Source organism: Mobula birostris, chromosome 5 (assembly GCF_030028105.1).
Source record: "Mobula birostris isolate sMobBir1 chromosome 5, sMobBir1.hap1, whole genome shotgun sequence".
Classification (NCBI taxonomy): domain Eukaryota; kingdom Metazoa; phylum Chordata; class Chondrichthyes; order Myliobatiformes; family Myliobatidae; genus Mobula; species Mobula birostris.
In genome coordinates this window covers 89791357-89863445 of record NC_092374.1, presented here as the reverse complement: position 1 = coordinate 89863445, position 72089 = coordinate 89791357, and positions in this window count along the sequence as shown.

Here is a 72089-nt window from a genome sequence, read left to right as displayed (position 1 = left end):
ATTTCTTCTGCCAAAGTGCATAACCATACACTTTCCAACATTGTATTTCATTTGCCACTTCTTTGCCCATTCTTCCAATCTATCCAAGTCTCTCTGCAGACTCTTTGCTTCCTCAGCACTACTGGCCCCTCCACCTATCTTCGTATCATCAGCAAACTTAGCCACAAAGCCATCTATTCCATAATCCAAATCGTTGATGTACAAAAAATAAGCAATTGATGTCAATAACATGAGACGAAGAGTCATTGAAAGTGAGTCTATAAGTTGTGGGAAAATTTCAATGATGGGGCAAAAGAGGTTGAGTGAAGTTATTCCCTCTACTTCAAGAGTTGATGGCTGACAGGTAGTAACTGTTCCTGAACTTGGTGATGGGAGTCCTGAGGCTCCTGTATCACGGAGGTCCATGATAATGGATACTGCTTTCTTGTGTCAGTGTTTCACATAGACGTACTCAAGGTTGGTCTTTACCACCTTTACCCATGGTGGTCTGGGCTGTATTCATTACTTTAGGTAGGAATTTCTGTTCGATAATGTTGTTGTTTCCATACCAGGCTGTGACGTAGCTGGTCAACATACTCTGCACCACACATCTATAGAGGCTTGAACTCAATTTTTTGACTAATAAAGACAAGTGTGCCATACGCCTTCTTTACCCTTGGTATTGCTGTTAATGTAACCATATATATTTGTCTATTCCCACCAACATTAACAGAGTTTTTCCTGGTAGTTTGCAAGCATTTTGACAAAAGGTAAAGAGAACTTTGCATAGGTCAGATGCCATTAAACTTGAAAGAGTGCAAAGGAGATTGGTGGGGATGTTAGAAAGAAAGAAAGATAGGCTTTATTGCCCATCGAAACATTGAAACACGGTGAAATACATCGTCTTGTGTCAATGACCAACACAGTCTGAGATGTGTTTGAGGCAGCCCACAAATGTAGCCATCTTACCAGCACCAACATGGAATGCCCACAACTTACTAACTGTAACTGTAAGTCTTTGGAATCTGGAGGTTTACTCATCTCTGCGCTAAACTGAGGCTGTGGCCTGCAACTAACAGACTTCTGAACCAGTTGCAGTGATATCTGGCTTCTTGTCAGTGACTCACTTTTGTAAACTTCAGTTCTGAATGCTGTTTGCTTACTTTTACTGTTTGCATGATTTGATTTTTTTTCTCTCTGCACATTGTGCGTTTGACGGTTTTCTTTTGTTTAATAGGTTCTATTGGGTTTCTTTGTTTTGTGGCTGCCTGTAAGGAGATGAATCTCAAGGTTGTATAAATTATACGTACATTGATAATAAAAACGAGGGGTGATTGATAAGTTCGTGGCCTAAGGTAGAAGGAGTCAATTTTAGAAAACCTAGCACATTTATTTTTCCTACATTTACACACTTAGTCCAGTGGCCGTGGAGCAGATATACATCTCTTTCAAAGGAGATGTAAGAGAGTCCTTCCCTCCACTAGCCTGCAGTTAACCCTTGGGCAAGATGTAGCACCTGCTTTGTCCCTGATCAGGGTTACATTAAGCTATGGGAGCGGGTGGTGAATGGTCGTGTGAGCAGCTGGTGCAGATCACAAGTCCTGGTTATGTGACCACTGACGCCAGGCAGACAATCTCTGAGGAGTATTGATAATGACTGGGGTCACCCATCTTGTAAAGACACTGCCTAGAAAAACGTAACAGCAAACTACTTGTGTAGAAAAATTTGCCATGAACAAACATGGTCATGGAAAGACCACAATCACCCATGTCATATGACAGAGCATATAACGATGATGATGGTGCTTTAGGAGAGATGACATTAATCTGGAAAGAGTGCAGAGAAAGAAATAAAAACAATTAGCCTTATTCGTCACATGTACATCGAAGCAGACATGATATTTGTTGCTTGATCAATGACCAACACTGTTTGAGAGTTGTGGAGTCTTCAGTTTTGGTTCTTGCTATAGGAAAGATGCCAGGGGTGGCGCAGTAGAATAGTGGCTAGCACAATGGCCCACAGTACAGACAACCGGGGTTCAATTCCTGTCGCTGCCTGTAAAGAGTTTGTCCACTCTCCTGGTGACTGTGTGGGTTTCCTCCGGTGCTCTGGTTTCCTCCCACAGTCCAAAGATGTACCAGTTGTCAGGTTAATTGGTCATTGTAAATTTTCCCATGATTAGGAGATTAAGAGGACATTTGATAGATGTATACAAAATTATGAGGGGCATAGACAAGATAAATGCAAGCAGGCTTTTTCCACTGAGGTTAGGTCGGACTACAACCAGAGGTCATGGGTTAAGGGTGAAAGGTGAAAGTTTAAGGGGGACATGAAGGGAAAGCTCTTCACTCAGAGAGTCATGAGACTATGGAACGAGCTGTCAGTACAACTGGTGCATGCAAGCTCAATTTCAACGTTTAAGGCAAGTTTGGATAGGTACATGGATGATAGGATTGTGGAGGTCGATGGGAGTTTGAATGGGAGTAGGAAGTTCGAATAGTTTCAGCCTGGATTTAAGGTCTTGTTTCTCTGTTGTACTTTTCTATGACTCTAAGCTAGGATTTAATCAGGGGACTGCTGGACGGCACGGCTTGAAGGGCTGGAAAGGCCTATTCTGTGCTGTACCTCAATAAGATAAAAGATTTATAAGGACTTTCCCTGAGCTTGAGGAACGGGGTCATAGGGAAAAATTTGACCAAGCTCGGCTTTTATTCAATAGAGCAGCGGTTCCCTCCTTTTTTATGCCAACGAGCTTTATCATTAACTCAGGCTGGGAACCCCTGCTTTATCGGGAGTTGGAGAATGCGAGGGGATCTTCTAGAGATACGTAAAATCATTAGGGCTAGAGACCGGGTGAATGTGCTGAGTTGGGGAATCTGCAACTGGAGGGCAATAGGGTAAAGTGAGAGGTGAGAGAATAGGAACCTGAGAGGCAACATGTTCCCAAAGGGTCCATACATAAAGCAAGCGACCAGAGGAAGAAGTAGAGCTAGGAACAATGTGAAGATTTAAAGGGCACTCGGACAGGTACACAAATTGAAATACATAAAACACAAAAGATATTGCAGAAGGTGGAATTCCGGAGCAACACAGACAAAATGCTGGAGGAACTCAGCAGGTCAGGCAGCTTCTACGGAGGGGAATGAAGAGTAGATGTTTCAGGCTGAGACCCTTCATCAGGACTGGAAGGAAAGGGGGACAGAAGCCAGAATAGAAAGGTGGGGGAGGGGAAGCAGTACAAGTTAGCAGGTGATAGGTGAAGCCAGGTGAGGGGGAAGGTAAATGAGTGGGGGAGGGAGGGGATGAAGTGAGAAGCTGGGAGGTGATAGGTGGAAAAAGTAAAGGGCTGAAGAAAAAAGAATATGATAGGAGAGAAGAGTGGACCATGGGAGAAAGGGGAGAGTCACCAGATGAAGGTGATGGTCAGGTACGGAAGAGAGAAGGGATAAGAAGAGATTTGAAAAAGAGAGGTGAAGGGGGAAAAATTCCCTGAAGTTGGAGAAATTGACGTCAATACCATTAGGTTGGAGGCCACCCAGACAGAATATGAAATGTTGCTTTTCTAACATGAGAGTGGGCTCATTGTGACTTGTCCAACTCATCTTTAATCATATCTAGTGATTCAGTCACTCCAGCTCTCAGTGATAAAGAATTTCCAAACCCATCCGAGAAATGTAAATTCCTCATCGTCTGATCCCCAAGTGTTCAAATCCTCCTTGTGATGCCCCTTGTCCTGGGTCATCCCAGTGATACAGCGTCATCGTCCTGTGACCTTAGCAACTTCCGTTGTTGCTATGGTAACGGGTCACAGAGTCGCACAACCCAGAAACCGGCCTTTCAGCCCAGCTGATCAATATCAGCCAAGATGTCCACAAGAGCTGGTCCCACCTGCCAACATTTAGGCATAAGGACATAGGGCATAGAAGCAGAATGAGGCCATTCTCCCCACTGAGTTTGTTCTGCCATACCATCATTCCATTTTGCTTCTCAACCCTGTTCTTCCCCTTCAGCCCTTAAGCTTTGACACCCTTGCTAATCAAGAGCCTATCAACTTTTGCTTTACATGTAAGCCCTCCCCTGCAGTCTCCACAGCCATGAATTCCACAGGTTCACCACCTTTTGGCTAAAGAAACTCTTCATTATCTCTGTTCTAAAGAAATATCATTGTATTCTAAGGTTGTGCCCTCTGATCCTAAACTCTGCCCCCCCCCCCACTATAGGAAACATCCTCTCCATGTCCACTCTATCTAGGCCTTTCAATGTTTGGCAGGTTTCAATGAGTTCCCACACCCCCATTCTTCAAAACTCCTGTGAGTACAGGCACAAAGCCATCAAATGCTCCTCATACGTTAACCCTTTTATTCCTGGGATCATTTACATGAATCTCCTCTGGACTCTCTCCAATACCAGCATATCCTTTCCTACACAAAGGTAGAAACATCGTATACTAGAGTGCACAGCTATAAGGTGGGGGGGGGGAGAGATGTTTAAAAGATATGCAAAGAAGGTTTTTCTACACGGAGAGTGGTGGGTGTCTCGAATGGGCTTGCGGGGTGGTGGTGACTTTCGTGAAGCTTTGAGCCAAGCACGTGAATGCGTAGGGTTTGCAGGAATATGGACAAGTGATGTGGCAGAATGTAGCATCGAAACCCCAAGCTGTTCTCTCCCCTCTCGCTGTGGCAGGAGTGATAACTCTCTCTCCATCGCTAGTGAGAGACAGAGCCTGCTTGAGATGTTGAAGGGTTGGGATGGACAGTAGTTTTTTGATGGACTCTAGACCATGGTCTCTGGGGGCTTTGCTACTGCTTGCATGGTAGGTGGTGGTGGGGGCTAGGTTGTTGGTTTTGTTGGTGCAAGTTGCAGGGAGAGGGGAGGGTTAATGCTTTGGCTGTTGCTTGTGTGTGGGGGAGGAAGGGGAACTTTGGGATTCTAATGTTTTCTGTCATTTGTTTGGGTTTATTTCTGTTTCATAGATGTCTGGAAAGAGTAAGAATTTCAGGGTGTATACTTAATGTGTTCTTTGTTATTAAATTGAACCATTGAATATGGATCATGTACAGGCAGTAGGGATTAGTTTAATGACAAGATATTGTGGGCCGAATGCCCTGTTCCTGAGCTTCTTTGCTCTATTATGATGACTTTGCAACTGTAGCAGCTATTCGTTCTTCTAACTTTTTGCTGAGTGGAATTGAGACTTCCTCTGACCTCCGATTACAGTACAGCTTCACAATCAGGAGCTCTGCATGAATAAGCCATGGCTGTTGTGTAATGAGGGAGAGACGTCCTTTGCCCCCAGGCTGGTCTGCCAGCTCAGCTCCTGAAGTCCAGGTGCTACCTGCCGGATCAGGCTTTTAGTCAGAGTGAGGTGTTCATCTCACCCATTGTAACCCCGACCCCAATCCACCTTATCTTGTCTGGCTGCCTCTCCAGAAGAGTGAATCTGACTGCCTGGATCCACACCAGTACACTAAGGAAGTTGTGATGAGGTTTTCTCTCCCACACGCATGCAATTGTGGCCCAAACCAAAGGAAAAATGTTGGAAGAAGAACCTTGAGGAGGTTAAAAAGAAGCAACCAGCCTGGGCCACACCATCTTCCCACGACTACCATCAGCCAGGAGATACTGAAGCCAACATCATTGGGCTCAGAACAGCTACTTCCCTTCAACCATTTGAGACTCGAAACAATCAGCGCAATTTTAATCACAATGGTATAGCAAAACAGTGACCATTTTGATCGCTTTGCATTAAATTAGACCATGTTGAGCTAATCCCAAAGGTCTTATCAAAATCTACCCAAGACCTGACCCTGAATGTTTTACTGAAATATACACCAAGAGGTTTCGTGCCTGGTACGGCTGTTTGAATGGAGATGGAGTGGGAGGAGCTAAAGATGGTTCCAGAGGTTTTTGCGGACCAAGGCGAATTCTTCCAGTTTATTCCAGTTCATTAATTCCTTCTCTTTAATTTCTTTTTTCCCTTTCCAAGGTGGCTTTTGTCGGAGTCCATGATCTACTGCTGCACTCAAACTGTGGTTCTTCACAGCAGTGGGTTCTCTCTCTTGGAACTCGCCAAGCGGCCAGGCGTTTCGATATAAGACCATAAGACTAGGAGCAGAATTAAGATGTTCAGCCCATAGAGTCTGCTCCACCATCCCATCATGGTTGATTCCAGATCCCACTCAACCCCATACACCTGCCTTCTCGCTATACCCTTTGATGTCCTGACCGATCAGGAAACTATCAACTCCTGCTTTAAATATACCCACAACTTGGCCTCCACCGCAGTCTGTGGCAGAGCATTCCACAGAGTCACCACTCCGGCTAAAAAAAATTCCTCCCTACCTCTGTCCTAAAAGATCGCCCCTCAATTTTGAGGCTGTGCCCTCTAGTTCTGGATACCCCCACCATAGGAAACATCCTCTCCGCATCCACCCTATCTAGTCCTTTCAACATTCAGTAGGTTTCAATGAGATCACTTCGCATGTTGCTAAATTCTAGTGAGTAAAGGTCCAAAACTGCCACACAGTCCTCATATGTTAACCCCTTCATTCCTGAAATCATCCTTGTGAACTGCTCTGCACTCTCTCCAATGAGATCACAACCTTTCTGAGATGTTTTTCCCAAAACTGTTGACAATACTCCATGTGCGGCCTGCCTAGTGTCTTAGAAAGCCTCAGCATTATCTCCTTGCTTTTATATTCTATTCCCCTTGAAATAAATGCCAACATTGTTTTTGCCTTTTTTTACCACAGAAGACTCAACCTGTAAATTAACCTTCTGGGAGTCTTGCACAAGGACTCCTCAGTGCTTTTGCACCTCTGATGTTTGAATTTTCTCCCCATTTAGAATATAGACCGCACTATTGTTCCTTTAACCAAAATGCATTACCCAACACTATATTCCACCTGCCACTTTTTTCCCATTCTTCCAATTTGTCTAAGTCCTGCTGCAATTGCATTGCTTTCTCAGCACTACCTACCCTTCCACCTATCTTTGTATCATCCACAAACCCCAAAGCCATCAATTCCACTATCTAAATCATTGACAAACAGTGTGAAAAGTCCCAATATTGACCCCTGAGGAACACCACTAGTCACTGGCAGCCAACCAGAAAAGGCTCCCTTTATTCCCACTCACTGCCTCCTGCCTGTCAGACATTCCTCTATCCATGCCAGTATGTTTCCTTTAACACCATAGGACTTTATCTTGTTAAGCTGCCTCATGTGTAGGACCTTATCAAATGTCTTTTGAAAATCTAAATAAATGACATCCACTGCCTCTCCTTTGTCCACTCTGCTTGTTACTTTCTTGAAGAACTCTAATAGATTTGTCAGGCAAGATTCGCTTTGCAGGAACCATGCTGACTTTGACTTGTTTTATCATTAGTCTCCGTGTACCCCGAAACATCATCCTTAATAACGGACTTTCCCAACACTTTCCCAACCACTGAGGTTAGGCTAACTAGCCTATAATTTTCTTTCTTTTCCTTCCTCCCTTCTTAAAGAGTGGAGTGACATTTGCAATCCCAGTCCTCTGGGACCATGCCAGAATCAAGTGATTCTTGAAAGATCATGACCAATGCATCTGTTCTCTCTTCAGCAACCTCTCTCAGGACTCTGGAATGTAGTCCATCTGGTCCAGGTGACTTATCCACATTAAGACCTTTGAGTTTTCCTAGCACTTTTTCCTTTGTAATAGCAATGACACTCAGTCCTGCTCCCTGACACTCACGGACCTCTGGCACACTGCTAGTGTCTTCCACAGTGAAAACTGATGGAAAGTACCCATTAAGTTCATCTGCCATTTCTTTGTCCCTCATTTTTACCTCACCAGCATCATTTTCCAGTGGTACAATATCAACTCTCACCTCCCTTTTACTCTTTATATAACTGAAAAAACTTTTTGTATCCTGGTTTATATTATCGGATAGTTTGTCCTCATACCTCCAGGTGCAGCTTGGAAAACCTGTGGCTTCAAAGCTCCATGGATGACCTGGTTCACATCGGTGTCGCCGACTGAAGTTTCGTAGGAGATTGTATCATCGAGACCGCAGTGTACGCTGCTGTTGAAAGAAGGCCCTCAAGTCAAGGGAACCCAAGTAAGTGATGCTGCAGACTGTAACATCGAAACAGCGAGCTGTTGGTCTCCCTCTCGCTGCGGTGGGAGTGATATTGCTCTCTCCCTCGCTAGTGAGGGAGGGAGCCTGTCTGAGATGTTGAAGGGTTGGGATGGACAGTAGTTTTTGATGGACTCTAGACCATGGTCTCTGAGGGCTTTGCTGTTGCTTGTGTGGTGGGTGATGAGAGGGTGGTTGATACTTATGCTGGGGCAGATGGCAGGAGGGGGAGGGTTGATGCTTTTGCTGCTTCTTGTGGGGAGGGGTTTTTAGGGTTCTAATATTTTCCTGTCATTCATTCTTTGGGGTTTTTCTTCTGTTTCGTGGATGTCTGTGAAGAGTAAGAATTTCAGGTTGTATACTGTATACATTCTCTGATATTAAATGGAACCACTGAATGTGCAGGAACATAAAAATAAGTAGACTCATCCCAAAACACCACGGGCACATCCACGGGAGATGCTGCTCAATAAGGCTACCTCAATCATCAAAGACCCTATCATCCGGGCCATACCCTCCTCGTGCAGCAGCTATTTGGTGTGACGGAGAGCGCTGGGTGATCACGTTCCTTACACACAAGCATTGTTTCGTCATTCTGCTGTCATTGTGGTGAGTGTTGGCACTTCAATGTCTTTCCCAGTATGCCCACTGCTTCCCCTCCACTCTGCCGCGCACTGTACATTCAGAGTCAGACACCAAAGTTTGCTTAGTTCTAAACGGAGCTGATGAGATCACATTGGCTTTGTGGTGCCTTTCTCATCATACACAGTGGAATATTCCATTTCTTTAGTAATGCGGATGAGAAAATGTGTACGTTGTTTGTATATCATTGTTTGTTTTTATTGTGTTCATATTGTGTTTACTTGTAGAGATCATTTTATAAATATTGTTTTTTTCCCACTGTTTTCACTAATTTTTGTAAGTTCGACTTTTGATGAACCCAGTAAACACCCTTGCACTGAAGTCCTAACTGATCCTACCGTATCTTCTTTGATCATAACCCACGTATCTAACATAAGACCAGAACATCATAAGATATAGGAGTAGAATTAGGCCATTTGGCCCATCAAATCTGCTCTGCTATTTCATAATGGCTGACCTATTTTCACTCTCCAGCCTTCTCCCTGTATCTTCCTTCCTGTCCTGACTAATCGAGAGTCTATCAACCTTTGCCTTAAATGTACATAAAGACTTCACCTCCACAGCTGCCTGTGGAAATGAGTTCCATAGATTAAACACCCTCTGGCTAAAGAAATTCCTCTTCATCTCCATCCTTAAAGCATGCCTCACATTCTGAAGCTGTATCCTCTGGTCTTGGACTCTCCCACCATAGGAAACATCCTCTCCTCATCCACTCTGTCAAGGCCTTTCCACATCTAGTATGGTTTAATGAGTTCTCCCCCTCATTCTTAAGAATTACAGTGAATAGAGACCCAAGAGCCATCAAATGCTTTTCATATGACAAGCCTTTCAATCCCAGAATAATTTTTGTGAACCTCCTTTGAAACCTCCCCAACGTCAGGACATCCTTTCTTGAATAAGGGCCCAAAACTGATCACAATATTCCAAGTGAGGCCTCACAAGTGCCTTATAAATCCTCAACATTACATCCTTGCTTTTATATTCCAGTCATGGAGCCGCTGGTTCAAGTTCCTGCCCTCAGAGGGATTGCTGGTTCGAGTCGCTTCCCTTGGAAGGACTGCTGGTTTGAGTTGCTACCATTGGGTCCCGATGCTCTTGGAGATGTTACTGAAGTTCTGAGATTTATGGATTGGACTGTGGTTCAAACTAACTGTGGTTCATATTTCCTCTTTCGGTTCTTATGGTTTTTTTGTGATCTTGTCCATTCTTTCTTGTTGCGGATTGGCGGGCTTGGTGGGGTTTGTGTGATCTGTTAGTTTTTGCATGAGGAAGGGGTTTGGGGCAGTTGGGGCTTGCGAGTTTTTGTTTCTTTTTTTTCATGCAGGGGAGGGGATTGATATTTTTCTTTCAACTACTTCTATGGTTTTTCATTTTTTATGACTACCTGGAGAAGAGAAATCTCAGAGTTGTATTCTGCAAACATACTTTGATAATAAAATGAGCCTTTGAACTACAAGAAGTCCATGTGGTGAAGGTGTTTCCATGGTGTTTCTGAGGGAGGGGGTTTGAGGATTCAGAACCATTGGTGATAAAGGAGTGGTGGTATATTTACAAGTCAGGGTTGTGTGCAACTTTACGGGAATCTGCGGCTGGTGATATTCTCTGCCATCTTCTGTCTTGGTCATCTTTGGCGACAGAGTCCCAAAGTTTGGGAAGTTCTCTTGAAATAACCTAATTGTTAACCTAATTGCGGGCCATATCAAAGGCGGTGATGAATCAGCATATATGAGGGAGATTCAAAATTTGGCTGAGGGGTGTCATAACAACAACCTCTCACTCAATGTCAGCAAGACCAAGGAACTGATTGTAGACTTCAGGAGAAGGAAAGCAGAGGTCCATGAGCCAGTCCTCATCGGAGGATCAGAGGTGGAGAGGGTCAGCAATGTTAAATTCCTGGGTGTAACTATCTTGGAGGACCTGTCCTGTACCTATCATATAAATGTTTTTCGCAAATAAAGCATGACAGCACCTCTACTTGCTTAGGAGTCTGTGGAGACTTGGCATGTCATCGAAAACTTTAACAAACTTCTATAGATGTGTATTGGAGATCGTATTGACTGGCTGCATCATGGGCTGGTATGGGAACACCAATGCCTCTGGATGGAAAAATCCTACAAAAGAGCATGGTTTCACCCCAGTACAACATGGGTAAAGCCCTCCCAGCCATTGAGCATGTCTACACAAAATGCTATCATGGGGAAGCAGCCCCATCTTCAAAGATCCTCACATCACAGGCCATGTTCTTTTCTCGCTGCTGGCATCAGGTAAAAGATACAAGAGTCTGAGGACTTGCACCACCAGGTTCAAGAACAGTTACTACCCCTCAACCAACAGGCTCTTGAACAAAAGAGGATAACTTATCTATTGAGATGTTCCCACAACCAGTGATCTCACTTTAAGGACTCGTTATCTTGCTATTTCATGCTCTCGTTATTTATTGCTATTTATTTATATTTGCATTTGTACAGTTTATTGAATTTTGCACTCTGGTTGATCTTTCATAGATCTTGTCATAGTTACTGTTCTATAGATTTGCTGACTACACCCACAGAAAAATGAATCTCAGTTTTGAATGTGATGACATATTTGTACTCTGATAATAGACTTCACTTTGAACTTTTGAACTTTAATTAAATCACAGGCATTCTTCCAAGCTCTCTCTGTTCTTCCAGTTACCTTAGATATGAAGATGATCGTGGAAAACAAGGGGACCTTGATCAATTAGGGAAGTGGGCAAGAAGTGGAAAATAGATTTCAGAGTAGATATAAGAACATAAGAAATAGGAGCAGGAGTTGGCCATCTGGCCCGTCAAGCCTGCTCCGCTACTCAATAAGGCCATGGTTGGTCTGGTCATGGACTCATCTCCATCTACCTGCCTTTTCCCCATAACCCTTAATTCCCCTACTATGCAAAAGTGGGTAAGGTGATGCATTTTGGAAAGTCGAATGAATGGTAGGGCACTAGGTAGAGTAATGGGACAGAGGGACCTTGGGGCACGAGCACATAATTCACTGAAAACTGTGTCATAGGCAGGCAGAATGGGTGAAGAAGTGTTTAGCACTCAGGCCTTCGTCGGTGAGTGAACTGAGTAGAGGAGTTGAGATATTATGTTGTAGCTGCAGAAGCTGCTAGTGAGTCCACACACTTGGAGTACTGTTTACAGTTCCGGTCACCCTGTTATATGAAAGGTTAAACTGGAAAGAGTAGCAGAGAAGATTTATGAGGATATTGCCAGGGCGAGAGCACCTGAGTTATAGGGAGAGGTTGGTCATAAGGACAACATTGAAATTCTACACAGTGGCAGAGGTCAGTATAAAAGCAGAGTCTCTGGAAGGCTGGTAAGCATAGTAGACAGTGGATTTACCCACTGTGCCACTGCACTGTAGAAGACACTAGCTAGAGAGAAGCAATCAAAAATGAGAGATGTTCACACAGGCAGGGAAACATTTGTCAAGATTACCCCTGCATTTAAAAAAAACTGATCTAAGCATTAGTGCATACTTTACACTTGAAACTCTGGAATGAAAATTGAACCTATGACCTCTTCAATCTGAGTCATGGAGTTGTGGGCTCAAACCTCACAACAGAGCCCTCAGTGAAAAACATTCCATACAGAAAGAAATTGATAGATACGTGAGGAAAGAGAGATAACGAGGAAGAGGGAACATTGAATATATAGAGTCATAGAGCATTACAGCATAGAAATAAACCCATTGCTCATCTAGTCCATGCCAAACTCTTAATCAGCCTAGTCCCATCGACCACCACCTTGTCCAGAACTCTTCATAACCCCACCCATCCATGCGGTTATCCAAACATCTATTAAATGTTGAAATTAGACCCACATCCACTATTCCGCTACCAACCTTATAGTTCCCACACCCCGCACTTCCCGTTTCTACTTCTTACCCAAGATCCACAAACCTGCCTGTCCTGGCCGACCTATTGTCTCAGCTTGCTCCTGCCCCACCAAACTCATTTCTGCATACCTCGACACTGTTTTATCATCCCTTGTTCAATCCCTTCCGACCTATGTTCGTGACACTTCTCACGCTCTTAAACTTTTTGATGATTTTAAGTTCCCTGGCTCCCACCGCTTTATTTTCACCATGGATGTCCAGTCCTTATATACTTCCATCCCCCATCAGGAAGGTCTCAAAGCTCTACGCTTCTTTTTAGATTCCAGACCTAATCAGTTCCCCTCTACCACCACTCTGCTCCGTCTAGCGGAATTAGTCCTTACTCTTAATAATTTCTCCTTTGGCTCCTCCCACTTCTTCCAAACTAAAGGTGTAGCTATGGGCACCCGTATGGGTCCTAGCTATGCCTGCCTTTTTGTTGACTTTGTGGAACAATCTATGTTCCGTGCCTAGTCTAGTATCTGTCCCCCACTTTTCCTTCGCTACATCGACGACTGCGTTGGCGCTGCTTCCTGCACGCATGCAGAACTCGTTGACTTTATTAACTTTGCCTCCAACTTTCACCCTGCCCTCAAGTTTACCTGGTCCATTTCCAACACCTCCTTCCCCTTTCTAGATCTTTCTGTCTCTGTCTCTGGAGACAGCTTATCCACTGATGTCTACTATAAGCCTACTGACTCTCACAGCTATCTGGGCTATTCCTCTTCTCACCCTGTCTCTTGCAAAAACGCCATTCCCTTCTCGCAATTCCTCCGTCTCCGCCGCATCTGCTCTCAGGATGAGGCTTTTCATTCTAGAACGAGGGAGATGTCTTCCTTTTTTAAAGAAAGGGGCTTCCCTTCCTCCACTATCAACTCTGCTCATAAACACATCTCCCCCATTTCACGTACATCTGCTCTCACTCCATCCTCCCGCCACCCCACTAGGAATAGGGTTCCCCTGGTCCTCACCTACCACCCCACCAGCCTCCGGGTCCAACATATTATTCTCCGTAACTTCCGCCACCTCCAACGGGATTCCACCACTAAGCACATCTTTCCCTCCCCCCACCTCTCTGCATTCCGCAGGGATCGTTCCCTACACAACTCCCTTGTCCATTCGTCCCCCCCATCCCTCCCCACTGATCTCCCTCCTGGCACTTATCCGTGTAAGCGGAACCAGTGCTACACATGCCCTTACACTTCCTCCCTTACCACCATTCAGGGCTCCAAACAGTCCTTCCAGGTGAGGCAACACTTCACCTGTGAGTTGACTGGGGTGATATACTGCGTCCGGTGCTCCCGATGTGGCCTTTTATATATTGGCGAGACCCGACGCAGACTGGGAGACCGCTTTGCTGAACATCTACGCTCTGTCCGCCAGAGAAAGCAGGATCTCCCAGTGGCCACACATTTTAATTCCACATTCCATTCCCATTCTGACATGTCTATCCACGGCCTCCTCTACTGTAAAGATGAAGCCACACTCAGGTTGGAGGAACAACACCTTATATTCCGTCTGGGTAGCCTCCAACCTGATGGCATGAACATCGACTTCTCTAACTTCCGCTAGGCCCCACCTCCCCCTCGTACCCCATCTGTTACTTATTTTTATGCACACATTCTTTCTCTCACTCTCCTTTTTCTCCCTCTGTCCCTCTGAATATACCTCTTGCCCATCCTCTGGGTCCCCCCTCCCCCTCCTTGTCTTTCTTCCCGGACCTCCTGTCCCATGATCCTCTCGTATCCCCTTTTGCCTATCACCTGTCCAGCTCTTGGCTCTATCCCTGCCCCTCCTGTCTTCTCCTATCATTTTGTATCTCCCCCTCCCCCTCCAACTTTCAAATCCCTTACTCACTCTTCCTTCAGTTAGTCCTGACGAAGGGTCTCGGCCTGAAATGTCGACTGCACCTCTTCCTACAGATGCTGCCTGGCCTGCTGCGTTCACCAGCAACTTTGATGTGTGTTGCTTGAATTTCCAGCATCTGCAGAATTCCTGTTGTCCACTATTCCGCTAGCAGCTCATTCCACACTCACTCCACCCTCTGAGCAAAGAAGTTCCCCCTCAAGAGCCCCTTAAATATTTCACCTTTCACCCTTAACCTATGACCTCCAGCTCCAGTCTCACCCAAGCTCAGTGGAAAAAAGCCTGCTTACATTTACCTTATTAATACCCTTCATAATTTTGTACACCTCTGTCAAATGTCCTCTCAATCTCCTATGTTCTAAGGAATAAAATCCAGACCTATTCAACCTTTTCCTAAAACTCTGGTCGTCCAGTCCCTTTACTGTCCATACATTTTCAATCCCATTCATATCTTTCCTGTTGGTAGGTGACCATCTATCATACAATCTCTTTCTGAATTCTAAAATGTACAAAATTACTCACAGGCAATGAAATATTCCTCTGGTTGTCCTGCTACAGGAAAGACATCATTAAACTTGGATAGAGCGCAGAGATTTACAAGGATGTTACCAGGACTCGAGGTCCTGAGTTATAGGAAGAGGTTGGACAGACTAGGGCTTTGATCCAATGAGAATAGCAGACTGAGAGGTGAGCATGAAATAGATAGACATTGGGGTTCAAGTCCATTGTTCCCTCAAAGTTACTGTGTAAGTTGATAGGGTGGTTAAGAAGGCGCATGCTGTGTTGTCCTTCATTAGTCAATGGATTGAGTTCAAGAGCTATGAGGTAATGAATAAAACTCTGGTTAGATCATCATGAATGGGAGTGATACTTCACTCCTAGATGAACTCAATGACTTTTATGTTCGCTTTGAAATGGAGAATGAAACTCGAGTTATGAGGATCCCTGCAGCATTTGGGTGACCCTGAGATCTCTATCTCAGGCGGGTGAGCCCAATGTCAGGCTGCTTTTCAGGAGAGTGAACCCTTGCAGGACAGCAGGCCCCAATGGAGTACCTGGTAAGGCTCTGAAAACTTGAGCCAGACAACTGATGCATTCAAAAGCATTTTCAATCCCTCACTGCTACAGTCGGAATTTCCCACCTGCTTCAAAAGGACAACAAGAAGAGCAGGGTGAGCTGCATTAACAGCTATGGTCCAGTAGTGCTCACATCTACAGTGATAAAGCTTTGAGAGGTTGGTTATGGCTAGAACCAACTCCTGCCTCAGCATGGCATGAAGGTAGAGCAGCAGATGTAGTGTATATGGATTTCAGCAAGGCATTTGATAAGGTGCCCCATGCAAGGCTTATTGAGAAAGTAAGGAGGCATGGGGTCCAAGGGGACACTGTTTTGTGGATTCAGAACTGGCTTGTCCACAGAAGACAAAGAGTGGTTGTAGATAAGTCATATTCTGCATGGAGGTCGGTGACCAGTGGTGGGCCTCAGGGATCTGTTCTGGGATCCTTGCTCTTTATGATTTTTATAAATGACCTGGATGATAAAGTGGAGGGATGGGTTAATAAGTTTGCTGATGACACAAAGGTTGGGTGTGTTGTGGATAGTGTGGAGGGCTGACAGAGCTTACAGTGGGACATTGATAGGATGCAAAACTGGGCTGAGAAGTGGCAGATGGAGTTCAACCCAGATAAGTGTGAAGTGGTTCATTTTGGTAGGTCAAATAAGATGGCAGAATATAGTATTAATGGTAAGATTCTTCGCAGTGTGGAGGATCAGAGGGATCTTGGGGTCCGAGTCCATAGGACACTCAAAGCTGCTGTGTAGGTTGACTCTGTGGTTAAGAAGGCATATGGTGCATTGGCCTTCATCAATCGTGGAATTGAATTTGGGAGCCGAGAGGCAATGTTGCAGCTATATAGGACCCTGGTCAGATCCCCCTTGGAGTACTGTGCTCAGTTCTGGTTGCCTCACTATAGGAAGGATGTGGAAACCATAGAAAGGGTGCAGAGGAGATTTACAAGGATGTTGCCTGGATTGGGGAGCATGCCTTGTGAGAACTGGTTGAATGAACTTGGCCTTTTCTCCTTGGAGAGACAGAGGATAAGAGGTGACCTGATAGAGGTGTACTAGATGATGAGAGGCCTTGATCATGTGGATAGTCAGAGGCTTTTTCCCAGGGCTGAAATGGCTAGCATGAGAGGGCACAGTTTTAAGGTGCTTGAAAGTAGGTACAGAGGAGATGTCAGGGGTAAGTTTTTTACGAAAAGGGTGATGAGTCTGTGGAATGGGTTGCCGGCGACAGTGGAGATCACTGGGGAGGGACAAATAGACAAGGGAGTCACGTAAGGAGAGATCCCTGTGGAAAGCTGAAAGTTGGGGGAGGCGGGGTGTGCTAAGTGGTGAGTTCCTGCTGGACATGGAGGCTGGTGGGGTGGCAGATGAGGACAAGAGGAACCCCATCTCTGCTGGGATGGAAGGTAGATGGGGAGAGGGCAGTCGTGCATGAAATGGAAGAGATGCAGTTGAGGAATTGATGGTGGAGGAAAGAAAGCCCATCTCATTTGTTCTGAAATGAAAAGCCTCATCCTGAGTGCAGATGTGGCAGAGACGGAGGTATTGAGATAATGGTATAGCAGTTTTACAAGTGATAGGGTGGGAAGAAGTATAGTCTAGGTAGCTGTGAGAATTAGTGGGTTTATAAAATATATTAATGGATAAACTGTCTGGAATAGTAGAGACAGGGAGATCAAGAAAGGGGAGAGAGGTGTCAGAAATGGGCCAGGTAAGTTTGAGGGCAGGGTGGAAGTTGGAGGCAAAGTTGATGAAGTCAACATGCTTGGCATGGGTGCAGGAAGCAGCACCAATGCAGTCGTTAATGTAGTGTAGGATAAGTTTGGGAGTGATACTGATGAAGGCTGGGGCACGAACATAGACTGTTCCTAGTGGCTGACAAATAGCTGGGGCCCATGCAAGTGCATATGACTACACCTTCTGTGTTAAGGAAGTGGAAGGAGCCAAAGGAGAAATTATTCAGTGAGGACCAGTTCCGCAGACAGAGGAAAGTGGTGGTGGAGGGGAACTGGTTGGGTTTGGTGTCCAGAAAGAAATGGAGAGCTTTGAGGTCTTCCTGATGGAGAATGGAGGTGTGTGGGACTGGACATCCATCATGAAAATGAGATGATCAGAATAAGGAAACTTGAAATCATTGAAAAGTTCAAATGCATGTGTAGTGTCATGGACATTGGAAGGAAGGGGGGACCCAGCGAGGATAAAACAGAGTTAGGGTATGCAGGTATAAGTTCAGTGGGGCAGGAGCAAGCAGAAACAATAGGTTTACCTGGACAGATTGGTTTATGGATCTTGGGTAGGAGGTTGAAACGGGAGATGTGGGGTAAGGAAACTATGAGGTTGGTGGCAGCGAGTGGGAGATCACCAGAGTTAGTCAGGTCAATGATGGTGTGGGTGAAAATGGCCTGGTACTCCTTAGTGGGGTCCTGCTCAAGGGGTAACTAAGACGAGGTGTCTGTTGAATGGCCTCAGTAGAGTAGATATGGAGAGGTTGTTTCCTATGGTGAGGGAGTCTAAGACCAGAGGACATAGCCTCAGAATAGAGGGGCATCCATTTAGAATGGAAATGAGGAGGAATTTCTTTAGCCAGACGGTGGTGAATCTGTGGAATTCATTACCACGGTTAGCTGTGGAGGCCAAGTTATTCGGTATATTTAAGGCAGAGGTTGATAGATTCTTGATTAGTCAGGGCAATGAAGCATTATGAAGAAGAAGGCAGGAGATTGGGACTGAGCGGGAAATGGATCAGCCATGATGAACTGGTGGAGCACATTCGATGGGCCAAATTACCTAAATCTGCTCCTATATCTTATAGTCTATATAGAGAGAGCAGGGGAGGAGAAAGGAAGGATAGAGATAGAGGAAGGGAGGAGAGTGAAAGAAAGAAAGAGAGAAAGGAAGCATGGAAAAAGATGGTTGTCCTTTAGCATTGATCAGCTGATAGAAGCTGTGAGACTGACTATTCTTTGAACACTGTGGTTGTCATGAGCTACGATAAGCCTTTGGCAATACTCAACCTTTACTGTTGACTGACCTTTGTCTATGTTGATGTTTTAGGAAGGAATCAAGCAGAATGACTGTATCCCACAAGCCAGATGTTGCCCACGTACAGAAAGACTCACACCTTTGACTGTACCAACAGCCCAACTGACATTGACATTTTCCAGTCTGCTTGACTGGGGCCCATATTCTGGAGTCCTCTGAGACAAACAACTCCAATTGTTGGTATCAAGGACTTGCAGGGGAAGATCCAGCATGGAAACAGGTCCTTCAGCCCCTCGGGTTTGCATGGACCATCACTCACTTACACCAATCCAACACCGGTCCCATTTTTTATTCTCGCACCCACTCTGACCTACCCAGATTCCACTCATCACCTAGTGGCCAATTAAGCTACTGACCCTGCTCCCCCTTCGGACCATGGAAAGAAACCGGAACATCCAGGGGAATTCCTAGCAGTCACAGGGAGAACATGTCAAGTCCACATCAACAACAGATGACGTCAGGATTGAAGCTCTGTTCTCTGAGAAAGCAAGTTTACAAGTCAAACCACTGTGCTTCTCTGAAAACATATACTAAGTATAATTATATCAATATTCCGAAACAAAATTACGCGAAAGTCTGCAAATGCTAGGAATCCAAAGCAACACATACAAAATGCTTAAAAGTTGCTGGTGAACGCAGCAGGCCAGGCAGCAACTCTAGGAAGAGGTGCAGTCGACGTTTCGAGACCCTTCGTCAGGACTAGTCAGGCCTGCTGCGTTCACCAGCAACATTTATGTGTCTTGCTTGAATTTCCAGCATCTGCAGAGTTCCTGTTGTTTACATACAAAATGCTGGTGGGCATCAGTAGGTCAGGCAGCATCTATGGAAAAGAATAGATGCAGGAAATCCAGTGTCACCAACATGCTCTCTAACCTTCAATGGGAATCACTTGAATACCGATGTATTAAACTATGGTTAATTTTCATTTTCAAAGAAGTTCACAACATCACTCCATCAAACATCCAAATTTGTCACAGGGTCAGTTCAACTCGACAGCAAACTGGACCTCACATATTGGAAACTCCTTCATTCAATAAGATTTGCTACCAGTACTCCCTCAACCCAAGATCAACAAGAGAGCGGAATCTGCTGCCATCAGACCTGCGCAGTATTTCTGACAATAATATTTTTAAAGATAGAATCAATCAAATCGATTTAGGGGATCTAGTCAAAAAAGCTTATTTTACAATTTAACTCCCACGTTGTTCATACCGACTGCGCGTTATAACAGCCGTCCGGCAGTGCTTGCGCAGTACCAAGCAGAAGCAGAAGGATAAGCAGTTGGGCTGAGACCCTTCTTCAGGACAGGACAGGAAAGGAAGAGGGAAGATGCCAGAATAAAAAGTTAGGTTGGAGGGGAAGGAGGTTAGCTGGAAGGTGATAGGTGAAGCAAGGTGAGTGGGGAAGGTCAAGGGCCGGAGAGGAAGGAATCTGATCGGACCATAGGAGAAAGGGATGAAGGAGAAGTCCCAGGTGGAGGTGATAGGCAGGGAAGATGTGGAATCGATATGGGTAGAGCTGCGTAACACTAAGGGGCAGAAGACGCTGGTGGGAGTTGTGTACAGGCCACCTAACAGTAGTAGTGAGGTCGAAGATGGTATTAAACAGGAAATTAGAAATGTGTGCAATAAAGGAACAGCAGTTATAATGGGTGACTTCAATCTACATGTAGATTGGGTGAACCAAATTGGTAAAGGCGCTGAGGAAGAGGATTTCTTGGAGTGTATGCGGGATGGTTTTTGGAACCAACATGTCGAGGAACCAACTAGAGAGCAGGCTATTCTGGACTGGGTTTTGAGCAATGAGGAAGGGTTAATTAGCAATCTTGTCGTGAGAGGCCCCTTGGGTAAGAGTGACCATAATGTGGTGGAACTCTTCATTAAGATGGAGAGTGACAGAGTTAATTCAGAAACAAAGGTTCTGAACTTAAAGAGGGGTAACTTTGAAGGTATGAGATGTGAATTAGCTAAGATAGACTGGCAAATGACACTTAAAGGATTGACGGTGGATATGCAATGGCAAGCATTTAAAGATTGCATGGATGAACTATAACAATTGTTCATCCCAGTTTGGCAAAAGAATAAATCAAGGAAGGTAGTGCACCCGTGGCTGACAAGAGAAAATAGGGATAGTATCAATTCCAAAGAAGAAGCATACAAATTAGCCAGAGAAAGTGGCTCACCTGAGGACTGGGAGAAATTCAGAGTTCAGCAGAGGAGGACAAAGGGCTTAATTAGGAAGGGGAAAAAAGATTATGAGAGAAAACTGGCAGGAAACATAAAAACGGACTGTAAAAGCTTTTATAGATATGTAAAAAGGAAAAGACTGGTAAAGACAAATGTAGGTCCCCTGCAGACAGAAACAGGTGAATTGATTATGGGGAGCAAGGACATGGCAGACCAATTGAATAATTACTTTGGTTCTGTCTTCACTAAGGAGGACATAAATAATCTTCCAGAAATAGTAGGGGACAGAGGGTCCAGTGAGATGGAGGAACTGAGCGAAATACATGTTAGTAGGGAAGTGGTGTTAGGTAAATTGAAGGGATTGAAGGCAGATAAATCCCCAGGGCCAGATGGTCTGCATCCTAGAGTGCTTAAGGAAGTAGCCCAAGAAATAGTGGATGCATTAGTGATAATTTTTCAAAACTCGTTAGATTCTGGACTAGTTCCTGAGGATTGGAGGGTGGCTAATGTAACTCCACTTTTTAAAAAAGGAGGGAGAGAGAAACCGGGGAATTATAGACCGGTTAGCCTAATGTCAGTGGTGGGGAAACTGCTGGAGTCAGTTATCAAAGATGTGATAACAGCACTTTTGGAAAGCGGTGAAATGATCGGACAAAGTCAGCATGGATTTGTGAAAGGAAAATCATGTCTGACGAATCTCATAGAATTTTTTGAGGATGTAACTAGTAGAGTGGATAGGGGAGAACCAGTGGATGTGGTATATTTGGATTTTCAAAAGGCTTTTGACAAGGTCCCACACAGGAGATTAGTGTGCAAACTTAAAGCACACGGTATTGGGGGTAAGGTATTGGTGTGGGTGGAGAATTGGTTAGCAGACAGGAAGCAAAGAGTGGGAATAAACGGGACCTTTTCAGAATGGCAGGCGGTGACTAGTGGGGTACCGCAAGGCTCAGTGCTGGGACCCCAGTTGTTTACAATATATATTAATGACTTGGATGAGGGAATTAAATGCAGCATCTCCAAGTTTGCGGATGACACGAAGCTGGGTGGCAGTGTTAGCTGTGAGGAGGATGCTAAGAGGATGCAGGGTGACTTGGATAGGTTGGGTGAGTGGGCAAATTCATGGCAGATGCAATTTAATGTGGATAAATGTGGAGTTATCCACTTTGGTGGCAAAAATAGGAAAACAGATTATTATCTGAATGGTGGCCGATTAGGAAAAGGGGAGGTGCAACGAGACCTGGGTGTCATTATACACCAGTCATTGAAAGTGGGCATGCAGGTACAGCAGGCGGTGAAAAAGGCGAATGGTATGCTGGCATTTATAGCGAGAGGATTCGAGTACAGGAGCAGGGAGGTACTACTGCAGTTGTACAAGGCCTTGGTGAGACCACACCTGGAGTATTGTGTGCAGTTTTGGTCCCCTAATCTGAGGAAAGACATCCTTGCCATAGAGGGAGTACAAAGAAGGTTCACCAGATTGATTCCTGGGATGGCAGGACTTTCATATGAAGAAAGACTGGATGAACTGGGCTTGTACTCGTTGGAATTCAGAATATTGAGGGGGGATCTGATTGAAACGTATAAAATCCTGAAGGGATTGGACAGGCTAGATGCAGGAAGATTGTTCCCGATGTTGGGGAAGTCCAGAACGAGGGGTCACAGTTTGAGGATAAAGGGGAAGCCTTTTAGGACCGAGATTAGGAAAAACTTCTTCACACAAGAGTGGTGAATCTGTGGAATTCTCTGCCACAGGAAACAGTTGAGACCAGTTCATTGGCTATATTTAAGAGGGAGTTAGATATGGCCCTTGTGGCTACGGGGATCAGGGGGTATGGAGGGAAGGCTGGGGCAGGGTTCTGAGTTGGATGATCAGCCATGATCATAATAATGGCGGTGCAGGCTCGAAGGGCCGAATGGCCTACTCCTGGACCTATTTTCTATGTTTCTATGTGAGAAGATGTAAACCATCAAAGTGGGGAATAGAGGATGGGGAGACGGGAAATTTGTTTACCAGAAGGAAAAATCGATATTCATGCCGTCAGGTTGGAGGCTACCCAGACAGAATATAAGTTGTTACTCCTCCACCCTGATGATGGCCTCATCTTGGCACTAGAGGAGACCATGGACCAGCATGTCAGAATGGGAATGGGAGTGGGAATAAAAATTTTTGCCACAGGGAAGTCCCACTTCTGTCGGAAGGAGTGGAGGAGCTGGACAAAGCAGTCCCCCAATTTATGACTGGACACAATAGACAGCCACAGCAGATTCACAGGTGAGGTGTTGCCTCATCCGGAAGGACTGTCTGGGGCCCTGAATGGAGGTGTATGGGCAGGTGTAGCACTCAGGGATAAGCAGGGAGAGAATCAAAATCAGAATCAGAATCAAATTTATTATCACTGACATTTGTCATCAAAGTTATTGTTTTGTGACAACAGTGCAGCGCAATACACAAAAAAGCTATAAATTAAAATTATATATATATAACAAATCAAGAATATCACTGGTAAAAAGCTCCTCTGTTCTTCAGGTGGCTGTTTGAACGCAAAGGATGGTACCATTATCATGGAAAAAGATGAGATTATGAACAGATGGACTGAGTATATTCAGGAATTGTTTGAAGACAATTGAGGTAAAAAAACAGAAATTAAAAAGAACATTGAAGGTCCAAGTATTTTAAAATCTGTAGTTTGTAATGCAATAAATAAGATGAAGAAAGGAAAGGCAGCAGGTCCTGATGAATTACTAATAGAATAAATTATCACCCTTGAAGATTATGGAATTGAAAAACTTACTGATTTAATCAATTAGAAGAGCTACTAGGACTTGATTGTTCAATCCCTATGGTAAGTCTGCACTCTCGATGTTGGCAGTGGGCTTGGAGTGGTGACAAGGAGGGAGGGTAGGTACGACATCGGGGTCATCAGGTGGGCACCCTCCTTCTTTGACGTTTCATTGATAAGCCCACGACGTCTCCAGAGAGCTCAATGGTGCTACCTGGCGTCCCAGATACACCCCCCTCAGTTCCATACCCTCCTGTCTGCATCTTGCGCCCAGTTGTTGTCTTTCCTCTTAATCGAAATCCAATTGCTGCTTTCTTCAGCTGCATTTGACAAGGACTTGATTGCTTGTTGGAGGAAGTGACCTCTCACCCCATCTTCTTCAATAGCCTGGTCGTAGATGTAGCAACGAAACCCCTGCATCCCACTTCTACAGGGAAAATCTTGGTCTTCCAACCATTCTGGGCAGCTTCATGTTGCCATTATTTATGAGACTGCAATAATACCAGAAGAGATCAAAAACCAGTATTTATCACTCTTCCTAAGAAAGCTGGAGCAATAGAATGTGAATTACATAGGACCATAAGTTTAATGAGTCATATCACCAAGATGCCTCTAAGAATTTTGATGACGAGCTAAAAGTAAGATACAAGCTGAAATAGGCAAAGAACAATGTGGTGTTGTGAAAGAGAAAGATACAAGAAATGCAATATTAATGTTAAGGATACTATCAGAGCGAGCTATTCAAGTGCAAAAAGATTTGTTTGTTTTATCGACTACACAAAAGCATTTGATAAAGTGAAGGGCAATAAGTTATTTGAAATATTACAGGAAACTCTAGATCTAGATTCGAAAGACTTCCGCCTAATCAGAAATCTGTTCTGGGAACAAACTGCCGCTGTAAGAATAGATGAAGAAGTGAGTCCGTTTATGAAAATCAAGAGAGGCGTTAGACAAGAGTGTGTTTCCTCCCCGATTTGTTTAATATGTATAGTGAAACAATATTACAAAAAATAACAGACATCTTGGGAATCAAAGTTGGCAGTGAAAACATCAATAACTTCAGATATGTGGATGACACTGTGTTTATTGCAAGTACGGAGGAAGAGCTACAAAACTAATTGATATAGTTGTTGAAGAAAATGCAAAAATGGGTCTATCTATCAATTGCAAAAAGACAGAATGTATGGTAATATCCAAAAAGAAGGAGAATCCTATCTGCAGGCTGAGAATAAACAGGGAAGACTTAAAACAAGTGCAGAACTTCTGTTACTGAGGAAGCCGGGTGACATCAGATGGCAGGTGCAACATGGACATCAAAAGAAGAATAGGGATGGCAAAAGACACCTTTACGAGAATGACGAGTATACTGACCAACACTAAACTAGACATGACAACCCACCTCAGAGTACTGAAATGTTACGTTTATCCAGTTATGTTATATAGCTCAGAATGTTGGACAATATCTAGTAACATGAGGAAATGAATTAATGCAGCAGAGATGTGGTTTTTGAGGAGGATGCAAAGAATATTATGAACAAAACGAATATCTAACAAGGATGTCAGGAACAGAGCAAGCACAAAAAGAGAAATAATAGACAATAGGTAATAGGTGCAGGAGTAGGCCATTTGGCCCTTCAAGCCATCACTGTGATCATGGCTGATCATCCACAATCAGTACCCTTTTCCTGCCTTCTCCCCATATCCCTTGACTCTGCTATCTTTAAGAGCTCTATCTAACTCTTTCTTGAAAGAATCCAGAGAATTGACCTCCACTGCCTTCTGAGGCAGAGAATTCCACAGATCCATAACCCTCTGTGTGAAAAAAGTTTTTCCTCAATTCCGCTCTAAATGGTCTACTCCTGATTCTTAAACTGTGGCCTCTGGTTCTGGACGCACCCAACATCGGGAACACGTTCCCTGCCTCCATTGTGTCCAATCCCTTAATAATCTTATATGTTTCAATCAGATCCCCTCTCATCCTTCTAAATTCCAGTGTATTCAAGCCCAGTCACTCCAATCTTTCAACATATGACATTCCCGCCATCCCTGGAATTAACTCAGTGAACCTACGCTGCACTCCCTCCATAGCAAGAATGTCCTTTCTCAAATTTGGAGACCAAAACTGCACACAATACTCCAGGTGGGGTCTCACCAGGGCCTTGTGCAACTGCAGAAGGACCTCTTTGCTCCTATACTCAACTCTCCTTGTTATGAAGGCCAACATGCCATTAGCTTTCTTCACTGCCTGCTGTACCTGCATGCTTACTTTCAGTGACTGATGAACAAGGACACCTAGATTTCGTTGTACTTCCCCTTTTCCTAACTTGACACCATTCAGATAGTAATCTGCCTTCCTGCTCTTGCCACCAAAGTGGATAACCTCACAGTTATCCATATTAAACTGCATCTGCCGTGCATCTGCCCACCCAACCTGTCCAAGTCACCCTGCATTCTCATAACATCCTCCTCACATTTCACACTGTCACCCAGCTTTGTGTCATCTGCAAATTTGCTAATGTTACTTTTAATCCCTTCATCTAAATCATTAATGTATATTGTAAATAGCTGTGGTCCCAGCACTGAGCCTTGCGGTACCCCACTAGTCACTGCCTGCCATTCTGAAAAGGACCCGTTAATCCCTACTCTTTGTTTCCTGTCTGCCAACCAATTTTCTATCCATGTCAGTACCCTACCGTGTGCTCTAATTCTGCCCACTAACCTCCTATGTGGGACCTTATCAAAGGCTTTCTGAAAGTCCGGGTATACTACATCCACTGGCTTTCCCATGTTCATTTTCATAGTTACATCCTCAAAAAATTCCAGAAGATTAGTCAAGCATGATTTCCCCTTCGTAAATCCATGCTGACTCGGACCTATCCTGCCACTGCTATCCAAATATGCCGCTATTTCATAGTCATAGTCATACTTTATTGATCCTGGGGGAAATTGGTTTTCATTACAGTTGCACCATAAATAATTAAATAGTAATAAAACCATAAATAATTAAATAGTAATATGTAAATTATGCCAGGAAATAAGTCCAGGACCAGCCTATTGGCTCAGGGTATCTCACTCTCCAAGGGAGGAGTTGTAAAGTTTGATGGCCACAGGCAGGAATGACTTCCTATGACGCTCTATGCTGCATCTCGGTGGAATGAGTCTCTGGCTGAATGTACTCCTGTGCCCACCCAGTACATTATGTAGTGGATGGGAGACATTGTCCAAGATGGCATGCAACTTGGACAGCATCCTCTTTTCAGACACCACCGTGAGAGAGTCCAGTTCCATCCCCACAACATCACTGGCCTTACGAATGAGTTTGTTGATTCTGTTGGTGTCTGCTACCCTCAGCCTGCTGCCCCAGCACACAACAGCAAACATGATCGCACTGGCCACCACAGACTCGTAGAACATCCTCAAAATTGTCCAACAGATGTCAAAGGACCTCAGTCTCCTCAGGAAATAGAGACGGCTCTGACCCTTCTTGTAGAGAGCTTCAGTGTTCTTTGACCAGTCCAGTCTTTCATAATTGACTCCAGCATCTTCCCCACCGCTGATGTCAGGCTAACTGATCTATAAATGCCTGTTTCCTCTCTCCCTCCTTTCTTAAAAAGTGGGATAACATTAGCTACCCTCGAATCCGCAGGAACTGATCCTGAATCTATAGAACATTGGAAAATGATTACCAATGCGTCCACGATTTCTAGAGCCACCTCCTTAAGTACCCTGGGATGCAGACCATCAGGCCCTGGGGATCTATCACCCTTCAGTCCCACCAGTTTACCCAACACCATTTTCTGCCTAATGTGAATTTCCTTCAGTTCCTCCATTACCCTAGGTCCTCTGGCCACTATTACATAATGTATGAGATAAGTATGAGATCATGAAAAGGCAACGTAACTTTATTGGACATGTAATTAGGAAAGAGGAGTTAGAGAAGAAGAGAAGAGAGCATGTCCTGGGAGGTGGGGGTGCTTAATGATGGATGCCGCCTTCTTGAGACACCGCTTCCTGAAGATGTTTTGATACGATGAAGGCTAGTACCCGTGATGGAGCTGACTAAGTTTACAAGTTTCTGTAAACTTGTGACAGATGGATTAGGGACAATTTGAAGAATTTTGCAGAGAGTGTGCATGATGTTATTCATCCTTTTGTCTTAGTGATGGGAAGGAAGGAGGCGGACTAGATCATAACTGTCTGTCTCAGAATATAGACACTGTCCTTTTATGTGCCAAAAATGGCTTGTTGCAATCAGTCTCACAAAAATTGTTATTTGTGAAATGGAAACTACTGAGCGCAATGATAAAGGATTTAATGAACCCAATTCTTTTTAAAGATGAATATGTCAACAATAGTCACTTAGTCACAGCCTGATCTCCTCACTGTGTGTGTGAACAGCTGTAGCTCCTTCATCACTAATTATACACTGTGACTCACCACAGTTCACACTGAAAGTCAGTCAAAATAAATTTATTATCAAAGTATGTGTGTGTTACCATCTACATTTTCTTGCAGGCATTTACTGGAAACTAAAGAAGCATAGAACCATAGAACACTACAGCACAGAAAACAGGCCATTCAGCCCTTTTAGTCTGTGCCAAACTTTATTCTGCTAGTCCCATTGGCCTGCACCCAGTCCATAACCCTCCAGACCTCTCCCATCCATGTATCTATCCAATTTATTCTTAAAACTTAAGAGTGAGCCCGCATTTTCCAATCCAGATGGCAGCTCTTTCCACACTCTCACCACTCTCTGAGTGAAGACATTCCCCCTAATGTTTCCCCTAAACCTTTCCCCTTTCACCCTAAAGCCATGTCCTCTCATATTTATCTCTCCTAATCTAATTGGAAAGAGCCTACTCGCATTTACGCCGTCCATACCCCTCATCATTTTGTAAACCCTTATCAAATCCCCCATCATTCTTCTACGCTCCAAGGAATAAAGTCCTAACCTGTTCAATCTTTCCCTGTAACTCAACTCCTGAAGACCTGGCAACACCCTAGTAAATCTTCTCAGCACTCTTTCAATCTTACTGATATCCTTCCTATATTTAGGTGACCAGAACTCCATATTTGGTCTCACCAATGTCTTATACAACCTCACCATAACATCCCAACTCCTATACTCAGTACTTTGATTTATGAATGCCAGGATGCCAAAAGCCTTCTTTACAACCCTGTCTACCTGTGACGCCACTTTCAGGGAATTATGTATCTGAACTCCCAGATCCCTTTGTTCCTCCACCCTCCTCAGTGCCCTACCATTTACTGTGTATGTCTTACCTTGATTTGTCCTTCCAAAATGCAACATCTCACACTTGTCTGCATTAAATTCCGTCTGCCATTTTCTGGCCCATTTTTCCAGTTGGTCCAGATCCCTCTGCAAGCTTTGAAAGCCTTCCTCACTGTCCACAATACCTCCAATCTTAGTGTCATCAGCAAACTTGCTGATCTAATTTACCATATTATCATCTAGATCATTGATATAGACAACAAACAACAATGGTCCCAGCACAGATCCCTGAGGCACACCACTAGTCACAGGCCTCCAGTCTGAGGAGCAATCATCCACTACCACTCTCTGTCTTCTCCTACACAGCCAATTTCGAATCCAGTTTACAACCTCTCCATGGATACCTAGAGTCTGAACCTTCTAAACTAACCTCCCATGTGGGACCTTGTCAAGGGCCTTACTAAAGTCCATGTAGACAACATCCACAGCCTTTCCTTCATCTACTTTCTTGGTAACCTCCTTGAAAAACTCTACAAGGTTCATTAAACACAATCTACCACACACAAAGACATGCTGATTATCCTTAATCAGCCCTTGGCTGTCCAAATACTTGCATATCCGATCTCTCAGAACACCTTCCAATAATTTGCCTACTACTGATGTCAGGCTCACTGGCCTGTAATTACCTGGTTTACTTTTGGAGCCTTTTTTAAACAACGGAACAACATAAGCTACCCTCCAATCCTCCAGCACTGCACCCGTGGCTAAGGACATTTTAAATATTTCTGCCAGGGCCCCTGCAATTTCTACACTAGTCTCTCTCAATGTCTGAGGAAATATCATATCAGGCCCGGGGGATTTATCCACCTTTATTTGCTGTAAAGCAACAAGCACCTCCTCCTCTTTAACCTCAATATGTTCCAGGACACTACTGCTCATTTCCCTTCCCTTCATATACGCTATGCCAGTTTCCTGAGTAAATACTGTTTAAGATCTCCCCCATCTCGTGAGGCTCTACACATAGACGACCACTCTGATCTTCTGGGGACCAATTTTGTCCCTTACTATCCTTTTACTCTTAATATACTTGTAGAAGCCCTTTGGGTTTACCTTCACGTTATCTGCCAAAGCAACCTCGTGTCTTCTTTTTGCCTTCCTGATTTCCTTCTTTAGTATTTTCTTACATTTTCTATACTCTTCAAGTACCTCATTTGTTCCTTGTTGCCTATACCTGCTATACACCCCTCTCTTCTTCTTAACCAGATCGCCAATATCCCTTGAAAATCAAGGTTCCCTATGCCTGTTAACTTGACTTTAATCCTGGCAAGAACATGCAAACTCTGCACTCACAAAATTTCACCTTTGAAGGCCTTCCACTTACTGAACACATCCTTGCCAGAAAACAACTTATCCCAATCCACTCTTCCTAGATCCTCGCAACACACATCAAAGTTGCTGGTGAACACAGCAGGCCAGGCAGCATCTGTAGGAAGAGGTACAGTCGACGTTTCAGGCCGAGACCCTTCGTCAGGACTAACTGAAGGAAGAGCTAGTAAGGGATTTGAAAGTGGGAGGGGGAGGGGAGATCCAAAATGATAGGAGAAGACAGGATGGGGAGGGATGGAGCCAAGAGCTTGTCAGGTGATGGCAATAGGGATATGAGAGGATTATGGGACAGGAGGCCCAGGGAGAAGGAAAAGGGGGAGGTGGGGGAAACCCAGAGGATGGGCAAGGGGTATAGTCAGAGCGACAGAGGGAGAAAAAGGAGAGAGAGAGAAAGAATGTGTGCATATAAATAAATAATGGATGGATGGGCTACAAGGGGGAGGTGGGGCATTAGCAGAAGTTAAAGAAGTCGATGTTCATGCCATCAGGTTGGAGGCTACCCAGACGAAATATAAGGTGTTGTTCCTCCAACCTGAGTGTGGCCATCTTTACAGTAGAGGAGGCCATGGATAGACATATCAGAATGGGAATGGGGTGTGGAATTAAGTGGCCACACATTTTAATTCCACATCCCATTCCCATTCTGATATGTCTATCCACGGTCTCCTCTACTGTAAAGATGAAGCCACACTCAGGTTGGAGGAACAGCACCTTATATTCCGTCTGAGCAGCCTCCAATCTGATGGCATGAACATTGACTTCTCTAACTTCCGCTAATACCCCACCTCCCCCCGTACCTCATCCATCCATTATTTATTTATATACACACATTCTTTCTCTCTCTCTCCTTTTTCTCCCTCTGTCCCTCTGACTATACCCTTTGCCCATCCTCTGGGTTTCCCCCCACCCTTTTCCTTCTCCCAGGGCCTCCTGTCCCATGATCCTCTCATATCCCTTTTACCAATCACCTGTCCAGTTCTTGGCTACATCCCTCCCCCTCCTGTCTTCTCCTATCATTTTGGATCGCTCCCCCTCCCCCTCCCACTTTCAAATCTCTTGCTAGCTCTTCCTTCAGTTAGTCCTGACGAAGGGTCTCGGCCCGAAACGTCGATTGTACCTCTTCCTAGAGATGCTGCCTGGCCTGCTGTGTTCACCAGCAACTTTGATGTGTGTTGCTTGAATTTCCAGCATCTGCAGAATTCCTCGTGCTTCCTAGATCCTTTCTCATTTCCACAAAATTGGCCCTTCTCCAATTTAGAACCTCAACTCGAGGACCAGACTATCCTTATCCATAATTAACTTGAAACTAATGACGTTATGGTCACTGGACCCAAAATGCTTGCCGACACATACTTCTGTCACCTGACCAGTCTGGTTCCCTAATAGGAGATCAAGTATTGCATCCTCTCTTGTTGGTACCTCTATATATTGATTTAGAAAACTTTCCTGACTACATTTGACAAACTCCAAGCCATCTAGCCCTTTCACAGTGTGGGATTTCCAGTCAATATGTGGAAAGTTAAAATCCCCTACTATTACAACTTTCTGTTTCTTACATCAGTCTGTAATCTCTCTACAGATTTGCTCCTCTAATTCTCTCCGACTATTGGGTGGTCTATAATACAACCCTATTAGTGTGGTCATACCTTTCCCGTTCCTCAGCTCCACCCATATGGCCTCTGTAGACAAGCCCTCCAGGCTGTCCTGTCTACGCACAGCTGTGATATTCTCCCTGACTATTAATGCCACTCCTCCTCTTTTCATTCCTCCCCACCCCCCCCCATCACGTCTGAAACAACGGAACCCCGGAACATTAAGCTGCCAGTCCTGCCCCTACTGCAACCAAGTCTCGTTAATAGCAATAATGTCGTAATCCCACGTGCCAATCCACGCCCTAAACTCATCTGCCTTACCTACAATACTTGCATTAAAATAGATGCACTGGAGAACATTTCACGTACCAACTTTTGATTTCTGTCTATACATGCAGTCCTTGCATGACCTTTGTTCTCCTCCACTTCACTGTCTGCTCAAACACTTTGGTTCCCCTTGCCTTGCAAATCTAGTTTAAACCCCCCCCGGAGCAGCACTAGCAAATCTACCCGCAAGGATGTTAGTCCCCCTCCAGTTCAGGTGCAACCCGTCCCATTGGAACAAGTCCCACCTTACCTGGAACAAAGCCTAATCATCCAGAAACACGAAGCCCTCCCTCCTGCACCATCTCCTTAGCCATGTAGTTAGCTGCATTATCTTCCTATTTCTAGCCTCACTAGCATGTGGCACAGGTAGCAATCCTGAGATTACAACCCTGAGGGTCCTGTCCTTCAACTTTGTACCGAACTCCGTATACTTTCTTTGTAAGACCTCCTCTTCCTTCCTATCCTACATGGACCACGACATCTGGCTGCTCACCCTCCCTCCTGAGAATACTGAGAACTCGATCGGAGATATCGCGGACCCTGGCACCAGGGAGGCAACAGACCATCCAGGATTCTCAATCTCTCCCACAGAACCTCTCATCTGTCCCCGTAACTATTGAATCCCCTATCAGTACTGCTCTCCTCTTTTCCCTGCTTCCTTTCTGAGCTGAGGGTCCAGTCTTGGTGCCAGAGACGCGACCACTGCAACTTGCCCCTGGTAGGTCGTCCCCACCAACAGTATCCAAAATGGTATACTTATTATTGATAGGAACGGCCACAGGGGTGCTCGCTCTTTCTGTCTATTCCCCTTCCCTCTCCTGACAGTCACCCAGCTACCTGCTTCCTGACTTTTAGGGGTGACTATCTCCCTGTAACTCCTGTCTATTTCTACCTCTGCCTCCCAAATGATCCGAAGTTCATCCAGCTCCAGCTCCAGTTCCCTAACTCGGTTTGTCAGGAGCTGCAGCTGGATGCACCTTTTACAGGTGTAGTTATCAGGGACAATTATGCTGTCCCTGACTTCCCACATACTGCATGCGGAGCACTCGACTGACCTAACTGCTGCCTCCATTATCTACTCCTAAGTTAACTAAGTTAATTAAAGGAACTTACCTGGCCTTACCTCACTGGGAGCAAGCTCGTCCTCAGCCTCTCGAGCCAAAGCCTCAGCTCCACTCCTACCCTGAGCCACTCACACACTGGCCGCTCCTCTTCAGTTACCCTCCTTTAATTTGTCGCTGCCAATTATCTCAACTACACACTCCCTCTAATCAACTAATCAACACTGTGCTTAACCCTTCAGTTGCCCTCCACGCTCCTTTTAAAGCACACTCCCCTCAGCTCCTCAGCTGCTTCCCAGCACTCAGTGCTCTCCCGAGCCCCTCGTTCCTCCTCCTGCTGTGACGGCCCTGCGATCACACTGTCCACAGAATTTGTGAAAATCCATACCTGAACAAAGACTGACTAGCACCAATGTGCAAAAGGAGTTCAAAGTTCAACGTAAATTTACTTTCAAAGTACAGATATGTCACCATATATAACCCTGAGATTTATTTTCCTGCGGGCATTCATAGTAGATTCCCCCAGCCCCCGGTTTATTTATATTTACTCATTTGGAATAGTTGGGATGCCAGGCAGGATAGTGAAATGCTCCTCTTGTGGGATGGAAGAAGACAGGGAGACTTCCCATGTCCCTGACAACCACACCTGCGAGAAGTGAATCGAACTCCAGCTTCTAACGACATGTTGAGGAAGTGAAGCTGCAACTGGGTGAACTCCAGGTCATTTGGGAAGCTGCTTGGGTGACAGACAGGACGTATAGAGAGGTAGTTACGCCCAAGGTGGAGGACACAGGAAACTAAATGAGGGAAAGAGGTTAAACTGCCAGTGGCAGAGTATCCCTGTGGCCATCCTCCTCGACAACAGGTATACTACTTTGGATACTGCTGGGGGGTGGGGGATGACCGTCAGAGGAAAGTCACAGTGGTTAGGTCACTGGCACTGAGTCTAACTCTGTGACTCATAAAAGAAGGGGGAGGATTGGAGAGCTCTGGCGATAGAGGATTCGTTAGTTAGGGGAACAGAAAGGAGGTTCTGTAGATGGGGACAAGATCCCCGGATGGTATGTTGGCTCCCAGGTGCTAGGGTCTGGCCTATCTCAGACTGAGTCCTCAGCATTCTTAACAGGGAGGGTGGGCAGTAGTGGATGTGGTCCTACGACAGGGGTAGGAAGATTGAAGAGTTTCTGCAAAGAATCAGGGAGCTAGGTGCTAAGTTAATGGGCAGGACCTCCAGGATAGTGATCTCAGGATTGCTACCCGTGCCACGTGCTAGGGAGGCCAGAACTAGGAAGATTATACAGTTTAACATGAGGCTAAGGAGTTGGAGCAGGAGGGAGGGCATGGGATTTTTTGATCATTGGGCTCCCTTCCAGGGAAGATGGAACCTCTTCAGACAGATGGTTTGCACCTGAACTGGAGGGGTCTAATATCCTAGTAGGAAGATTTACTAGAGCTGCATAGGGGAGAGGGGATGTGATGGGATGGGGCGGTGTGGTTAAACTACAGTTGCAGGGAGATGGGAACCAGGGTGCCAGAACAGGTAGTGGAGAGGCTGTGGAGACAGATGTTGTTAAGACCTCAGGCAAAGTCAGGAATCAAAAGGCTCAGCATGGCGTGGCTAATGTCCTGGGCTGCGTATACTTCAATGTAAGGAGTCATATAGGAAAGGCAGACGAGCTCAGGGAATAGATCAGCACATGGAATTATGGCATTGTAGCCGTTGCCACTTTGACCTTCATAAATCAAAGTATCGAGTACAGGAGATGGGAGGCTATGTTGAAGTTGTACAAGGCATTGGCGAGGTTTTTAAGAGATATTTGGATACACATGGATGTGAGGAAGATGGAGGAATATAGACATGGTGTACGTAGGAGGGATTGGTGTTTGAATGTTTTTGATTTGCTTTTGGCACAACATTGTGGGCTGAATGGCCTGTTCTTGTACTGTACTGTCCTATGTTCTATGTTCTGAGAGAAGTTTGGATGGGTACTTGAATGGGAAGGGCATGGATGGCTGTGGTCTGGGCTCAGGTTGATCGTACTGGCCGGTTTAAATGGTCTGGCACAGACTAGGTGGGTCAAAGAGCCTGTTTCTGTGCTGTACTTTTCCGTTACTTGATGACTCTACGCCTGCTTCCACCACCTACCCAGCCATCGACACTTTCTGTGTAAAATTCTGAGCAAGCTGACCTCCGGGCTCACCGAAAGCTTCTACCCTGCTGCTATAAAACCATCCAATGAATCTCAGGGTTGTATATGGTGATATATAAATACTTCGATAATAATATTTACTTTGAATTTTGTAATTAAACTAAAGCAGTTCTATTTGAAACAAAACAAAAATGGTGAAGGGAAAAATAACTTGCCAAGGATGGCTAATTCCGATATGAGCATAGAAAACAGGTTAGCAGACGCTGGTGGATTTGACAATGTATGTCCAGGCTGAAGATGAGGTCACAGAATCTCAGGGTCATAGGGTCACACAACCCATCAAGCCAATGTCAACCAAGATTCCCATCAAGTTCAAAGTTCAAAGTTAATTTATTATCAAATTACATATATTTTGCCATATACAGCCCTGAGTTTCATTTTCTTGTGGGCATACTCAGTAAATCTATAATAGAAAATAACCATAAAATAGTCAATGAAAGCCCGCACCAATTGAGCATTCAACCAGTGCCCGAGAGACAACAAACTGCTAATGCAAACAGAGAAAAAAAAATATAAATAAACAAACAAACAAACAAACAAACAAATAAATAAATAAGTAAGTAAGTAAGTAAGCAATATATATTGGAAACACGAGATGAAGTAGTTCTTGAAAGTGAGTCCATAGGTTGTGGGAAGATTTCAATGATGGGGCAAATGATGGTTGAGCGGTAAGAACTGTTCCTGAACCTGGTGGTGTGAGTCTAGTACCTCCTTCCTGATGGCAGCAGTGAGAAGAGAGCATGACCTGGGTGTTGGGGGCCCCCGATGATGGATGCTGCTTTCTTGCGACAGTGTTTCATATAGGTGAGCTCAATGCTAGTCCATTTGCAGGTGTTTAGCCCATATCCCTCTAAACTTTCCCTGTCCAGGTCCCTGTCCAAGTGTATATTAAATGTTGTTAATGTACCTACTCCAACAATTTCTTCTGGCAGCTCATAAGCATACTGACCTCCCATTCTTTGAAAGATATACCCCTCATGTTCCTTCCTTCACCCAAAACTATACCTTCTAGTACATGATTCCCCACCCCCAGAAAAAGACTGTGTATTGACCCTCATAGCCTTACACAGCTCTATAAGGTCACCCCTCAGTCTTCTACACTGCAAGGAATAATGTCCCAGCCTGCTCAACCTCTCTCCATAACTCAGTTCATGAAGTTTTGACAACATCCTTGTAAATCTCCTCTTCGCTGTTTCAAGCTTACTGACATCTTTCCTGTAGCAGGGCAACAAAGTTGAGCACAGGTCACCCCAGTCCTCGGACTGCATTGGTCGTTTGTGCAAACAACGCATTTCATGTCTGTTTCGCTATTTCCATGTACATGTGACAAATAAAACTAATTGTTCTTTGTCCCTTCTATGCAGTCTTTTCAAGTTAATGGCTTCTTTCCTTTGGCAGAGGGACCAAAACTCAACACAATATTCCAAATGCAGCCTCGCCAATATCTTGTACAATTGCAATGAAACGTCCTGCTGAAGGGTCTTGGCCCAGAATGTCGACTGTTTGTTCATTTCCATTGATGCTGCCTGACCTGCTGAATTCCTTCAGCATTTTGTGTGTGTTGTTTGGATTTCCATCATCTGCAGAGTCTCTCGTGTTTAGTCAATGGTTCAATTTAATGTCAGAGAATGTATACGGTATACAACCTGAAATCCTTACTCTTTCCAGACACACACGAAAAAGAGGAAAAAAATGAATGACAGAAAATGCTAAAACCTCCAAGCCTGCCTCCCCTTTCCCATGCACAAGTGGTAGAAAAAGCATCAATTCTCACCCTCCCCCCTTCACTTGCTCCAGCAAAAACATTAACTCCACCCACCAACCACCATGCCAGCAATAGCAAAGCCCCCAGAGACCATGGTCTAGAGCCCATCAATAACTACTGTCCATCCCAACACTTCAACATCCCAAGCAGGCTCTGTCTCTCACTAGCAAGGGAGAGAGAGATATCGTTTCTGTCATAGTGAGAGGGAGGCAAACGGCTCACTGTTTCGATGTTACAGTCTGTAGCGTCGCTTATTCGAGTTCTCCCGATTCTATACCCATTGCCCTAAATGATGTAGGCCAGCAGGCCAAAAGCTTTCTTTTCACCACCTTGTGTGGAGAAAGCTGGAACATTAGAGGTCATTAAAGTGGAGATAGATAAACATTTGGTAGAGGGTAGCGATGCGCTCCGGGTTCCTATCCACCATTGTCTGTGAGCAGTTTGTACATTCTCCCCATTCCCACATGGTTTTCCTCCGGGTTCTCCGGTTTTCTCCAAAAGACACACAGGGTTGGTAAGTTGTGGACATGCAATGCTGGTGCCAGAAGCACAGCTACACTTTTTCAAGGTTCAAAGATCAAAGTATATTTATTATCAAAGTCTTTATACATTATACGAACTTGAGATTTGTCTCCTTACAGGCAGCCACAAAACAAAGAAACCTAATAGAACCCATTTAAAAAGACTGTCAAACACCCAATAAGCAGAGAAAAAAAATACCAATTGTGCAAACAATTAAGTTAAGCATTCAGAACTGAAGTTTATGAAAGTGAGCCACTGACACAAAGCCAGGCATCCCTGCAGCCCATCCAAGAGCCCATTAGTTGCAGGCACAGCCTCGGTTCCTTTGTGGGCCACCTCCAGCACATCCTCAGACTGTGCTGGGCGTTGACGCAAATGATGGATTTCACAGTTTGCTTTAACGTTTCAATGGGCATGTGACCAATAAAGCCAATCTTTCTCTCTCTCTAACATCCTCATGAATCTCCACCACACTCATTCAAACATCTTTCCTATGGCGAGGTGACCCATACTGAACACACCAAAACATCTCAGTAACATCTTGTACAACTGCAACATAACGTACCAATTTCTATACATATTGCCTGCTCCAAAAGCTTTCTTCACCATCCTGAGTGGTGGAACACACATCAAAGTTGCTGGTGAACGCAGCAGGCCAGGCAGCATCTGTAGGGAGAGGTGCAGTCGACACTTCAGGCCGAGACCCTTCGTCAGGACTAACTGAAGGAAGAGTGAGTAAGGGATTTGAAAGTTGGAAAGAGGGGGAGATCCAAAATGATAGGAGAAGACAGGAGGGGGAGGGATGGAGCCAAGAGCTGGACAGGTGATAGGCAAAAGGGATACGAGAGGATCATGGGACAGGAAGTCCGGGAAGAAAGACAAGGAGGCGGGGGGGACCCAGAGGATGGGCAAGGGGTATATTCAGAGGGACAGAGGGAGAAAAAGGAGAGTGAGAGAAAGAATGTGTGCATAAAAATAAGTAACACATGGGATACGAGGGGGAGGTGGGGCCTAGCGGAAGTTAGAGAAGTCGATGTTCATGCCATCAGGTTGGAGGCTACCCAGACGGAATATAAGGTGTTGTTCCTCCAACCTGAGTGTGGCTTCATCTTTACAGTAGAGGAGGCCGTGGATAGACATGTCAGAATGGGAATGGGATGTGGAATTAAAATGTGTGGCCACTGGGAGATCCTGCTTTCTCTGGCGGACAGAGCGTAGGGTCTCGCCAATATATAAAAGGCCACATCGGGAGCACCGGACGCAGTATATCACCCCAGCCGACTCACAGGTGAAGTGTTGCCTCACCTGGAAGGACTGTTTGGTGCCCTGAATGGTGGTAAGGGAGGAAGTGTAAGGGCATGTGTAGCACTTGTTCCGCTTACACGGATAAGTGCCAGGAGGAAGATCAGTGGGGAGGGATGGGGGGGACGAATGGACAAGGGAATTGCGTAGGGAGCGATCCCTGCGGAATGCGGGGGGGGGGAGGGAAAGATGTGCTTAGTGGTGGAATCCCGTTGGAGGTGGCGGAAGTTACGGAGAATAATATGTTGGACCCGGAGGCTGGTGGGGTAGTAGGTGAGGACCAGGGGAACCCTATTCCTAGTGGGGTGGCGGGAGGATGGAGTGAGAGCAGATGTACGTGAAATGGGGGAGATGCGTTTAAGAGCAGAGTTGATAGTGGAGGAAGGGACGCCCCTTTCTTTAGAAAAGGAAGACATCTCCCTCGTCCTAGAATGAAAAGCCTCATCCTGCAACTTCCAGCAACTTTTATGTGTGTTGCTTGAATTTCCAGCATCTGCAGAATTCCTGTTGTCTGAGTGGTGGAAGCTGGATTGTTAGGGGTATTTAATGTGGAGAGGATTACATTTTTGGTAGTGGAGTAAAGAGAAATGTCATAGAAGAGGAGATGAGGCCTAAATAAATCAGGCATATATCTGTATAAGGTGGGCCAATCACAAGCAAGAAAGTCTGCAGATGCTGGAAATCCAAAACGCACACAAAGTGCTGGAGAATCTCACGCAGTCAGGCAGCTTCTATGGGAAAGAATTAACAGTTGACGTTTCGAGCTGATGACCCTTCTCCAGGACTGGAAAAGAAGGAGGAAGACACCAGAATAAAAAAGGTGAGGGAAAGGGAAGGAGGTCAAGCTAGAAGGTGATAGGTGAAGCTAGGTGGGTAGGAAAGATAAAGGGCTGGAGTAGCTTCCAACCTGATGGCATGACCATTGATACCTACAACTTCTGGTAATTTCTCTCCCCTTCCTTTCTCTCTTTTTCAATTCCCCTTTTACCCCTCCCCTTCTTTTCACCTGGCCCTCACCTTCCCCGGTGCACCTCCTCCTTCCTTTTCTCCCATGGCCCACTCTCCTCTCCTATCAGATTCCTTCTTCTTCAGCCCTTTACCTTTTCCACCTATCACATCCCAGCTTCTCACTTCAACCACCTCTTCCCCACCCACCTACCTTCCCCATCACACCTGGCTCTACCTATCACCTGCTGACCTGTACTGCTTCCTCTCCCTTCCCTTCCAGTCCTGAAGAAGGGTCTCGGCTGTTTATTCCTTTCCATAGTTGCTACCTGACGTGCTGAGTTCCTTCAGCATTTTGTGTGTGCTTGAAGAGCTTGATGGACAATTGCTGCTATTTTCCTGCATTCTTCTGTCCTGAGGGAAGTGCGTCTCAGTGAGATAACCCCACCTCCATGCCTACTCTTGAACGTCAACCACCAAAGATCGATCCAGTTCTTGGGAAGTGGCATCTGTGTGATGCAGCTGACCCAGAGAGAAATCTGTGAAAAGGCTTCAGATGTTTAACCAAGATGATGAAATCTGGTTTCTAAAGAAAAAAGGGTTATATAATCGCAAAGCTTACATCTGGTGTAGGACAGTCAAAGCCAAAATACATTAATTATCAAAGTATGAATGCAGTAAATATTCATCTTTCTGCAGTCAGCTACAAAACAAAGAAACACCATGGAAACCAGTCAAAGAAAACATCAAACAACCAATGCACAAACAGCAAAGAAATGAGTGAATAACACATAGAATTAATTTTCATCATTTGCCTGTGATACTGCTTATGTTTTGGGCAGCAATGAAGGTCCTCCAATCGCTACCTGTCCATAGATGTAGAAGGATTCTTCTTTGCTGTTTCCGTAACCAGCAAGTTGTTTGTAACCAGTCAGGTTGTTAGCCCTGAGCTGAACCCCCGAACCTGGAGGACTGGTGGGCCACTCATAGTCTGACCTCTTCCCTTTGATCTTTTTGGCATGGGTGACCCTACCAAGAGCCAAAGCTCAAGGCCCTGGCTCCAGCTAACATAGTCATTGAGGCTAGCTAGCCTCCAAACCACAACATGGTTACAGTCCTCTTGGAGGTTCGTGATTCCAGCGCCAGAAACCACAGAGTTATTGAAACAGTTTAGGAATGTTCAGCTTAGTTCAGTTCAGTTTAGCTCTGGGTAGTTCATTGACTGCAGGCCGAACAGCTAACCCACTTGATCAAAATCGTGCATATAGCAATAAAAAATGAGTAAGCAGAAACCAGAAACACACCAGAACATGAACTGCGGAGTCCTCTTAAAGTGAGTCCAATCCACAATCCACAAACCACATCGATCAAACCTTGCCCAAGGCGCAAGACTCCTGCACCCTACCTTACTCCAGCGGCGGTAAGCGAGAGGGAGAGAGAGACCGGTCAAACGCAGGCACCTTCCTCCTGCAGTAGCGAACGAGCAGCAGAGGGAGACAAGCCAATCGCAAACAAACAGCACTGAACACGATCGCTCACCTTGCACTCTTGTCCTCGTTGGCTTCAATCTTGCTCGACACTTCAATCGGTGTGATCGTCAAGAAATAGATCTGATCGTGGGTTTGCACTCTGCCATTAAGTCATATACTCTGTTCTCAACCCAACCGAATTCCCTCGGAGCCAGCAAAAGCACCTGCTTGCTCAGTCAGCCCTGAAACACAAAATCAAAATTACGGGCTCCAACCACAAAGAGATCAATAAGAGAAGAAGTAGTTTTGTGAAGAGTCTGCAGGACGTCACCAGTAGTTGTGTTGGCTGCTGGTGCCATCTTGCCTGAGAAGGCCAAGGCTGGAAGGCTCAGAGGTTCATTGGCTCTAAGATGGGATGTTTGATAAGCTTGACCTAGGATCTGGTCAAAGGTGTTTAAGCTGCTCAAAAGTGTAGGGAAGGAAGCTGAAAAATTAGAAAATTGGTGTTCCTTCAGCAATGGGAATGAGAGGGAATTGGATCAGCCATGATGTAACGGTGGAGCAAACTCGACAGGCCAAATGGCCTATTTCTGCTCCTATGACTTGTGGTCTTATGGTCAATGGAACACTACAGATCACTTCTTGCATTACCATCAACTTGTCTCTGATTGTGTCTTGCACTCATATATTGTTTTTTCTAAACTTTTTTCCTCTCTCTCCACTGCCTTGTGTAGCTTATGTCTAAGTTATGTTCTGTGTGTTTTCTGTACCTACAGGCCTGTGATTCTGCCACAAGCAAGTTTTTCAATGTACCTGTACCTCACCATACTTGTGCACATGACAGTAAAATCAACATGGAATTTGCCAGACACTGGGCAGTGGACATCTGGAGTTCTCTCAGTCAACAGACAGTGGCTTGTTTAGACAGGAGATGGTGAATCTGTGGAATTCATTGCTGCAGGAGACTGTGGAGACCATCATTGGGTATATTTAAGGTGGAGGTTGATAGGTTCTTGATTAGTGAGGGCATCAAAGGTTACAGGGAGAAGGCAGGAGAATGGGTCGAAGAAGGATAATAAATCAGCCATGATGGAATGGCAGAGCAAACTTGATGGGCTGAATGGCCTAATTCTCCTCCTACCTCCAATGGCTTTCTGCTCTTTTGTTCACTCTAGACCTCTTCTTTTGCACGGTTTCCAGGAGATTGTCTTCTGTGAAGACGGACACAAAATGTTTGTCGCGATGAACAATCTGCAAGAGGAACTCAGCAGGTCTGGCAGCATCTGTTGGGGGAAAGGAATTGTTAAGATTTTGGGTACAAACGCTGCATCAGGAAACTGAGAAACCCTCAGTAGATTAGTAAACTGGCTTGTTATTGTCAAAGATCCACGGTCTTCCATGCGGAGAACTACGTCTTCCAGACGGAATAATTCATTATAGCCGTGCATTGAGGTAGTACAAGGGAAAACAATAACAGAATGCAGAATAAAGGGTTACAGTTACAGAGAAAGTGCAGTGCAGGCAGACAATAGGGTGCAAAGTCATGATGAGGTAGATTGTGAGGTCAAAAGTCCATCTTATGATATTAAGGAACCGTTCAATAGTCGTATAATAGTCTTATAGAAGCTGTCCTTGAGCTTGGTATGTGCTTTTAGGATCTTGTATCTCCTGCCTGGCATAGGTGGGGTCTTTGATTAGGTTGACTGCTTCACAGAGGCAGCGAGCAGTTTAGACAGTCCACAGAGGGGAATCTGGCTCCAATGATGAGCCAAACTGGATCCACTACTCTCTGCAGTTTCTTGAGGCCACGTGCAGAGCAGTTGCTGCACCGAGCATGCAGATAGATGCCTTCTACGGTGTGTCGATAAAAATCAGTGAGGTTTGCCAGGGACATGCCCAATTTCTTTAGCCTTCTTTGAAAGCAGAGGTGTTAGTGAGACTGGGTTTTTCCCCCCCTCCCTCTTTTCCTTCTCCCCGAGCCTCCTGTGCCATGATCCTCTCGTATCCCTTTTGCCAATCAGCTGTCCAGCTCTTGGCTCCATCCCTCCCCCTCCTGTCTTCTCCTATCATTTTGGATCTCCCCCTCCCCCTCCCACTTTTAAATCTCTTACTAACTCTTTCTTCAGTTAGTCCTGACGAAGGGTCTCGGCCCGAAACGTCGACGGTACCTCTTCCTAGAGATGCTGCCTGGCCTGTTGCGCTCACCAGCAACTTTGATGTGTGTTGTTTGAATTTCCAGCATCTGCAGAATTCCTCGTGTTTACGTGTTAGTGAGATTCGTAAGTTTGTCATTTGAGGGGAAGCTGAGCAGACTAAGGTTAAGAAGATAGAGAACAGGTCTACATGGTAGGAAAATGTTTAGGGAAAGGGTGCCCAAACTTTCTCATGCTATGAACCAATACCATTATGGAAGGAATCTATGGACCCCTGGTTTAGAGGAACATGGCCAAACACCAGCAAATGGGATTAATCGTCTAGGTTGGAATGGACACGTTGGGCCCAAGGAATATAGATATGTATCCATGAATCTACCTTGTTCAAACAGAGAAAATTCTTCAGAATGTTGACAATGTGGAGAGGTGGTGTCTAGAACCAGAGGGTGATATTATCAAAGACTTTGCAATTGGCCATGCCGGCTAGAAATGGGGAGAAATGTCTTCACCTGGAGTGCAGTAAACCTTTGAAATTCTCTACAAGGTGGAGCTGTGGAGTTTCAATGTTTGGCAGATGGAATCATAGAATCACACTGCACAAAAATAGGCCAATCGGCCCAACTGGTCCATGCTGACCAAGACTTCTATCAAAGCTGCCTGAGTTTGACCCACACCTTTCCTATCCAAGTACCTTTTAAATGTTGATAATGTACCTGCTTCTTCCTCAGGCAGATTGTTCCTCTGGCTGAGAAAGTTGCCTCTCAACTTTCCTTCCTATCACCTTCTCTTCTAATCCCTGTCACCTTATTAAATCTAAACCCTCTATTTCATGATTCCCCAAACCTGGGAGTAGAAGGCTGTGTGTATTCGTCCTGTCTCTGCCCCTTTATAAACGTCTGTACGATCACCCTTCGTTCTCTTATGCCTCAATGAGTTATTCATTAGGAGTCCAAGGTGATTTGGTATGCCACCAAAGATCCAAGCAAGTTTCTACAGATGTACGGTGGAGAACATTCTAACTGGTTGTACCACTGCCTGGTACTGAACCTCCAATGCACAGGGTTGTAGAACCATCCATCTCCATCATGGGCACCATCCTCCCTACTGTCGAGGACATTTTTAAGTGTTAGTGCCTCAAGAAGGCAGCATCCATCATTAAGGGCCCCTCATCATCCAGGACATACTACCACTGGGGAGGATGCATAGGGGCCTGAGGGCCCACAACTGATGTTTCGGGCCAGCTCCATCATGGGCCCCACCATCCAAGGCACCCGGCTAAGCTGGTCACATTTGCCTGCATTTGACCTCCACTCCTCTAAACCTTTCCTACCTGTGTACCAAATCACCTCAGACTCCATTGAAGCAGAAGAGAATGAAGGGTGATCATACAGACATGTATAAAATCACAAGGGGCAGACATAGGACGAATACACACAGCCTTCCAGGTTTGGGGAATTCTGAAATAGAGGGTGTAGGTTTAATAAGGTGAGAGGGAATGGAAAAGAAGGTACTTGAAAGCTGAGGGGCAGCTTTTTAACTGTTAATGTACGTATCCTAACCACTTCCTCTAGCAGCTTATTACATCTATAGACCACTCTCTCTGTGAGGAAGCTGCCCATTGGATTCCTTATCAAACTTCTCCCCTCTCCCCTTAAACCTGTCCCCTCCAGTTCGTGGCTCGCCAACACCGGATAAAGGCCGAGTGCATTCACACTATCTACGCCCCTCTTGACTTTAGCATTTCAGATGTTAATGGACGGAAGGGAGGTGGCGCTGGTGCTGGGAAGTGCCTCAGGTGGATCAAACATAGCCCCGATCTCTGTGCGGGACGGAGACGATAAGACGGGCCGAATGTCACTCTGCCTCTGCTCTGGACATTCCTCAGCCCTCAGCACCCTCTGCACCCTCTGCACAGCAGTTCCAGAATTCCGGGGAAGGGAACTTGCTTATCCACATTCCCGGCCTGTTAAAACAAAAATTTACCAAGGCACTTCGCAGCCTTGTGCCACTGCGATAAGACAGAGTCAGCATTCAAGTGAAAACTTTATCTGATATCCTGACGGAAAACAGAAAAGCAACCCAAAAAAAGGATGTCTCAATTAACCATAATGTTACCTCACTGGGCCTTGAGTCAGACTTACTGGAACTAGGTGCTATTCTTATGGTGGAGAAAGTCACAGAACGAAAACAAAACTGCGTCAAAACAGAAGTGTTCAGTGTAAAATTACTTAAAAGATGTTTTGTCTTTTAGCTTGGGGTTTGGAGATAATTTCAAGGCAGGTTTGTACGTAGTGTGGGAAGGGGCTCTTCAGCCCAACGTAGAACATTACAGCACAGTACAGGACCTTCAGCCAATGATGTTGTGCTGACCTTTTAAAATCAATTTAATCCTTTCCTCCTACATAACCCTCCATTTTTCTATCCATGTCTCAATCTAAGAGTTTCTTAAAAGCCCCTAATGTGAAAGGTGCGAGTGCCTCAGGACTCGCACCAACAGGTTCAAGGATAGTTACCACCCCTCAACCACCGGGCTCCTGAACAAAAAGGGATAACTCCACTCACTTGCTCATCCATTGAGATGTTCCCACAACCAATGCTCTCACATTCAGGACTCCTTACTTCAAACTTTGGACATTGTATCTGCCTCTACCACCACCTAAGGGCAGGGCTTTCCACATACCACACCTCTATGTAAAGAACTTGCCTATGACAAGTGCTCCTATAGTACGGGTTCCTAATCTGTGGTCCACAGATCCCTCAGTTAATTGTTAGGGCCCAAAGCATAAAAATGGTTGGGAACTTCTGCCCTATACTATCTACTAATCACCTTAAAATTCTCCCACCCCTTCTATTAGCCGTTTCTGTCCTAGGAAAAGGTTTCTGACTATCCACACTATCTATGCCTCTTATCATCTTGTACATCTCTATCAAGTCAACTCTTATCCTCCTTCCCTCCAAAGAGAAAAGCCCAAGCTCACTCAGTCTACCTTAATAAGACATGCCCTCCGATCCAGGCAGCATCTTGGTAGATCTCCTCTGCACCCTCTCTAAAGCATCCACATCCTTCCTATAATGAGGTGACCAGAACGAAACACGATACTCTAAGTGTGGTCTCACCAGGGTTTTACAGAGCTGCAACATTACCTCACTGCTCTTGAACTCAATCAGCTGACTAATGAAGGCCAACTCACCATACACCTTCTTAACCAAACCTATGAACTTGTCCATGCTGACAATGATGCTTTTCATAAGGAGAATTATTCAGTGAATACAGCCCCGCGGTATTATAATTGGACAATTCAAACTATTCATAGTTTTAAGATATAAAATGTTCATCACACTCCAGAATGAACCCAACCCCCTGCGGTACCCACCGGTGCTGGAAATTCTCCATTGTACCCATGGCTACCACCTGCACACAGAATGACCCATGAACAGCCACCTTGGCTGGGCCCAGGAGCAAACTGATCTCCGAGTGGCTCACCATCCCCTCTGCACCAGGCGACAGAAGATCAGGAGTGTGGAGGCCGAAGTGCAGCCAAATCTTGAGGAGGTGCTAGTCCCATTTGCTTGCGTTCAGCCCAATCCCTCTGAAACAGGGGTTCTCAAACTCTTGTTTTATGCCATGGACATCTACCATTAACCAAGGAGTCCATGGATCCCAGGTTGAGGTTCCTCCGCTCTAAAGCTTTTCTCTCCAATCCAGTCAAAGTCAAGTTTATTGTCATCTGCACAAGTCCATGTACGCACAGGTGCAATGGAAAACTTACTTGCAGCAGCATCACAGGCTCAGAGCATCAGAAAAGAGGATTCACAGGCTAAGAATAAATTAAACATAAATTACACAAAATTATTCTATAAAGGACACAATGAGAACAAAAATAAAGTCTATTCTAATGTAAAGTACATAGTGCTGCTATACTGAGGTAGTGATTAAGTTTGTGCCAGTCAGTTCACAAATCAAGTGGCTGAAGGAAAGCAGCTACTCCTGAAACGTCGCTCTGCTCTTCAAGAGGGGAGACAGGCAGAAGAAAGAAAATTATAGGGCAACACACATCAAAGTTGCTGGTGAACGCAGCAGGCCAGGCAGCATCTCTAGGAAGAGGTACAGTCGACGTTTCAGGCCGAGACCCTTTGTCAGGACTGACTGAAAGAAGAGCTAGTAGAGATTTGAAAGTGGGAGGGGGAGGGGGAGATCCGAAATGATAGGAGAAGACCGGAGGGGGAGGGATGGAGCCAAGAGCTGGACAGGTGATTGGCAAAAGGGATACGAGAGGATCATGGGACAGGAGGCCCAGGGAGAAAGAAAAAGGGGGGGGGGGTGAACCCAGAGGATGGGCAAGGGGTATAGTCAGAGGGACAGAGAGAGAAAAAGGAGAGAGAGAGAAAGAATGTGTGTATATAAATAAATAACGGATGGGGTTCGAGGGGGAGGTGGGGCATTAGTGGAAGTTTGAGAAGTCGATGTTCATGCCATCAGGTTGGAGGCTACCCAGACGGAATATAAGGTGTTGTTCATCCAACCTGAGTGTGGTTTCATCTTTACAGTAGAGGAGGCCGTGGATAGACATGTCAGAATGGGAATGGGACGTGGAATTAAAATGTGTGGCCACTGGGAGATCCTGTTTTCTCTGGCGGACAGAGCGTAGGTGTTCAGCAAAATGATCTCCCAGTCTGTGTCGGGTCTCACCAATATATAGAAGGCCACATCGGGAACACTGGATGCAGTAAATCACCCCAGCCGACTCACAGATGATTAGTCTGACCTCAGCGCTTGGGAAGATGTTGGAGTCAATTGTTAAGGATATGGTTTTGGGGTACTTGAAGGCACATGATAAAATGGGCCCAAGTCAGTTTGGTTTCCTGTAGGGAAAATCTTGCCTGACAAATCTGTTGGAATTCTTTGAAGAAATAACAAGCAGGATAGACAAAGGAGAATTGGTGGATGTTGTGTACTTGGATTTTCAGAAGGCCTTTGACAAAGTGCCACACATGAGGCTGCTTAACAATTTAAGAGCCCATGTTATTACAGGAAAGATTCTAGAATGGATAAAGCCGTGGCTGATTGGCAGGAAACAAAGAGAGGGAATAAAGAGAGCTTTTTCTGATTGGCTGCCGGTGACTAGTGGTGTTCCACAAGGGTTTGTGTTGGGACCAATTCTTTTGACATTATATGTCAACGACATAGATGATGGAACTGATGTCTTTCTGGCTAAGTTTGTGGACAATATGAAGATAGGTGGAGGGGCAGGTAGTTTTGAGAAAGTAGAGAGGCTACAGAGGTTACTGATTAGAATGGGCAAAGGGGTGGCAGATAGAATACAGTGTCAGGAAGTGCTTGTTGTGCACTTTGGTAGAAGAAACAAAAGAATAGACTATTTTCTAAATGGTGCAAATGGACTTGAGATTCCTCATGCAGGATTCCCTAAAGGTTAAATTGGTTGAGAGGAATGCAAAGATGGTGTTAGCATTCATTTCAAGAGGACTAGCATATAAAATCAAAGATATAATGCTGAGGCTTTATAAGGCAGTAGTAAGGCATCACTTGCATTATTGTGAGAAGTTTTGGGCCCCTTTTACAGTGCTCAAAGGAGGTTCACAAAAATGATTCTGGGATGGAAAGGCTTGTCATATGATGAGTGCTTGATGGCCCTGGGCCTGTACTCATTGGAATTCAGAATGAATTCCACCGATTCACCACCTTCTTGCTAAAGAAATTTCTCCTCATCTCTGTTCTAAATGGATGCCTCTCTATTCTGAGGCTGTGGCCTCTGGTCTTGGACTACCCCCCCGCCCCCCACCATCCTCTCCACATCCACTCTATCGAGGCCTTTCAACATTCAATAGGTCTCAAGGCTTCCTCACACACCCCAAAGACAGCCAAGCTTGGTGGGAAAACTGGCTGCTGTGAATTCCCCCAAGTATAGGTGGATGCTGGGAAAATGAGACTGTGAGGGAGATGTTTGGTATGTGAGAAAGTACAGGTCACAGAGTAGGAATCACGAGATTGCTCTGAGAACCAGCATTGAGGCGATGGACCAAATGTCCAGCTTCCTCAGGAGGAAGTTAAAATACAGCTACAAATGAGGCATAACTGTAGCCTCATTTGTAGTTTGAGTTCATTAGGAGTTTGAGAAGATTTGGTATGTCACCAACAAATTTCTACAGATGTACCGGGGGGAGCATTCTAACTGGCGGCATCACCATCTGGTATGGAGGCAGAGTGTGGGCGGTGTGGAAGGTAGCTATTGCAAAGGATCAAAATCAGCTGCAGAGAGTTGTAAACTCAGTCAGCTCCATTATGGGCAATAGTCTCCATAGTATCCAGGACATCTTCAAGGAGTGATGCCTCAAAAAGGTGGCAGCTATGCCTTGTTCTCATTGCTACCATCAGGAAGGAAGTACAGGAGTCTGAAGGCACCCGCTCATACAATATCTGGTTTCTGAATGGACATTGAACCCATGAACACCACCTCACTACTTTATTTCTGTTTTTGCACTACTTACTTAATTTAACAATTTAATATACAAGCACTTCCTGTAATTCACAGTTTTCTCTATTATCATGTATTGCATTGTGTGTTCGTCCATCGTCAACACCATTATGATGGTGTCGAGACTAGTGCTTGGTTTGGATTTAAGTGAGGGAGAGTTGCGTAGCGTCAGCCTCACACTCTGTTCCCAATTCCCATCTGGATCCAGTGGCAAGACAGAGTCTAGACAGCTGGAGATGGGACTAGGCGCAGTGGATGACCAGGACATCTTCTGTGTCTTGTCCTGCTCTACACGTTCCATGATGCTTGCCTTCTTGACTGCTGGACCTTCCATTGGTCTTGTCCACTTCACATGCTGGGATGTATTGTATTGCTGCCTCAGACAACAAATTTCATGACATATGCTGGTGATATTAAACCTGTTTCTGATTTCAAACAAGGACAATCTTTTATCAGCTTCTGTTCAATCTGCTCGGTGTCTCAAAGCACCAGGTGAGATGGTGGGACGTGGGCTGCAGCAAGTCCCTGCCCAGTTGCACAGCCTGGCCCTCGCTCAGCACACCACCGATTCTCTTGTCCTATGAGATGACCTGACCCTGCAGTCAAGCCTGTCCTGACTGGAATGGGTGAGAGGTCCTAAGACCATACGACATCAGAACAGAATTAAGCCATTTAGCCCATCGAGTCTGCTCCACCATTCCATATAACCATATAACAATTACAGCACAGAAACAGGCCATCTCGGCCCTTCTAGTCCATGCCGAATGCTTACTCTCACCTAGTCCCACCGACCTGCACTCAACCCATAACCCTCCATTCATTTCCTGTCCATATAGTTGTCCAATTTAACTTTAAATGACAACATTGAACCTGCCTCAACCACTTCTGCTGGAAGCTCATTCCACACAGCTACCACTCTGAGTAAAGTAGTTCCCCCTCATGTTACCCTTAAACTTTTGCCCTTTAACTCTCAACTCATGTCATCTTGTTTGAATCACCCCACTCTCAATGGAAAAAGCCTATCCACGTCAACTATCTATCCCCCTCATAACTTTAAATACCTCTATCAAGTCCCCCCTCAACCTTCTACATTCCAAAGAATAAAGACCCAACTTGTTCAACCTTTCTCTGTAACTTAGGTGATGAAACCCAGGCAACATTCTAGTAAATCTCTGTACTCTCTATTTTGTTGACATTTTTCCTATAATTTAGTGACCAGAACTGTACACAATACTCCAAATTCAGCCTTACCAATGCCTTGTACAATTTTAACATTACATCCCAACTCCTATACTCAATGTTCTGATTTATAAAGGCCAGCATACCAAAAGCTTTCTTCACCACCCTATCCACATGAGATTCCACCTTCAGGGAACTATGCACCATTTTTCCTAGATCCTTCTGTTCTACTGCATTCTTCAATACCCTACTATTTACCATGTATATCCTATTTTGATTAGTCCTCTCAAAATGTAGCACCTCACACTTATCAGCATTAAACTCTATCTGCCATCTTTCAGCCCACTCTTCTAACTGGCCTAAATCTCTCTGCAAGCTTTGAAAACCTACTTCATTATCCACAACTCCACCTATTTTAGTATCATCTGCATACTTACTGATCCAATTTACCACCCCATCATCCCAATCATTAACATATATGACAAACAATATTAGACCCAGTACAGATCCCTGAGACACACCACTAGTCACCAGCCTCCAATCTGACAAACAGTTATCCACCACCACTCTCTGGCATCTCCCATCCAGCCACTGCTGAATCCATTTTACTACTTCAATATTAATACCTAACAATTAAAATCTTCCTAACTAACCTTCCATGTGGGACCTTGTCAAAGGCCTTACTGAAGTCCATATAGACAACATCCACCACTTTACCCTCATCAATTTTCCTAGTAACCTCTTCAAAAAATTCAATAAGATTTGTCAAACATGACCTTCCACACACAAATCCATGTTGACTGTTCCTAATCAGACCCACTCTATCCAGATAATCATATATACCATCTCTAAGAATACTTCCCATCAATTTACCCAGCACTGACATCAAACTCACAGGCCAATAATTGCTAGGTTTACTCTTAGAACTCTTTTTAAACAATTCCATCATGGCTGATTTATTATCCCTCTCAACACCATTCACCTGCCTTCTCCCCATTTCCTTTGATGGCCTTATTGATCAAGGGCCAATCAAAGTCTGCTTTCAATACAGCCAATGATTTGACCTCCACAGCTGTCTGTGGCAAAGAATTCCACAGATTCACCACTCACTGGCTAAGGAAATTTCTCCACATCTCTGTCCTAAAGTGATGTTCTTGCATTCTGTGGCTGTGCTGTCTGGTTGTTAACTCCCCCACTATAGGAAACATCTTCTCCATATCCACTCTATCTGGACCTTTCAAAATTCAGTAAGTGTCAATGAGATAACCCCTCATTCTTTTAAACTCCAGCAGGTACAGGCCCAGAGCCATCAAATGCTCTTCATGTGTTAACCCTTTCATTCTTGGAGCCAGAGGCCAGGTAGAGCAGTAGGAAGGACAGGGACAAATGTTGGTTCAGTTTGATCACCCTACAGAAAGGCACTCCTGGACTGAATCAAGAATAAGGCTTGTTCATCGCTGCTCTGTCACCTGAACCCAGAGAAGGAAAAAAGGGGAAACAGAGGCCCCCTGTGTGTCACACTTCTGTGTCAATTGAAAAAGAATCTCTGTCACGGCAGATGGAAAACCCCCTCTGTCACAGGGAAGCAATTAGAACCTTACACTTTCCATGACTGAGTTGTGAAAGAGTTTTAAAAAGAAAACTGAAAAAGTAACCCTTTGTTTCCCAATCCAACCCACTTGCTTCCTCAGATTGCTAAGGAAATTTGGCATTAAAATCTGAAGTTGGGAGGTTCAAGTTCCTAGGTTCTACCTGTCCAACTATCATGGTCAAGAAAGCTCACCAGCACCTCTACATCCTCAGGAGGCCAAAGAAATTCGAAATGTCCCCTGACGACACTCACTAATTTTTATCGATGCACCACAGAAAGCATCCTCTCCGGATGCATCTCGGCTTGGTATGGAAACTGCTCTGCCCGATACTGCAGAGAGTTGTAGATGCAGCTCAACACGTCACAGCAACCAGCCTCGCCTCTGTGGACTCTGCCTACGCTTCCCAGTTTCTCAGTAACACAGCTAACAAAATCGAGGTCCCTTCCCACCCCAGACATTTTCTCTTCTCCTTGATCAGAAGATACAAAAGACAGATAGTGTGTACCACTAGACTGAAGGTCAGATTCTATCCTGCCCTTATCCAACTCTTGAAAGGACCTTTCAAAATGTCAAAGATGAAACTGATATCCCAGTCTATCTTATCGTGGCCTCTGTGCTCTACCTGCACTGCACCCTCTGTATCCTGCAATTTGATTTCACTGTTACTGCCATGATCTCACCTCTGGGTGGTGGGGTGGAGATACGTCTCTACTAAAGGAGGTCCTAAGATGCTCCTTCTCTCTGCTAGCCTGCAGGTCATCTTTGGACAAGGTGTAGCACCTGCTTAGCCCCTTAGTCAGGGTCACGTAAAGCTATGGGAACAGGTGGTGGAGTCGAATGAGCAACTGGTGCATATCACGTCCTAGTTAAGTGAGCACTGACACCAGACAGACAATCTCTAAAGAGAATTGATAATGGCTGGGGTCACCCATCTTCTAAAGACACTGCCCAGAAGAAGGCAATGGCAAACCAGTTCTGTAGAAAACTTTGCCAAGAACGATCATGGTCACCATGATCGCCTACGTCGTACAACATAGCACATAACGATGAATGATGTCACTATGCATGGATTGATCTGTCTTGACAGCATCAAAACAAAAGTTTTCACTGTATCGAGGCAGAGGTTTTTCACCAAATGCAAACTCGCGATGACACCACTGTTGCTGGATGAAAGACAGGTGATAATGGGTGAGCAGACAGGAGTGAGATGAGGCACCCAGTTGAGTGGTGATGCATTATTTTCTCTCAAGCAACATCAGTAAAACTAAAGAAAAAAGTGACAGAGAAAATTTACAAGGATGTTGCTAGGACTTGGGGGACCTTAGTTATGAATGAATAGACTAAGATTTTCTTCCTTGCAATGTAAAAGATTGCGAGGAAATTTGATAGAGGTGGGGAGTCTAGGATCAGAGGGCACAGCCTTAAAGTAGAGGGACGTTCATTTCAAACAGAGATGAGGAGGAATTTCTTTAGCCAGAGGGTAGTGAATCTTTGGAATTCATTGGCACCCAGGTTGCTGTGAAGACCAAGTCACTAGGTGCATTTAAGGCAGAAGTTGATAGGTTCTTGATTAGTCAGGGCATGAAAGGTTACACTGGACAGCAAATTTTTTTTGAAAGTGTTGCTTCCTCAGAATTTTGTTTTGTTTATGTTAGACCGCTTGAAGCTGAACACAAATATAATTTCAGCCTACTTGCTTCACACAGGGAATTTGGAGAAACAAGAAATTAACCTGTATTGAATATAATGCATTTAATTGCATAATGGTGCTGACGCTTTGCAATAGTTTAACTAATCTAAAAATGTTTTGTTGATGATTTTCATTTGTACTCGGTGTCTGAGGTTTCTTGTTTAAGTGTCCAACAATAATCAGCCAGCATTGATGGATTCCAGTTGCCCTGATACCATTTCTCCATGACCCCAATGTCCTGGTGAAACCTTTCACCATACTCATCACTGACATCACCAAGGTTTGCAGAGAAGAAGGCAGAGGGTGGTAAATCTGTGGAATTCATTGCCACAGGTGGCAGTGGAGGCTAAGTCTTTATGTATATTTAAGGTTGATACATTCTTGATTAGTTAGGTCATGAAGGCAGGAGATTGGGGCTGAGAGTAAAACGAATCAGCCATAATGAAATGACAGAACAGATTCAATGGGCCAAGTGGCCTTTCTGCTCCTATGTCTTATAGTCTTATGGTGTTATTTTGTGTGCGTTCTCTATAGTTTATGTTTTTTTCTTCTGAATGCTGCTTATTAGACCTGTGTGCCTGTTTTGTGCATGTGATAATAAACTCACCGTTGAATTACTTGGTACGTGTGAAAGTAACAAGCCAATAGCAATACCAGATCCTCTCTTCATGCTACCACCATCAGGCAGGAGGTACAGGAGCCTTTGGTCTCACACCACTGGGTTCAGGAACAGTTATTACCTTTCAACCAACAGTCTCCTGGACCAGTGTGGATAACTTCACTCACCTCAACTCCAGACTGATTCACTTTCAAGGCTGGAAACGCCAATGCCCAGGAATGGAAAAGCCTACAAGAAAATAGTGGATACAGCCCAGTCCATCACAGTCAAGGTTCTCCCCTCCACTGAGCACATCTACTAGGAGAGTTTCCACAAAATAGCAGCATCCATTATCAAGGAACGTCTCCTACCCCTGCACCCCCACCCCACCCCACTCCACCCCCATCCCTTCATACTGCTGCTATCAGGAAGGAGGTACAGGAGCCTTGGGTCTTGCACCACCAGGTTCAGGAATAGTTAATTACCCTTCAACCATCGGGCTCCTGAACCAATGTGGATAACTTCACTCACCACACCTCTGAACTGATTCTGCAAAACACTTGGATGATTTAAACACCAGGCCAGATGGATTGAAAAGATAGGGTGTCGGGAGAAGAGGCGAGGGTTGGGCCGATTTCTCTCCCTGTTCAGTGACGTTTACTCGGCTCTGCGCTGAACTGAGACTGAGGCTGTGGCCTGCACTAGGCTTCATGCCTGAGGACTCACTTCAGTTCTGAATGCTGTTTGCTCGCTTTTGTTGTTTGTATGATCTGTTTTTTTCCCCTCTCTGCACTTTGAGTGTTTGACGGTCTTCTTTCATGGGTTCTATTAGGTTTCTTTGTTTTGTGGCTGCCCGTAAGGAGACGGATCTCAAGGCTGAATAATGTATACATACTTTGCTAATAAAAGTACTTTGAACTTTGAACTGCAGATTCACTTTCAACAACTCTTCAGCTCATGTTCCCAGTTTTATTTATCTAACTATTCAATTTATTTATTTAGTTAGTAATTTTTGTTTATTAATCTATTCATTGGTTTATTTGTTTATCTACTTTTTATTTGCACAGTTTGCCTTCTTTTGCATACTAATAGTTTTTTGGTCTTCATGTGTAATTTTTCATCGATTCTATTATATTTGTTTGTTCTATTATGAATGACTGCAAGGAAATGAAACTCATGGCAACATAAACTAACTTTGATAATAAGTTTACTTTGAGTTTTGAAATCACGATAATTCCGTGACTGCAATGCAGACAACGTCACGTGTTAAGATCACGAAGCGGGTTATGTAATCTCAACCGGCTGTGCCTCCACTAGAAATGTTCATGCCTCGGTCTGACTCGATAGATGTTATAACTTCTGTGGAACATTTTGAAACTGCAGGAGGAAAGAAAAAAAATCAAAACACAGTTTCAAAACCATGAGATTAATTTTTAAAGTGTGGTCACCCTGGGCATTTTTTCTTTTCCACAGCCATCATCATTGGGCTGAAGATTCCCAAGCCTGAAATCACGAGCCACCTGGTTCAGGGACAGCTTCCGTCCCAGAAACAAGAGGTTCTGCAGATGCTGGAAATTCAGACATACACGCACACACACTCACACACACCAGGAGGAACTCAGCAGGTCAGGCAGCAAATATGGGGAGGGAATAAACAGTCGAGGTTTCAGGCCGAGACCCTTCATTGGGACTGGAAAGGAAGGGGTAAAAAGCCAGAAAAACAAGGTGGGGGGAGGGGAAACAGAATACAAGGTATAAGAAGTACAATATTCCACATGCCAGCACAGCAACAGGCCATTCGGCCCAACTGGCCTGTGCTTACATAAATTCATATGTGCTAATGCCACTTGACTATTTGAACAGACTATTGCACGGTTCCCTAGCATGGTTAGAACAGGGGTCCTGAACCTTTGTTATACCATGGATCCCTTTGTCAGTCTGGTGAAGCCTATGGACCCCTTCTCAGAATAATTAATTTAAATATATAAAATAAAATACACAGAATTACAAAAGAAATCAATTATATTGAAATACAGTTATCAAAATATTAAAAAACAAATACATGATGAAGTAATATATGTGCTTCTTTATTGTCATATTAAATAACATGACTATACATTTAAAATATAGGCAAGTTTATAAGTAAATTTATTTTTAAGACCTATCAGTGTGAATGTTGTTGTTACTTACCTTGAATGAGAACATTAACCTGTGGGGTGTTCTTTGACAAAGCCACAGACATGTCATGTTGGACAGCCAACTGCAGGGCTGCCCGATAGTTGGCCAGCTACATTGCACGAGCGACAGGAAGACTGCGGTTGCGTTCGATCTAGCGGGGGGGGGGGGGTTCTAATAACTACCATAATTTTGATGTAGTGATGAGCGCAGTAAATGATATTTTGAGATATTTGTAATAAGTGTAATGCAATATGAAAATATCTGTGATTTCTATTGGTGACAAAGTCACAGGAACTGCTAACACTGCTGTGTTTTGTTGTCTTTATTCATCATTAAAGGAAATGCTAAATTTTAGTTAGAGGTTAGTGAAAATAAAGATGTACATTTTTCCCATCCAAGTTCACTGACCCCTGGAATCTATCCATGGATACCTAAGGGGTCTGTGGACCCCAGGTTAAGAACCCCTGGGATATTGTCATTATATTAAGTAAGTAGCACAAAAAAGTGGTGAGGTAGTGTTCATGGGTTCAATGTCCATTCACAAATCGAATGGCAGAGGGGAAGAAGCTGTTCCTGAATTGTTGAGCGTGTGTCTTCAGGCCTCTCTATCTCTGTCCTGATGGTAGCAATGGGAAGAGGGCATGTCCTGGGTGATGGGATCCTTAATGATGGATGCTGCCTTGAAGATGTCCTGGATACTATGGAGGCTAGCGCACAAAATGGTCTTGACCTCACCATCTACTTTGGCATCTTATTGTCTGCCTGCACTGCGATTTGTAACTGTTAAACTTTTATTCTGCATTTTGTTATTGTTTTCAAAGTTCAAAGTAAGTTTACTGTCAAAGTACATATGTGTCACCATATACAACTGGGAGATTCATTTCCTTGTGGACATTCTCAATAATTCCATAGTAGAATAATAACCATAATAGAATCATTGAAAGACTGCACTGACAGGGGCATTCCACCAGTGTGCAAAAGACAACATAATGGGCAAATACAAAGTAACTCAGCAATAAATATTGAGAACATGAGATGGAGAGTCCTTGAAAGTGAGCCTATAAGTTGTGGGAACATTCAATGATGGGGTAAGTGAATTGAGTGAAGTTGTCCCCTTTGGTTTAAGAGCCTGATGGTTGACCTCAATACACTGTTTTAATGAATTAATCTATATAGATGGCATGGAAAACAAAATTTTTCCACTGTATCACTGTACATGTGACAATAATAAATCAATTTGGAAATCCCAGTGACCAACATTCACGCAGCAAGCTCCCAGGAGCAGTTACGTGATGCCGATTGGTTTCACTCATGTTATCCAGCAGATAAAGATTGCCATCTTTAACCTTAATCAGAAGGCACCAACCTAGTTCAGAACTGACAACATGTGCAAAAAAAAACCTACCCTCAGCAGTGAAACCACAAGCAGTAGTTTGGATTAAGAATGGTAGCATAGAGGTTAGCACATCAAACAGTGAGCGTTCAATTCCCGCTGCTGCGTGTATGGAGCTTGTACATTCTCAGGATCAGAATCGGAATCAGAATCCTTTATTATCGCCAAGTATGTGGACACATACAGGGAATTTGATGCCGGTTTCCCTGAGCTCTCGCTGTACAGAATGAAAAAGCAAACAAAACAATAGTGCAAATAATCGTGAACTATATACAATAAGGTATACCTGTGTATGTACAGGTGGACTTGGTTTATAATAGACTAAAATTCAAATGTTCATAAGACTGATGGCATACGGAAAGAAACAGTTCTTGTACCTATTTGTCCTGGCATACAGTGATCTAAAGTGCCTACCAGAAGGAAGGAGTTGGAACAGGTGATGTCCAGGGTGTGATGGGTCTACAATGATGCTGCTTGCTCACTTCCTGACTCTGGATGCATAGAAATCCTGGATCGAGGGCAGCTTCACACCAATAATCCTTTCCGCAGCCCTAACGGTTCTTTGGAGTCTATTCTTGCCTTGTTTGGTAGCTGATCCAAACCAGACAGTGACGGACGAACAGAGAACAGACTGGATTATTCCTGAATAGAATTGAATCAGCAGCTCCTGAGGCAGGTTGTACTTCCTGAGTTGAGGTAGGAAATACAGCCTCTGCTGAGCCCTTTTGATAAGAGTGTCCGTGTTGGGTGTCCACTTCAGGTCCTGGGAAATTGTGACACCCAGAAACCTGAAGGTCTCCCCATGATCGCATGGGGTTCTGCCCGGTGCTCCAGCTTCTCCCCACATTTCAAAGACTTACAGGTCAGGGTTAGTGAGTTGTAGGCATAGTGACACTTGCAGGCTGCCCCCAGATTACGTGCGTCATTGACGCAAAATGAGGCGTCGCACTGTACAATCTGACGTAAATGTGACAAATAGAGTCAATTGAATCTTTGGCACTGGTTAGCATAACTCTTGACAGCAGCAGCATCATAAGACTGGGGTTCAATTACAACGGCTATCTTTTACAAAAAGTTTGTATGTTTTCCCATGACTATACGACTTCCTCCAGATGCTCCAATTTCCACCAACGTTCCAAAGGCATTAAATTTACAAGGATGTTGCCGGGACTGGAGAACCTGAGTTGTAAGGAAGGATTGAATAGGTTAGGACTGTATTCCTTAGAATATAGAAGATTGAGAGGAGATTTGATAGAGGGATACAAAATTATGAGGGGTGTAGATAGGGTTAATGCAAGCAGCCTTTTTCCCACTGAGGTTGGGTGGGACTGCAACTAGAGGTCATGAGTTAAGTGTGAAAGGTGGCAGGTTTAAGAGGAATATAGGGGAAACTTCTTCACTCAGGGGGTGGTGAGAGTGTGGACTGAGCTGCCAGCACAAGTGGTGCATGGGAGCTCGATTTCGATGGTTAAGAGAAGTTTCAATAGGTACATGGATGGTAGGGATATGGAGGGCTATGGTTCGGGTGCAGGTCAATGAGAGCAGTTAGTTTAAATGGCATGGACTAGATGGGCCAAAGGGCCTGTTTCTGTGCTGTACTTTTCTATGACTCTGTGACACTATGTCGGGGTGAGTTGTGGACCTGCTATGTCGGCATTAGAAGCATGATGACCCTTGCGGCCTGCCTCGCTGATTTGATTTAGTGCAAAGGATGCATTTCACTGTATGCTTCAATGTACATGTGACAAATGAAGCTAATTTTTCTCTTCACATTTGACCATAATACTCTGGAGGCTCCTTGAGGTTGATATACCTGGAAGTGATAGTGGGGACAAGCTCTCACTACCTATTAAGTGCTCCCAATGACGTGAGTCTCAAATAGCCTCTGACAACCAAGTCCAGCTCCTGGCCTTCATGTGTGGCTTAGCTACTGAGCCGGATGGAACTGTTTCTGCTGACAGGAGAAGGGGCAAAGGCTGGTTACTGGCGGCTTAAAGCCGGTTGCTTTGGACAGCTGGGGCTTGTCAGCCATCGTAGGAGGGAATAAACTCTGATCTCAAACCTTCACTGCCTTGCAGCTATACCCACTCATGAGGAAGGTTTCGGGAGTAAACACTGAGGGGGAAAAAATCTGGAGCTGAAGTCTGTAATGTATGGATCTATTTCTTTTAGAGCAATGAAACCCCCCTTAGCACTATGTATTGATCTGCTGTCTGTGCATGCGCTGTTGTCTACACATGCACATTGTTCGTTCTCTCTCTCTCACTGCATTGTGAATACACCAGTTAAAGCCATCTCCCACATGAGTGCATTTATTTTATATATCTGCAGTTGTGCACAGATACAACAAAAAATTCCTTAGGCAGTCCTACGTTGAGTTCAATGCTGACTGGTCTCTGCCGTTCCTTTGGGTTCACCAGAGCGCTGGGAGGGAGAGCTTGCTACATGGGCGACAGCTTGCTCTTGTATCAGTCTAGCTTGCATACCTGGACAGCTAGGATGTGACATCCATGGTTGACTCAAGGCAACGGTGGCCTCAGATACTCTGGAACATGTTGAGTAAATCTCAAGGTTGAGGCTGATCCAAACTAATGGAATTTCGTAACACAGTGATGAGGGACGATCGGTCTATTGTTGTGATTTATGAACAGATCACAATCTGCTGAATAATTCTGGGATTTTCCAATACCTCCCCCGCCCCCGCACCGAACCTGGTCAATGGAGAAAAATCACAGATATTCCCGAACGTCAAGGGAATCAAGAGTAAACAGGAACCACCTGCCCGGAGAAACAGGAAGCTCCTTGGCTGCCCCGGCCTACACCACGTCAAGAACCTCTGGCATCCAAACTCTCTTTACCCTCCAAGGCTGTACAGTCATCATTATCAAAGCATCCGACTCAGGAGGACACACCGGCCTTGGGGGAGTTGGGCGGGGGGGGGCAACAGTCGACGGTCATAAACAAGCTTGAAAGAGACTGAGATCATTTAACGATGACAGGTTTATCTGCTTATTTATGTTATACATGCATTGCTGGAAAGAGATAGGAAACATGTATAAGCTCTTCGAACACTAATAACAGCTTCCCCACTCTCAGTACATTGACTGCCCATTCTTATCTAACTTTATTTAGTTGTCTTCTTGAAACATTGCAGTCCTTATGGTGCATTTGATGTCTCTTGGCCTGTACTCGCTGGGATTTAGAAGAATAAAGAAAGAACCTTACTAAAACCTATTGAGTATTGAAAGGCCTCAATCTAGTGGAGGTGGAGAGGATGCTTCCTATAGTGGGGGAGGACATAGCCTCAGAATAGAAGTATGTCCCTTTAGTACAGAGACGGGGAGGGATTTCTTTAGCCAGAGGGCAGTGAATCTGTGGAATTCATTGCCGCAGATTTGGGTCTTTATTCTTTGGAGCACAGAAGGTTGAGCCGGGACTTGATAGAAGTATTTAAAATTATGAGGGGGTTAGATAGAGTCGATGTGGATAGGCTTTTTCCATTGAGGGTAGGGGAGATTCAAACAAGAGTATAGGAGTAGAGAGTTAGGGGGCAAAAGTTTAGGGGTAACACGAGGGGGAACTTCTTTACTCAGAGAGTGGTAGCTATGTGGAACGAGCTTCCAGTAGAAGTGTTTGAGGGAGGTTCAATATTGTCATTTAAAGTAAAATTGGGTAGTTATATGGACAGGAAAGGAATGGAGGGTTATGGGCTGAGTGCAGGTCAGTGGGTGTAGGTGAGAGTAATACACTTGGCACGGACTAGGAGGGCCGAGATGGCCTGTTTCCGTGCTGTAATTTTTATATGGTTATGGTTATAGATGGTTGTGAAGGTCAAGTCATTGGGTATACTTAAAGTGGAGGTTGATAGGTTCCTGATTAGTCAGGGCATCAACAGTTACAAGGGGAAGGCAGGAGAATGTGGTTGAGAGGGATAATAACTCCGCCATGATGGAATGGTGGCTTGATTCAATTGGCCAATTGGCCTAAATCTGCTCCTATGTCTTATGGTCTTATGATCTTATGGACTGGACTACTGTTCCCATTAATCTTAATCCTCTCATAATTTTATAAATGTCTTTCAGGCATGGTAGCATAGTGGTTAGCATGGCACGTTACAGCACCAGTGATCCCTGCTGCTGGCTGTAAGGAGTTTGCATGTTCTCTCCAGGTTTCCTCCGGGTGCTCTGGTTTCCTCCCACATTCCAGCAATATACGGGATAGGGCTAGCGAGTTGTGGGCTTGACACGATGGTGCTGAAAGTGTGCTGGCACTCGCGAGCTGCCCCCGGCACGATCCTCACGCCACGCCGGTCCCTGACACAAGCGGCTCATCTCACTGTGTTCTTCGATGTACGTGTGAGAAATAAACCTAATCTTTTAAATGTCCGAGAACGAGAAGTTCTGCGGGTGCTGGGAATCCAAAACACCATGCACAAGACTCTGGAGGATCTCAGCAGGTCAGGCAGTGTCTATGGAGAGAAAGAAACAGTCGGCATTTTGGGCCAAGACGCTTTCTCAGGGCCAAATACTAGAGGCCATAGCTTAGAGGAAGAAAATTTTCAAAAAAAATCCCCTCTTCCCCTATTCCCCATTCTAACCTTTTACTCTCCTCAACTGCCTATCACCTCCCCTGGCTACCCCGCTTCCCTTTCTCCTATGATCCACCCTCCTCTCCTATCAGATTCTTTCCCCTCCAGCCCTTTACTTTGCCCACCCACCTGGCTGCACCTATCACTCTCTAGTTATCCTCCTTCCCCACCCCCAACCCCCACCTGGCACCTTGCCCTTCCTTTCCACTCCTGAAGAAGGGTCTCGGCCCGAAACATTGATTGTTTATTCATTTCCATAGATGCTGCCTGACTTGCTGAGTTCCTCCAGCATTTTGAGCGTGTTGCTTTAAGGTTTGAAGGGAAGAATTTACAGACTTCGGGTCAAAGAGACAATAGGGACACAGGAAAACATGAAACAGCGGAGCACAAAAACGTCCATAATATCTGAGCTAGGTATGCTGACATATTAATGTAGCCTGGGGAAAGGTACACATTCAGGACAACAAATACTTTTTCAGGTTTTAATTCCTTTATCGGTTTTTGATGTTTAAGTGCCAGAAGAGGGTTGCGAAACAAAACCGATGAATTTACAACCAGTTCTTGCCGTTACAATCTCAGTTTAACTTTCGATCCACACCCTTGTGTATGGACAGAATTGCGCGTGCAGTGTAAAAAAATACTGGAACAAATACGGTACAAATACGGTACAAATACGGTCGTGGCAATCCTACTTGGATGGTGAGGAACTTGATATAAGCCATGCTACCCAGCGTTGATTTCTTCACTCGTGGAAATCTTTCCTTACCATGACCAGTACACTCTGGGAAGAACCCAATTCCAACGCCTTACCGCATCTTCAGCAGAAAGCAAAATGGTCTCCCCACTAACCCGCGCATGCATAATGACATCACCGTCTCCCTTAAAGGCACAGACAACTATTCTAGCATTACCTGGATGGATGCCTAAGTACACTTTTAACGATACTGAATAAGATCCGACGGTCACCCGGTTACATTAAGGTAACCCCTTCTCCCGCACACGGTCCATTTTACCACCATTCCCTGCACGTTCATCTGCCTATTTAAAGGCCTGCTGAACTCCTCCATCGTACCTGCTTCCACCTCCAGCCTGGCACCTACCGCTCTCTGTCAATAAAACATACCCACATATTTTCTGTAAATTTCCCCCACCCCTCACCCCCTAGTATGCCCCCTACTATTGTAAATTTCTATCCTGGAAAGGACTACCCACACTATGCATGCCTCTCTTGATATTGGGGTGGCTTGGTAGCGTAGTGTTCAGCTTTTACAACGTCCATGACTTGTGCTTAAATCCCACCTCTGTATGTAAGGATGGGTGGTGGGGTGGAGAGATTTCTCTAGCAAAGGAGGTGTAAGATGTTGTTTCCCTGTTACTCAGTTAAACGGCAGTTTGCCTTTTTCATTACCTTTTAACTATTTCCATGAAACATCAGCTCATTGGGGCAGCTGCTTATTTGGGCCAAACTGTACTGGTCCCAATGTGTCCCAATTAACAAGTTACCAGTGTAAGTTGCTGAGGCAAGTACAATAGCAGCATTTATTAATCACTTGTATAGGTACGTGGATAGGTGGTGGGGTGAGGGTACGTCTCTACCAAGTGAGATGTAAGGTGTTCTCCTTCCCTCCGCTAGCCTGCAGGTCACCCTTGGGCAAGGGGTAGCATGTGCTCAGTGCCCGATCAGGGTCATGTGAAGCCATGGGAGCTGGTGGTGGATGGTCATGTGAGTGGCTGGTGCAGATCACAAGCCCTGGTTATGGCATTGCTAACACCAGGCAGACAATCTCTGAGGAGTAATGATAATGGCTGGGGCCACCCATCTTGTAAAGACACGGCCCAGAAGAAGGCAATTGCAAACCACTTCTGTAGGAAAATTTGCCAGAACAGTCATGGTCAAAAGGCCATGATTGCTGAAGTTACACAATGCGGTCCTGCTGAAGGGTTTCGGCCCGAAATGTCGACTGTACTCTTTTCCTAGATGCTGCCTGGCCTGCTGAGTTCCTCCAGCTTTTTGTGTGTGTTGCTTGGCACATAATGATGATGATGATGTGTGAAAGGAGTTTTTACGTTCTTCCTGTGACTGTGGGTATCCTCCAGATGCTCCAGTTTCCTCCCACGTTTCAAAGACAGACGGATGAGTAGGTTAATTGGTCACGAGTGGAATTGGACAGTGCGGGCTCACTGAGCTGCAAGGGCCTGAAACCGTACTGTATCTCTAAATAAAATATTAAAAAAGATTTTATAAACTTTTAGTGTCTCCTCTGATAGATTGTCAGAGTCACTTTCTCAGGGTAGAAATACCAATCTATTAGAAGGCAAAGCTTTAAGGTGAGACAGGGTCACCTAGAGGAGATGTGCAGGGCAAGTATTTTTGACACAGAGAGTGACAGGTGCCTGGAATGGCCTACCTGGTGAGATGGTGGAAGCAGATATGATAGTGGCACTTTTGAGGCTGGAATGTCCTGGAAATGGAAGAATATGGATCATGTGCAGGTAGATGGGATTGAGTTTCATTTGGTAACATGTTCGGCAAAGTCTTTGTTCAAAATTCAAAGTAAATTTTATTATCAAAGTACACATATGTTACCATGTACAACCCTGAGAGTCATTTTCTTGTGGGTATGCTCAATAAATACAGAGAATAATAATCATAACAGAATCAATGACAGACTACACCAGCCTCCTTCCACAGGGAGAGGGGAAACAAACAGTTGCTGTATTGATGTTACAGTCTCAGTCTGAAATGTCACTTTTCATTCCCTAACCTGAGGAAAGATTGAATAGATTATGACTTTATTCCTTGGAAGATAGAAAATTTGAGGGGAGACTTTATAGAGATATACAGGATTTTCCTACTAAGGTTGGGTGGGACTACAACCAGGGGTATGGGTTAAGGGTGAAAGGTGAAAAGTTTAAGAGTAACAGGAGAGGAAACGTCTTCATGAGAGTGTGACAAGCTGCCAGTGCCAGAGGTGCACGCAAGCTCAATTTCAACGTTTACGTGAAGTTTGGATAGATACATGGATGGTACGGGTATGGAGAACTGTGGTCCAGGTGCAGGCCGATGGGAGTAGGCAGTTTAAATGGCTCAGCATGGACTAGATGGGCTGATGGGCCCATTTCTGTGCTGTATTTTTCTATGGCTCTATGACTGTCTGTGTAGCATTCTGACTGTTAGTGTCACTGTCTGGTGTGGAGGCTCCAATGCACTGGATCAGAAGGTTGTAGACTCTCCCAGATCCACCATGTCCATCATGGGCTCAACCCTACCCACCATTGAGGATATCTTCAAGAAATGGCGCCTTAAGCAGCGCATCGTCCTTCACTAAGGACCCTCACCACCCAAGATATGCCCTCTTCTGACTACTATTATTGGGGAGGAGATTCAGAGGCCCAAAGACTCACACTCAAAAACTCAGGAACAGCTTTCCCTCTTCACCACAGATTTGTTCTTAAAGATCAGCTTATTGTACAGTACTGTGCAAGGGCCTTAGGCGTATAGCTAGGGTGCCTAGGACTTTTGCAAAGTACTGTAATCATTTTATGTATTGCACTGTACTGCTGCTGCTGCTGCAAAAAACAAATTTCATGACATATGTGAGTGATGATGAACCAGAGTCTGACATGGGTCTCTACTGTGGACTGAGAGTGGGAAGGGGGCAGGGAGAGGGGAATCATGGTTGGGAAAAGGGGAAGGGAGAAGGAAGTGAATGGGAAACACCAGAGAGACATTCTGTAATGATCAATAAACCAATTGTTTGGAATCAAATGACCTTGCCTGGTGCCTCAGGGCTGGGAGTGCCCACAACCCACCACCGCCTCTGGCACTCCTTCTCTACCATCTGTCCCACACCATTCCACGGCACTCCACCCTGACCATTCCCAAAATCCGTTGCTCCCACCAGATTTACAAACTTGCTCTCCGCTCCACATTGACAAATACGGTGCTTTGGAAAAGTATTAGGCGGGCATCCTAAATATATGTGCCTTAGAATTTTGCACAGTACTGCATAGAGTAAAAGGAAAATACAGCACAGAAGCATGCCCTTCAGCCCATCTAGTCTGTGCCAAACCACTTAACCTGTTTAGTCCATGGACCTGCACTGGGACCATATCCCTCTATACACCTACCATCCATGTACCAATCCAAACATCTTAAGCGTTGAAATCGAGCTCGCATACACCACTTGCACTGGCAGCTCGTTCCACACTCTCACCACTCTCTGAGTGAGGAAATTTCCCCTCATGTCCCCCTTGAACTTTTCACTTTTCACCCTTAACCCATGACCTCTGGTTGTAGTCCCACCCAACTTCAGTTAAAAAGCCTGCTTGCATTTACCCTATCTATACCCCTCATAATTTTGTATACCTCTATCAAATATCCTCTCAGTCTTCTGCATTCCAAGGAATAATGTCCTAATCTATTCAATCTTTCTTTATAATTCAGGTCCTCCAGACCCACCAGCATCCTTGTAAATTTTCTCTGTACTCTTTCAACTTTATTTATATCTTTCCTGTAGTTAGGTAACCAAAACTGCAAATAATACTCCAAATTAGGCCTCACTAATGTCTTATACAAGTTCAACATAACATCCCATCTCCTGTGCTCTATACTTTGATTAGTGAAGGCCAATGTGCCAAAAGCTTTCTTTACGATCTTATCTGCTTGTGATACCACTTTCAATGGTATATTCCATGTTCCATTTACATCTCACGATAAGGATTGAGATCAATCAGTTAAATTGATCAAAATTTAGATTTACAAAAATATTACCAGGATTCAAGGACCTGAGTTATATGGAGAGAGGTTGGGCAGGATAGGACTTTGTTCCTCGGAACATCGGAGATTGAGGGGTTACCTTATAGAAGTCTATAAGATCATGAAGGGTCCAGATCGGTGAATGAACACGGTACTTTTACCAGGGAAAGGAACCAAAAACTAGAGGGCATAGGTTTAAGGTGGATCAATTTTAATATCACTGGCTTATGTTGTGAAATTGTCACGAATATGTCAGAATCAGAATCAGGTTTATTATCACTGGCACGTGTCGTGAAATTTGTTAATTTAGCAGCAGCAGTCCAATGCAATACATAATATAGAAGAAAAATGCGTACATTAAAAATTAATAAATAAATTACAGCATACGTATGTTGAATAGATTAAAAATCATGCAAAACCAGGAATAATATATATTAAAAAGTGAGGTAGCGTTCATGGGTTCAATGTCCATTTAGGGATCGGATGGCAAAAGGGAAGAGGCTGCTCCTGATTTGCTGAATGTGTGTCGTGAGAATATGTCATGAGAGGGGAAAGATATAAAAACCCAGGGGCAACTTGCAGTTGAGGCAGGCACAATAACAGCAATTAAAGGACATTTGGATAACTATATGGACAGGAAAGGTTTTGGGGCTTGTGAGCAAAATGCAGGCATATGGTATTTCGTTAGATGGGAACTTTGACAGTGAGCATTTAGGCTGTAGGAACTGCTTCCATGTTGTTTGACTCAGTGACTACAAATCACTCCACCAAAGGGCTAGAATAAGAATCAGGTTTAATATCACCGGCAGATGTTATAAGATTTATTGGCCGGTGGTGTAATGGCATCCTCACCAGACTTCGAGACAAGTGGCCCTGGGTTCAAATCCCACCAGTTCCTTGCACGCTTTCCATCCGTGCTGGGTTGAGCGTTGAGCGGCCTCATAAAAAATAGACAAAATGTTAAAGAAATATGTTGCACTACAAGTTGCAGAGAGACAACAACAGTGTATATTAAATAGTTAAATGAAATAAGTAGTGCAAAAATAGGAAAAATGAAAAATTAGTGAGGTAGAATTCATGGGTTCAATCTCCTTTCAGAAATCTGATAGCAGAGGGGAAGAAGTTGAATGGGTGTCTTTAGGCTTCTGTACCTCCTCCCTGATGGTAGTAATGAGAAGAGGGCATATTCTGGGTGAGGGAGATCCCTAAAAATGGACGCTAACTCTTTGACAATGTCCTGGATACTACGAAGGCTAGTGGCCATGATGGAACTGACAGTTTATAACTCTCTGCAGCTTCTTTCAATCCTGTGCAGTAGCCCCCCACCACCGTCACCCCGATACCAGACAGTGACACTGCCTGTTGGAATGTTCTCCAGGGTATATCTGTAGAGATTTACCAAATGACATGGCACCAGAAGGGTGGAGCGGGCCAAATGGCCTAACTGAGTATGGTAACCACTGTACAGCTGAGACTGCAGGCCCACTAGGACCTTCTCAGGCAGAATTATTCCACAAACTGCCTCTGAAGTAGTCCAGGCAGCATGGGGTGGGGAGGGCAGGGGTTACTGTGGCGGGGGGTGGGGGGTGGGGTGGTGGTAGTAGGGGGGAACGGTTGTTGAAGTAATCCTTCCCACTGTCGGAAGCGTCGTCAGATGGATTGAAGAGTGTAAAAACAGGAAGCAGTCACAGGCAGAGAAACACAGGAAGCCCTTGAGAAATAGCCTGAGTTGACAAAGGAGCCGAATTGCACTCGGTACACATCCACCCCCCCCCCCCCCCCACAACTTCCCTACCCGTCACAAATTGACCCCAGCTGTCCGTGACTGTGTTGTGTGTGGAATTTTACACAGAGAGGAGTAGTGGTGGGGGGGAGGGGAATCATGGAAAAAGCGTGCAGCTCTTCTGTCCAGTCACACCATACCACCTACCCAACTCCTGACCTCAGCTATTTACAGATACTTTCGAAACTGTGAGAGGGTGAGTAAGCAGAAAGTTCCCTCTGAAAACATGCTGGCCAGAAGAAAACACCGAGCGAACTGATTCACCAAAAGGGTTGAAACAAGATAAGGAGAGATGCGTTCAACTTCAATCCCAAAGCTAATTAATTCACTCGCAGGGATCTGGCATCCCATCTCCATAAATCAGAGTACTGAGTACGGGAGCTGAGGTTGTACAAGACATTAGTGAGGCCGAATCTGGAATACTGTGTGCAGTTCTGGCCACCTACCTGCAGGAAAGATGTCAATAATCTGAGGTGCAAATGGACTTGGGAGTCCTTGTGCAGGATTCCCTGAAGGTTAATTTGCAGGTAAATCTGTGGTGAATAAGGTAAATGCAATGTTAGCATTCATTTCAAGAGAACTAGAATATGAAAACAAGGAGGTAATGTTGACGCTTTCTAAGGCACTGGTGAGGCCTCACTTGGGGCACTGTGAGCAGTTTTGGGCCCCTGTCTAGGAAGGGCTGTGGCGGCGTTGGAGACGGTTCAGAAGAGGTTCATGGGAATGACTGCGGGATTGAACGGCTAGTCATATGAGGAGCGATTGAAAGTTCTGGTCCTGTACTCACTGAAATTCAGAAGAATGAATGGGGGAGGGGGTGCGGGGGGATCTCATTGAAACCTATCAAATGTTGAATGACCTCGCTAGAGTGGACGTGGAGAGGATGTTTTCTCTGGCAGGGGTGTCTAAGACCAGAGGGCACAGCCTCAGAATAGAGGGACATCCATTCTGAATGGTGATAAGGAATTTCTTTAGCCAGAGGGTGGTGGATCTGTGGAATTCATGGCCACAGATGGCTGTGGCAACCATGGCACTGGTTATATTTAAGGCAGAGGCTGGCAGGTTCTTGAGTAGTCTGGGTGTGAAATGTTATGGGCTTGAGAGGGAAATGGATCAGCCATGAAGAAATGGTACAGCAGACTCGATGGGCTGAATGGCCTAATTTTGGTCCTGTATCTTATGGTCTTATGGTGTCAGAGACTGAAAGAGTGTTGAGAGAATTTACCAGGATGTTCCCAGGACTTGAGGATGTGAGTTATAGGGAAAGGTTGAAAAGGTTAGGACTTTATTCTCTGGAGTGCTGGAGAATGAAGGGAGATTTGATGGAGGTAGATAAAATTATGAGGGGTATGAATGGTGTAAGTACAAGCAGGCTTGTACCAATGAGGCAATTGAGACTACGAGGGGTGTTTGATAAGTTCATGGCCTAAGGTAGAAAGAATCAATTTTAGAAAACCTAGCACATTTACTTTTCAACATAGTCCCCTCCTACATTTACACACTTAGTCCAGCAGCCGTGGAGCATACGGATCCCTTCTTTGTAGAAGTTGGTGTCTTGGATCTCCAGAAAGTGGTCGACAGCAGGGATGATTGATAAGTTTGTGGCCTAAGGTAGAAAGAGATGAGTTGTTAACCTCAAACTTTCTGCATAATCACTGAAAGAGTTGAACTGCAAGTGCATGTAACGAGAGCTGTATAACTCATCTCCTTCTATCTTACGCCTCACCCCTCGTAGAACTAGAAGACAAAGATTTAGAGAGAAAGGTGAAATATTTAAGGGGAACATTGAACGTAAGTGTGGAACGTGCTGCCAGCAGAAGTAGTGGATGCAGGTTCAATTGCAACATTGAAGAGAAGTTTGGGTAAGTACATGGATGGGAGGGGTATGCAGGGCTTTGGTCTGGGTGCGGGTCAATAGGACTGGGCTGAGTAACAGTTCAGCACAAACTAAATGGGGCGAAGAGCCTGTTTCTGTGCTGTGGTGCTCTATGTTCAAAGTTCAAAGTATGTATGCGTTATACAACCTTGAGATTCGTCTCCTTACAGGCAGCCAATAAACCAAGAACCCATTAAAAAAAAGCCCGTCAAGCACCCGAAGGGCAGGGAAGAAAAAAACAACAAATCATGCTAACGATAAAAGTAAGCAGATAGCATTCAGAACAAAAGTGAGTCCATAGACATGAAACCCGGAGCAGCGGGAACAGGCCACAGTCTCAGCCTCAGTTTAATGCAGAGCCGAGTAAAAGTCACGGAGCCCTCAGACATGGAGCCTGCAGCAACCAGAGC